This window comes from Triticum aestivum, chromosome 1A (genome assembly GCF_018294505.1).
Source record: "Triticum aestivum cultivar Chinese Spring chromosome 1A, IWGSC CS RefSeq v2.1, whole genome shotgun sequence".
Lineage (NCBI taxonomy): Eukaryota > Viridiplantae > Streptophyta > Magnoliopsida > Poales > Poaceae > Triticum > Triticum aestivum.
The window spans coordinates 295,776,180-295,848,268 of NC_057794.1; the positions used below are offsets into that span (position 1 = coordinate 295,776,180).

The following is a 72,089-nucleotide window of genomic DNA, read 5'->3' on the forward strand; positions in this document are numbered from 1 at the left end:
GTGTTTGAACCTCAAGGGTCTGCCGGAACCCGAAATCCGACATTTGGCGCCCCGGGTAGGGGTGCGCCGGAATCCACCTTCTACTGCTCCGTGCCCCATCGCATCGTCATCACCATGTCCGGCGACCAGGCGGGCAACCCAGATCCATGGGCGGCGTGGCCCGCCCACGCAGAGCCGCTCGCCTCGGGCGACCCCATGCCCCAGGCAGCTCGCGGTCCGCAGGGCGCTGCGGGCCGCGAGCGACGCGGACAGGCTTCGACAGCTCTCACACCGCGGCAGGCGCGGTCGGCAGCAAGGGCCTCCAATCACGCCGCGACCACGACACCGTACACCCGCCGGGAGCAGGCGAACTCGAGGGCCGCGCTCACGGTGGCCCGAGAGCTGCTGCAGTGCAGACTGCTGGAGGGCGGCCGCGACATGCTGCTGGAGCGGGTGGCAGAGCTCCTGGGCTTCGCCGCCTCGGGGGCTCACCCCTTCTGCACCCAGCTCCCATCTCAAGCCCAGGGCGGCCCGCGCGGGGGCTCCACGCGTGCCCGCCGGCTCCAAGGCTAGTCCAACACCAGCGAGGCTGTCAGCACCAGACCGGCGGCGGCGCTGCCCCCGCTCCTGGTCCGCGAAGAAGAAGGACTCGACGCAACCCGTGACCCCAGTGGACAGCCGTGCTGCCACCCCACGGTGGGCGCGTCAGGCAGGACCGCGTGGTACGCAGATCACTACGGCGTGGCCTTCAGGATGACGGCACCAGAGGAATATGTGCCCCTCATGATGGACCAAGGACACCCACACGAGAGCGAACAAGGCTCGCTCCTCAGCCCAAGCTGGGGGGACGAGCTGCCAGAAGCTGAGCCCTTCCAGGAGTCTCGGGATGGTCCCACTGGGCACGCTGGAGAAAACGATTATCGGGTACCGCTAATTCTTCAGCAGGCATACGCTAACCATGGATCGCAGGAGGTGCAGGTAGCCACAGCGAGCAGCTGCCCCGCTCCCACAGTCTCCTACCCCTCGGGAGGAGGGCGCAGGGGGCTGCAGGAGAGGGGCAGGGATCCGACATCACCATCCCGGCGTTCAGAGCAAGGTGTCCTCAGGAGGTAGGCCCTCCGCTGGGGAGGTGCCTCAGGGCCTGCCCCCGGCGGAGGACCCATGGTCATCGGGGGAACCACTGGCGACCACTCTACCCCATCGGCGGCGTCCTGGTTTCCGGTCGTTGTTGATGGCACTAGAGTGTGGCGCAAGGCGGGGCCCTCGTCTGGCGATATGAAGCAAGGCCAGTACCTGTGAAGAAGGCCCAGTGCCTGTGAAGCTCGCCGCCCCGTGACACTCTCACGTAATAATGAGTGGGGTTGTACACGCCCCGGAGTCTCAGGGGTGCCGGCCTCAGGCCCTGGGGCTCCCTCCCACGCCCAGTGGCAGCACTTAGCTCCGCGCTGGTGAGAAGACGTCCAAGACTAGACTAGGTGCCGGACGCGGCCTTTTGTTTGCTTTCGTTGCTCTTCCCTTTGGTTGTCGTTTTCCCCCACTGTATTCAAGTTGGATTCGAATTTGAGATTTGCGTGTGTTCGGGGAAGGGGTGCTTAGTCTCGTTCGAGCAATTTCTCGCGTTTTGGTTACCACTTCGCCTCAGCTGCCTCCCCTCGTGAGCCCCTCGCGAGCCGGGTCAGGCCTAGCTTGCGTGCAGCCCAGACTGCCACCGCCGCGTCCTCTCAGGAGGGTGTTTTACTACAGATCCAACGGATTCAATCAGGGAACACTCAGGACACCACAGCCTCCTGCGGGCTACCCCAAGGCCAGCATGGGACAAAGGTAAACTAGTCGACCAGCGCATCGCTTAAGCCAATCACTTGGCGTGGGCGCATGGGCAATGTAGCTTCTACTAATACGATAAACACAAGTTTTACATGAGGGGCTCCCCCTCCAAAATGCTATCACAGCTATCAGGCCAAAACCTGAGTTCTATTCATGCAGGGTAAGGAAGCAGGAACGATGCACAATCAGTCAGATGAATCCCCCAATGCGTCCTCAGGAGCACCACCAGAGCCGTTGCTGGTGTCGCTAAACTCGCCATCGCTGTCCACGTCGCCGCCAGCGGCGTCAGGGCCGTCCATCACGCCGCCCTCGTCGGCCGCCACGATCACGTCATCGTTGTCCGAGGCGAAGGCCCTGATAAGAGCATCCACATTGTCTTCCACCCAGTGCGCCAGCTCTCCTCGGACGGCCTGGGGGACTGGGGCGATGGCGGCGTCAAAATCAAAGTGGGGATCCATGTTCCGGAGGTGGCTGAAGACACGAGAAAAGGCGTGCCCGAGCAGGGCGCGGCTCCTCTCCTCCACCAACCCGTCAGCCCTGACCGACCGCGCCTCCAGCTGCGTCTCAACGTCAGTGAAGAACTGAAGGTTGCCAGCATAGTTGACTGCGTGCGGCTCGCCAACAGCCACCTCACAGATGCTGCCCAAGGCCGCGTTGGCTCTCTCCTAGAGCGTGGTGAGCATGGGGCCGTGCTCATGCTCCAGGATCCGCCGCTGACGTATCTCATCCGCATTCTGGCGCGCGACGGCCTCAGCCTCCTCCACCCGCTGGCGAAGAAGGAGCACCTCGGCCTGGGAGGTGGTTAACTCACCTTGCGCCACCTCAAGGGCGGCCCGGGAAGCATCGGCCCGCCGTGTCGCCTCCTCCAGCTTGGCCCTCAAGGCGGCAGTCCTGCCTTCAGCTTCGGCCCGGATCAACCCCAGCTTCTCTTCGAACTCGTGCTCGAGGTTCAAATGCGCCATCGCCACCCGACGCCCGACCTCCTCCAGGACACGGGCTTCCTGTGCAGCGACATCATCCTCCGCCTGCGTCACCAAGCGCTCCCTCGTCTCCAAACGCTCGTACTCACGGGTGCGTTCGGCAGCTTCCAGCGTCAGCGCCTCCTCACGCTTCTGGAGCTCTGCTGAGTCGCCAGAGGCCACCTTCATCGACGCGAGGGCTGCCTCGCGTAGCTCCACCTGCTCCTCCAATGAGTGGCACCAGGCTAGGAGATCCCGAGCCCACTCTTCTGCCGCCTTTCACCGCCGGTCGGCTTCCCGGGCCTCCTCAGCGGCCCAAGATCGGGCCTCCCGAGAGGCCACCAGCGACGCCTGGTCCTCTGCGTCGTCAAGATCACGCTGATGGCGTGCAAGGGCGATGGCGCCCTCCAGCTCGCGCCTCTCTGCAGCCAGGCGCAGGCCCTCGGCCTCAAGGCACGCGTCTTCATCGGCAAGCTCCTCTCCAAGCAGGCTTACCGCGTCAGCCGCCCTTCGAAGGAATCCTTGGCGTAGAGCGCGATGCTCCCGGGCGCGCTCGAGCACGTCTTCCACACCATCATCTGCCCCAAGCAAGCGCCGGGGGCCGCGAGTCAGCACTCCCCCTCCAGGCTGGGGGCTGGGGGCTGGCACCCTCGCGACGGCCGGGCACACTGCGTCAAGAGCCCGGCCTGGGGCCAGCCCGTCCTCAGGTGAAGAGCGCAGAGAGCGCCTCAGCCAATCGCAGTCCACGACCAGGAGAGAAGCCCACGGCAGGCTGGCTATGCCACGAGAAGGCCCGCGAAGGATCACGAGGTGCGCGGGGCCACGACATGCCTTGAGATGGCTCGCCTCGTCGATCGCCCTCACCACAAGGGCTCCACTGCTTGGAGCACTTGAAGACGATGGAGGGGGCGAAACCAAGGGGGACGGCTCCTCAGCCGTCTCCGCAAGCTCGGCTGGAAGGGGCCTACAGAGTAAGAGTCAGTAAGAGCAACAGAAGGATCGGAAGCTGGGAAAGGAGAAGGCTTACTCATCAGTGGCGAAGTACTTCCTACGCTTCAATAGGCGACAAGGGTAATCGTCGCCCAGGGCCTCCCTTCTCTTCCGGAGGGCCCCAAAGTCCACGCGGAAGCGGCCTAAGAGTCGAGCGTAGGGATCAACCTGCGACGAAGATGGAGCGTCAAGACGATCAGCGTCAGGGGCGCCTGCCTGATGTGCGCCGCCAATCGCCTCGCCAAGAGAAGCCGCCGGAGCCTCAGTGGCCTCGGTCGTAGGCTCAGAGGGCAGCTGCTTGTCACCCTCAGCCTCAGCGGCACGGGCCCCGATAACTGCTTCCTCATGAGCCTCGCCCAGCGCTGTCACCACGCCGGGAGCCCCCTCGGCCTCTGGCGCCTCGTGCCTCCCTGCTCCGCCACTTGAGGAAGAGTCGCCTTGGCCGACTGGAAGGGCAGTCACCACCACTGGGTTCTCGCGCGGCCCCTGAAGGCCGGCGGGGCGCGGCTCCCACTCATCGAAGATAGGCATTTGCCTCACAAAATCACCCCCGCTTTGGCAGAGGTACAGCAAGGCCCCTCCCTGCTGGATACTGCCAGGGTTGGGGTCCCCCATCAGGGTCATGAGCACCGTCCTCAGCACTTCAGGCGTCAGGTCCTCTTCCTGGAGCCTCATACAATCATCGCGCCCGCTGAAAGCCCACATCCGGCGGGAGTGGCGCTGGAGAGGAGCAACGCGGCGTAGCAGGAACTCCTTCACCACCTTGGGCGCTGTCGTGCCAAGCAACCTCAAGAATGTGAAGTGGTGCCAGACGAAGACGAGCCGGGGGCCCTCAAGCGCCTACTGGCCCCAGCCCGAATTGGGGACAGCAGGCGAAGTTGGCTCCGACGGCAGGTGGCTGGGCACCCCAGCATCCACATACAGCCACCGCTCGCGGAACCCAGCCGCGGGCAGAGGGAGCCTGAAGTCAATCCCAGAGGCCGCCATCTCAGACATGGCAACGAAGCTCACACACGCCCAGCATTGGGTAGGGTCAACAAGGCGCAACGAGAAGAAGTGGCGCAGCAAGGCGACCGAAGGAAGGATGCCCATCATAGCCTCGCAAACAAAGGCGAAGACCGAAAGGAGAGTGATGGATTCAGGATCCAGATGCATCATGTGGATCTGATAGTGGGAAAGCACGACATTGAAGAAATTAGAGAAGGGAGGAACCAGACCCGCCCACAGGGCGTCAGCAAAATACGGGACCTCGGTGGCTATCCTGTCGATGGAGAAGTGGGACGGTGGCTATCTCCTTCACATCCACATGGCACGCAGCGATGATCTACACACCATTAAATACCTCCCGCTCAAACTTAAAGGACCAGCCCGACATTGGCTTAACAGCTTGCCAGCAGACTCAATCGGTTCTTGGGAGGACCTAGAAGCCGCATTCCTCGACAACTTCCAGGGCACTTATGTGCGATCGTCGGATGCCGACGACTTAAGCCACATAATTCAGCAGCCAGAAGAATCGGCCAGACAATTCTGGACATGGTTCCTAACAAAGAAAAACCAGATAGTTGACTGTCCGAACGCAGAGGCCCTAGCAGCCTTCAAACATAACATCCGCGATGAGTGGCTTGCCCGGCACCTGGGACAGGAAAAACCGAAATCCATGGCAGCCCTCACGACACTCATGACCCACTTTTGCACGGGAGAAGACAGCTGGCTAGCTCGCAGTAACAACTTGTCAAAGAACCCTGGTAATTCGGATACCAAGGACAAAAGTGGCAGGACACGTCGGAATAAGCAAAAACGCCGCATTAACAGCGACAGCAATGAAGACACGGCAGTCAATGCCGGATTCAAAGGCTATAAATCCGGTCAGCGGAAAAAGCCATTCAAAAAGAATACTCAGGGCCCGTCCAGTTTGGACCGAATACTCGATCGCTTGTGCCAGATACATGGCACCCCCTAAAGGCCAGCCAATCACACTAACAGGGATTGTTGGGTGTTCAAGCAGGCAGGCAAGTTAAGGGCCAAAAACAGAGACAAGGGGCTGCACAGCGAGGACGAGGAGCCCAAGCCGCCGAACAACAATGGACAGAAGGGCTTTCCCCCCCAAGTGTGGACGGTGAACATGATATACGCAACCCACATTCCCAAGCGGGAGTGAAAGCGTGCGCTACGGGACGTATACGCGATGGAGCCAGTCGCCCCAAAGTTCAACCCATGGTCCTCCTGCCCGATCACTTTTGATCGAAGGGACCATCCCACTAGCATCCGTCATGGCGGCTTCGCCGCATTGCTTCTCGACCCAATCATCAACGGATTTCACCTCACAAGAGTCCTCATGGACGGCGGCAGTAGCCTGAACCTGCTTTATCAGGATACAGTGCGGAAAATGGGCATAGACCCCTCAAGGATTAAGCCCACAAGAACGACCTTTAAAGGCGTCATACCAGGTGTAGAAGCCAACTGTACAGGCTCAGTAACACTTGACGTGGTCTTCGGATCCCCGGACAATTTCCGAAGCGAAGAGTTAATCTTCGATATAGTCCCGTTTCGCAGTGGCTATCACGCCCTGCTCGGACGAACCGCATTCGCAAAGTTCAATGCGGTGCCGCACTACGCATATCTCAAGATCAAGATGCCAGGCCCTCGAGGAGTAATTACGGTCAACGGAAACACCGAACGCTCCCTCCGTACGGAGGAGCATATGGCGGCTCTCGCAACGGAGGTACAAAGTAGCCTTCTCAGGCAATTCTCCAGTCCGGCCATTAAAAAGCCAGACACTGCCAAGTGCGCCCGGAGTAATCCACAGCAGGACCGCCTGGCACGCTCTGAGCAAGCGTAGCAATGCGGCCCCAACCCCAGCTATCGCAACATAGCGAAACCAGTACCTCGCGTACATAACTACGCCCTGGAAATACCATGGGCACAGGGGAAGGGGCACAACAACGGCACACCCAAAATACGACTTAAAACGTACTAGGGGCTGCCGGATTCTTTTTTTAATTTTTCTTACTTTCAGGACTCCATGCTTCGGACGACCTGCTCGGCAATTCAACTGCCGCACAAATGAGCAAGATCCAGGGAGGCAGACAAGCCATGCCGCATTATGGAACTCCCAGGTGGTCTCTGTTACGAGCGGTATACCTGTTTTAAATACAATTCCGCGGCCTGCCCCTGGTCAGGACATACTGAATAGTCCAATATCTTTTGCTTACCGCACTATTTGTATCGTTCGGCTTTGATAAATAGCCTCTCTATAAACAATGCATAGCTTTTTGTCTATTTTTTGCATTATCCTCTCTTTTATATATGTTCATTAATGACATGTTGCACCCGTACACTATGGTACGGCAAGTATGCCAGGGGCTTCAGTACCCTTTAATATGGTGTGAGAAGTCCGTACACTTTCACAAGTGCGGCACCCCGAACTTATAGCACTATATGCATCGGCTCCGAATCATGATTTGGGTCAATAGTTGGGTTTGCCCGGCTCCTATGTTTTAGTGCCTTACGTTCCGCTATATCGGCTAAGGTAGCACTAGGAGAACCACTACGATTGTGCCCCGGTTGAGTTGGGTTAAGCACCTCAGTGGAGAAAGCTAAAAATGATTGTCATGATGAGGCGAGAGACCGATCGCTGTTCGAGAGGTTTTTTGAGTCCCTAACGACTTATGTCGCTTCGAGCGAGGAGCTGGATAACCCCAGCCAAGGCGTGGATAGCGCCCCGAACTCGGTCTTCCGAACTAGGGGCTTCGCTGAAATTTAAAATTATAAAGTTCTATGGCTAAGTGAGAGTGTTCAAGCATTATAGTCCGATTGTCTGGTTCGTCGTGCTGAGCGCCTCCCTCGAAGGACCCAAACATGGGAAAAAGAGCGCACAGGTTTATCACCGAACACCCCAGCACTAGTGGCATGGGGGCAGAAGCCGACAACTGTCCATCTCTCAATTTTTGATAAACGGCCGCACAGAAAATAATATTTTAAATTCAATAAGCATTGCTTAGCGCATATGAACAAGTTTTCAGCGCACAGGATAAAATCGAGCGAGTTCATTCAAAAATTACATCCTTGGTACACTCATCCGCTACAAGGTGGGCACCCACAAGAACATCCTTATAGTAGTTCTCGGGCTTGCGATGCTCCTTCCCTGGCGGCGGCCCGTCCCTAACAAGCTTCTCACCGTCCAGCTTACCCCAGTGCACCTTTGCACACGCAAGGGCCCTACGGGCACCTTCGATGCAGACGGAGTGCTTGATGTCCTCGAGCCTCGGACAGGCCTCCACCAGCCGCCGCACCAGCCCAAAGTAGCTCCCAGACAGGGCCTCTCCGGGCCACAGCCGAACTATGAAGCCCTTCATGGCCTGTTCGGCCGCCTTGTGGAGCTCGACCAGCTGTTTCAGCTGGTCGCTCAAGGGCACAGGGTGTCCGGCCTCAGCATACTGAGACCAGAACACCTTCTCCGTCGAGCTGCCCTCTTCAGCTCGGTAGAATGCAGCGGCGTCAGATACACTGCGGGGAAGATCTGCGAATGCCCCTGGAGAGCTCCGGATTCGGGTAAGTAACAAGTAGTTTACTTTTATATTTCTGCTTTGCATAAAGAATGCCTTACCCGCTGCTATCTTTTTCACCTCCTCCAACTCTTGGAGGGCCTTTTGGGCTTCGGCCTTGGCAGACTTGGTAGTCTCAAGGGCCGCCGCGAGCTCGGACACTTGGGTCTTTGACTCAAGCTCCAAACTCTCATGTTTTTTCATGAGAGCCTGAAGCTCTCGCTGCACCTCGCCGACCCGAGCCCCAAGTTTCTCTCGCTCGGTGCGCTCCGCGGCCGTTTTCTTTTCGGCCTCAGATAGCGCCTGCTTGAGGGTCGCCACCTCAGTCGTGGCCCCTACAATAAGCAGTACAATCCTGTTATTTTTTGCAATCACGCCTCTCTATAGGCACCCTTTTCAATAAGGTATTTCTTATCTTCTTTCTCCTCGAGCTGCCGCTTGGCAAGGCTGAGCTCTTTCTCGGTCCGCTCGAGGTCCTGCTTCAGGACACCCACCTCTGCAGTCAGTGCGGCGGTGGATAGCAGCGAAGCCTGCATACGCATATTGACTCTTTTTGTTAGACTCCTGTGAAATTTACTAGATCCTCTATTCGGCTTTTCTTTCCGAACGCCAAACAGAGCATCAGGGGCTACTGTCTATGCGGTAATATTTTTACATATTTTTACTTACCTCGAAGCCTGTTAGAAGGCTAGCGCAAGCTTCAGTCAGTCCGCTCTTGGCGGACTGAACCTTCTGGATCACCATACTCATAATAGTACGGTGCTCCTCGTCGATGGAGGCGCCTTCAAGCACCTCCAGCAGATTGTCCGGCGCCTCCGGTTGGACGGAGGCTGCCGGCTCAGAAGACTTGCTCCCCTTAGAAGGAGTTTGCCTACCGCAATCCGGAACTGTTGAAGATTCCGGCGCGGTGTCTGGCATAAAGCCAGACTTGGAGCTCTGGGGGGTCTTGTCCCCTTTGCTCCTGGAGTCTGGGAGGTCGCCTTGCGGCTCCTCCAGGACCACCTCCTCCTGCCCCGGAGCTCGTTGTGACGCCACTTCGGCATCATCCGCAGTGCGGGGGGAGACGACGGGCGGAACTGAGTTCATGTCCGATGAATCCAGGGAGCCGCTCGACGACTCGTTGAGTTCGGCCCGGGGCGGGCTGCATGATTATATTCGACATTAGGGAAAGTTGTGCAACAAAAGGAATATCATGAGTTACTCTGGTATCCGAACACTTACGATTTCGCCGGACGCCTGGCCCTGTTCGGCCACTCCTCTTCGTCCTCGTCGGCGTCGGGGGCGTAGTCCGGCGGAGGGGTCTTCCTCTTCTTGGACCCTTCGGCCTTCCCCCTTGGCGCGGCCTTCCTTTTCTTTCCTCCCTCCGCTGGGGGGGAGAGCTTTCTTCTTCCTCCTCCTCGTTTTTACGGGAGGAGGGCGTCTCGGACTCATCGGATGACGAGTCCGACAACACCACGTTGCGGGTACTCTTTCGAGTCCCCGTGGTCTTCTTCTTCTTGGCCTTCTTTTCCAGCACCACATAAGGTGCCGGAGCCAGCAGCTTCACTAGTAGAGCTGGGGCTGGGTCTTCGGGCAGCGGAGCCGGACAGTTAATCGGTCCGGATACCGCCCGCCAAGCCTGTCAAAGGTAAGGGAGTTTAGATCCCGCATAGAGTTAAACTATGAAAAAAGCTGAACATCCTGTAAAAGGTGAAAATGGCTTACCTCGCTAGCGTGACGCTGCGAGCTATATCCGCGGTCCTCGGAAGCGGATGTGGGAGCCTCAGCGCCTTTGGTTAGCACCTTCCAGACATCCTCATACGTCGTGTCGAAGAGCCTGTTAAGGGTTTGGTGCTGCGCCGGGACGAACTCCCACAGATTAAAATCCCGTTGTTGGCACGGGAGGATCCGGCGGACGAGCATAACCTGGATTACATTAACAAGCCGGATTGGCTTGTTCACCAGGGACTGGATGCATGTTTGCAATCCGGTCACCTCTTTTTCGTCACCCCATGATAGGCCCGTCTCTTTCCAGGACATAAGCCGCGTGGGGGGTCCGGATCAGAACTCGGGGGCTGCGGTCCATTTCGGATCGCGTGGCTCGGTGATGTAAAACCACCCGGATTGCCACCCCTTTAGGGTCTTCACGAAGGAGCCCTCGAGCCATAGGACATTGGCAATCTTGCCCGCCATGGCGCCTCCGCACTCCGCCTGGTTGCCGCGCACCACCTTGGACTTGACGTTGAAGGTCTTGAGCCAGAGGCCGAAATGGGGGCGGACGCGGAGGAAGGCCTCGCACACGACGATAAACACCGAGATGTTGAGGATGAAGTTCGGGGCCAGATCGTGAAAATCCAGGCCGTAGTGGAACATGAGCCCCCGGACGAATGGGTGAAGTGGAAAACCCAGTCCGCAGAAGAAATGGGGGAGGAATACTACCCTCTCATGGGGCCTTGGGGTGGGAAGAAGCTGCCCCTCTTTGGGAAGCCGGTGCGCGATGTCTTTGGATAAGTATTCGGCCTTCCTTAGCTTTTTGACATGGCCCTCCATGACGGAGGAGACCATCCATTTGCCTCCCGCTCCGGACATTGCTGGAGAAGGTTGAGGTGGGAAGTGCGGGCTTGGGCGCTGGAGCTCGAGTGCACAGGAGATGGATATGCAAAGGAGGAAGAAGGCGTAGGTAAAAAGGTGGATCTTTATCCCCTTATATGGGCGGATGCGGTTGTGCGTCCCCACCTGCCTAATAAAACTCGCTTGCCTCCCAAGCGCCATGGTAAATGGCGCGGTTAGGGTTACCCACGTCCGTATTGATGAGAATCCCGGAAAAAGGGCACGCGATCTCTACTTTGACAAAATGTGCCAAGGAAACCGCCTCGCCAAACATGCTGAGGTGGAAAAGTAAAAACGATTTGAGTAAAGGACTTGGCCGTAGTGTGATAGCGCACTGCGGAATACGTCAGCAGATTTGATTTGTGTCAATATTATTCTCTCTATGGCAATATGTGGAAGCTTATTTTGCAGAACCGGACACTACTCTTGGTGTTTACAAATCTTCTGTGAAGGACTTGGAGGAGGAACCCGCCTTGCAATGCCGAAAACAATTTGCGCGCCGGACTCGTCGTCATTGAAGCCTGGTTCAGGGGCTACTGAGGGAGTCCTGGATTAGGGGGTGTTCGGGTAGCCGGACTATACCTTCAGCCGGACTCCTGGACTATGAAGATACAAGATTGAAGACTTCGCCCCATGTCCGGATGGGACTTCCTTGGCATGGAAGGCAAGCTTGGCGATGCGGATATTCAGGATCTCCTACCATTGTAACCGACTCTATGTAACCCTAACCCTATCCGGTGTCTATATAAACCGGAGGGTTGTAGTCCGTAGGCAATCAACTCCATACACAACAATCATACCATAGGCTAGCTTCTAGGGTTTAGCCTCCTTGATCTCGTGGTAGATCTACTCTTGTACTACCCATATCATCAATATTAATCAAGCAGGAGTAGGGTATTACCTCCATCGAGAGGACCCGAACCTGGGTAAAATAAAGTGTCCCTTGTCTCCTGTTACCATCCGGCCTAGACGCACAATTCGGGACCCCCTACCCGAGATCCGCCGGTTTTGACACCGACATTGGGCATCCCCAAGCTTAGGCTCTTGCCACTCCTTATTCTATAGCCCATCGAATCTTTACCCAAAACTTGAAAACTTCACAACACAAAACATAACAGAAAACTCATAAGCTCTGTTAGTATAAGAAAATAAATCACCACTTAGGTACTGTTGTGAACTCATTCTAAATTCATATTGGTGTAATATCTACTGTATTCCAACTTATCTATGGTTCATACCCTCCGATACTACTCATAGATTCATCAAAATAAGCAAACAACACATCGAAAACAGAATCTGTCAAAAACAGAACAGTCTGTAGTAATGTGGATCAAACGTATACTTCTGGAACTCATAAAATTCTCAAATAAATTGCTGGACGTGAGGAATTTATCTATTAATCATCTTCAAAAGGAATTAACTAAATGGCACTCTTTAATAAAAAAATGGCAGCAATTCTCGTGAGCGCTAAAGTTTCTGTTTTTTACAGCAAGATCAACAAGACTTTCCCCAAGTCTTCCCAACGGTACTACTTGGCACAAACACTAATTAAAACATAGAAATCAATCATAACAGAGGCTAGATAAATTATTTGTTACTAAACAGGAGCAAAAAGTAAGGAACAAATATAAAATTGGGTTGCCTCCCAACAAGCGCTATCGTTTAACGCCCCTAGCTAGGCATGATGATTTCAATGATGCTCACATAAAAGATAAGAATTGAAACATAAAGAGAGCATCATGAAGAATATGACTAGCACATTTAAGTCTAACCCACTTCCTATGCATAGTGATTTTTTAAGCAAACAACTTATGGGAACAATAATCAACTAGCATAGGAAGGCAAAACAAGCATAACTTCAAAACTTTAAGCACATAGAGAGGAAACTTGATATTATTGCAATTCCTACAAGCATATATTACTCCCTCATAATAATTTTCAGTAGAATCATGAATGAATTCAATAATATAACCAGCACCTAAAGCATTCTTTTCATGATCTACAAGCATAGAAAATTTACTACTCTCTACATAAGCAAAATTCTTCTCAATCGGAATAGTGGGAGTATCATAAGAGACTTGAATACTATAAATTGTTTCCATATTAAAAGAGTAATGTTCAGAAAAAGGGTAAACATAATCATGACAAGTTTTATAAATATAATCATCACTACTTTTTATAGCATATGTATCATCACAGTAATTATCATAAGTAGCAACTTTGTTCTCATCATAATCGATTGAAACCTCTTCCAAGATAGTGGAATCATCACTAAATAAAGTCATGACCTCTCCAAATCCACTTTCATAATTATCATAATAAGATTCAACATCCTCTAAAATAGTGGGATCATTACTTCCTAAAGTTGACACTCTTCCAAACCCACTTTCATCAATATAATCATCATAAGTAGGAGGCATGCTATCATCATAATAAATTTGCATATCAAAACTTGGGAGACTACAAATTTCATCTTCATTAAACATAGCATCCCCAAGCTTGGGCCTTTTCATATCATAAGCATAATCACTTCCATCATTAATAGTATGGATAGCACCAATAGTATAGCAATTATCATATTCTTCCAAGCAAGTGCCAAAAAGATTTTCAAGATCATAAGAAGTATCATTATCTTCCCAATCATAATCATCACAACAAGCAATAGGCATAACGAGATCATCATCAAGTGCATCATCTTCCACAATTATATTTTCATGAGGCACAACGGTAATAGGAGCAACATTATTTGGGAGAGATATTTTTTTACCTCTCTTCCTTTTTTCTTTTCTTCTTCTTCGCCACATCATGTGTGGGTTCAATCCTCTTTTTGGAGCTCCTTATTAATGAGATTGGTTGAATAGGAGTCTCCTCCTCATTACCTGATTCATCATAAGAAATAATAGGAGGGTATTGGGAAGTCTCTTCCCTTTCATTAGTATTCTCTTCATCTTCTATTTGTTTTCTTTTCTTTATGTAATTGGCAATATAAGGGTTTTCAATGCAATTCACCGCACAATACATATAAATTTCCTCTAGATCAAAATCAAGAAATTTATCGAGATTAAATTTTGGAATACCCTCAGTTATATGTTTCATTTCTTCATAACCCAAAAGAAGACTAAGCTCTTTATGATGCTCAAGGGTAATCAAGTTATCACAATTTTTGGACATGACTTGATCATGAAACAAATAACATTGGAGCTTTAAATGACCATGTTCATTGCAAAGTTCACAAGGATGGCGATAAATATTGAATCTTTCAGCACAAACATCTAGCCTTTCTTGCAACAATTTAGTTTCTAAATGCTTATGCCTCTTGCAATATCTATCTTTCCCTATTTGGTGTGTACTTGCAAACCCAATGCACTCCACAAAAATTGACATGTTTATAGGAGACATTTTCATCATAACTAGTGCAATCATCATTAGTACTATGGATATTCAAGGAGTTCATACTAACAACATTGCAATCATGCTCATCATTCAAAGATTTTGTGCCAAACATTTTAATGCATTCTTCTTCTAACACTTTGGCACAATTTTCCTTTCCATCATACTCATGAAAGATATTAAAAAGATGAAGCGTATGAGGAAAACTTAATTCCATTTTTTAATTTTCTTTTATAAACTAAACTAGTGATAAAACAAGAAACTAAAAGACTCGATTGCAAGATCTAAAGATATACCTTCAAGCACTCACCTCCCCGGCAACAGCGCCAGGAAAGAGCTTGATGTCTACTACACAACCTTCTTCTTGTAGACGTTGTTGGGCCTCCAAGTGCAGAGGTTTGTAGGAAAGTAGCAAATTTCCCTCAAGTGGATGACCTAAGGTTTATCAATCCGTAGGAGGCATAGGATGAAGATGGTCTCTCTCAAGCGACCCTGCAACCAAATAACAAAGAGTCTCTTGTGTCCCCAACACACCCAACACAATGGTAAATTGTATAGGTGCACTAGTTCGGCGAAGATATGATGATACAAGTGGAATATGGATGGTAGATATAGGTTTTTGTAATCTGAAAATATAAAAACAGCAAGGTAACTAATGATAAAAGTAAGCGTAAACGGTATTGCAATGCGTTGAAACAAGGCCTAGGGTTCATACTTTCACTAGTGCAAGTTCTCTCAACAATAATAACATAATTGGATAATATAACTACCCCTCAACATGCAACAAAGAGTCACTCCAAAGTCATTAATAGCGGAGAACAAACGAAGAGATTATGGTAGGGTATGAAACCACCTCAAAGTTATCCTTTTCGATCGATCTATTCAAGAGTCCGTAGTAAAATAACATGAAGCTATTCTTTCCGTTAAATCTATCCTAGAGTTCGCACTAGAATAACACCTTAAGACACAAATCAATCAAAACCCTAATGTCACCTGGATACTCCAATGTCACCTCAAGTATCCGCGGGTATGATTATACGATATGCATCTCACAATCTTAGATTCATCTATTCAAACCAACACAAAGTACTTCAAAGAGTGCCCCAAAGTTTCTACCGAAGAGTCAAGATGAAAACGTGTGCCAACCCCTATGCATAGGTTCATGGGCGGAACCCGCAAGTTGATCACCAAAACATGCAGCAAGTGAATCAATAGAATAACCCATTGTCACCACGGTTATCCCACGCAAGACATACATCAAGTGTTCTCAAATCCTTAAAGACTCAATCCGATAACATAACTTCAAAGGGAAAACTCAATCCATTACAAGAGAGTAGAGGGGGAGAAACATCATAAGATCCAACTATAATAGCAAAGCTCGCGATACATCAAGATCGTACCACCTCAAGAACACGAGAGAGAGAGATCAAACACATAGCTACTGGTACATACCCTCAGCCCCGAGGGAGAACTACTCCTTCCTCGTCATGGAGAGCACCGGGATGATGAAGATGCCCACCGGAGAAGGATTCCCCCTCCGGCAGGGTGCCGGAACAGGTCTAGATTGGTTTTCGGTGGCTACGGAGGCTTCTGGCTGCGGAACTCCTGATCTATTGTGCTCCCCGAAGTTTTTAGGGTATATGGGTATATATGGAAGGAAGAAGTACGTCGGTGGACCTCCGGGCTGTCCACGAGGCAGGGGGCGCGCCCAGGGGGGTGGGCATGCCCCCCACCCTCGTGGGAAGCCCGGGACTCTCCTGATCCAACTCCGGTACTCCGTGGGCTTCTTCTGGTCCAAAAATAAGTTTCGTGAACTTTCGGGTCAATTGGACTCCGTTTGATTTTCCTTTTCTGCGATACTCTAAAACAAGGAAAAAACAGAAACTAGCGTTGGGCTCTAGGTTAATAGGTTAGTCCCAAAAATCATATAAAATAGCATATAAATGCATATAAAACATCCAAGGTTGATAATATAATAGCATGGAACAATCAAAAATTATAGATACATTGGAGACGTATCACTAACTCATTATGACATTGCTTGCGAGGCTTATAGTGATGTGCATTACAGAGAGGGCCCAGAGATTCCTCTTCGACAATCGGAGTGACAAATCCTAATCTCGATCTATGCAAACTCAACAAACACCATTGGAGACACCTGTAGAGCACCTTTATAATCACCCAGTTACGTTGTGACGTTTGATAGCACACATGGTGTTCCTCCAGTATTCGGGAGTTGCATAATCTCATAGTCAGAGGAACATGTATAAGTCATGAAGAAAGCAATAGCAATAAAACTAAACGATCATTATGCTAAGCTAACAAATGGGTCTTGTCCATCACATCATTCCCTAATGATGTGATCCCGTTCATCAAATGACGACACATGTCTATGGTTAGGAAAATTAGCCATCTTTGATTAACGAGCTAGTCTAGTAGAGGCATACTAGGGACACTCTATTTGTCCATGTATTCACACATGTACTAAGTTTCCGGTTAATACAATTCTAGCATGAATAATAAACATTTATCATGATATAAGGAAATATAAATAACAACTTTATTATTTCCTCTAGGGCATATTTCCTTCACAAGGAGCAACCCTTTGTGCTTTCGGTTGTGGTGAAGATACCCCAAACAAACCCCTCAAAGGATTGTTTTCCATAGTAACAAGTAACAGTAAATTTTAGCATGTAATATAAATGTTTCCTTACCAAATTCCACTTACGAAAGGCGCTTCACTCCCCAGCAACGGAGCCAGAAAAGAGCCTTGATGACCCACAAGTATAGGGGATCAATCGTACTCCTTTCTATAAGTAAGAGAATCAAACCCAACGAGGAGCAGAAGGAAATGACAAGCGGTTTTCAATAATATATTTTCTGCAAGCACTGAAATTATCAGTAACGAGTAGTTTGATAGCAAGATAATTTGTAACAAGTGACAAGCAACAATAGTAACTAAGGTGCAGCAAGGTAGCCCAATCCTTTTTGTTGCAAAGGACAGGCCGGAACGATCTCTTATAATAAGCAAAGTGTTCTTGAGGACACACGGGAATTTCATCTAGTCATTTTCATCATGTTTGTTTGATTCACGTTCGCTACTTTGATAATTTGATATGTGGGTGGACCGGTGCTTGGGTGATGTTCTTACTTGAACAAGCCTCCCACTTATGGTTGACCTCTCTCGCAAGCATCCGCAACTACAAAATAAGAATTAAGATAAATCTAACCGTAGCATTAAACATATGGATCCAAATCAGCCACTTACGGAATAGTGCATAAATTAGGATTTAAGCGTATGTCACTCTAGCAACCCATCATCTACTTACTACTCCACAATGCATTCCCTTAGGCCCAAAGATGGTGAAGTGTCATGTAGTCGATGTTCACATGACACCACTAAGAGAATCAACAACATGCATATCATCAAAATATTGACCGAATACCAAATTCACATGATTACTTATGACAAGACTTCTCCTATGTCCTCAAGAACAAAAGTGAATACTCAAACATCATATTCACACCCAAGATCAGAGGGGTACTGAATAACATAATGGATCTGAACATATAATCTTCCACCAAATAAACCAACTAGCATCAACTACAAGATGCAATCAACACTACTAGCAACCCACATGTACCAATATGAGGTATTGATACAAAGATTGAATACAAGAGATGAACTAGGGTTTGATATGAAATGGTGCTGGTGAATATGTTGATGAAGATTGGCCCTCCCATGATGAGAGGGTTGTTGGTGATGATAATGGCTTCGATTCCCCCTATCCCCGGCGGAATCGCTCCGCCAAGAGCAAAAGTGCTCCTGCCCAAGTTCCACCTCGAGACGGAGGTGCTCCATCCCGAAAGTCATCCCTTTATTTTTTCTAGGACAGATGGGCCTATATACCAGAAGATGGGCACCGGAGGCTTGCTAGGGGCCCCACAAGACACCAGGACGCGCCCTGGGGGCGCCCTGGTGCCTCGTGGGCACCTAGGTGGCCCCCACTGGTGCTTATTTTCTCTAATATTTTTTATTTATGCCAAAATAAATCTCCGTGAAATTTCAGCTCATTTGGAGATGTGCAAAATAGGTATATCTGACATAGTTTTTCCAGGTCCAGAATTCCAACTGCAGGCAATCTCCCTCTTCATGTAAATCTTGCATATTAAGACAGAAAAGGCATTAGAATTACTCCACAAAGTGTTATATTGATTAAAACACTATAAATAACAGTAGGAAAACATGATTCGAAATGGACGTATCAATATGGACTCGGCAGCGGCGACGCTTCGCGCCGTTGTGAGGGCGTTGCCGTGGAGCTTAGGTGTTTTAGGGCATTGCATGGCATTGTTATCATATCTCTTTGTGTTCTCTTTCGGTTGCGTAGTCGCGTGCGTCTTGCCTGATCCATTTATCTTGGGATCGGCATTGTATGAGGGCTACCACATGATCTTGTATCATTCGGTCATGTAATTTGTTCGATTGTTTCTTTATATATAAAGCGGGGCAAAAGCCTGTTTAAAAACATCAAGAGAACGCTGAGCTGGGTGCACACGCATGCCCAGGTCAAACAGAATGGCAGGCCAGCTCCACCATCGCCTCACCACCGCCAAAGAATGTGGAGAGCGAATGAACACTCGCAGCGGCGTTCGGGTCGCGCTGGCGAGGTGGGGTGCTCGCGGGTGGCAGACGCGACAGCTTGTTGCGATTGAACCAGCCTGATGCGGGGTGAAGGCGCCGACATGAGGGTCTGGCTGTACCGCTGCGCGCGAGATAACATCACGGGTGGCATGTATGACCCGATTGTCATGATAGCACCAGCCCGGTGCGGGGCAAAGGTCGCCGACAAGCGGGTCCGACTGGCCTGCCGTGCACAGGACAATGCTTAGGACACCATGGCCAACACCTTAGTGGAGGTGTCTGTTTTTTGTCCTGCTGATTTCCTTTTTCTCGACCCGGTTGAGCGTTTTTCACGAGCGAGGGAAGCCGGCCGGGGCCAAAGGCAGCCGACGCCAGCGGTGCTGACATCGATGCTCTGTACGCAACGGTCTGGTTAGCCGGCGCCACGGGCGCAACGCAAACCCCTGGCCGGCTTGACCCCACGCGCGTGCCGACTCACGCAAGCGCAACACATGCCCTCACGCATGGGACGACATAGGCGGACATGCCACACGCTCCACCTACCTCGATTGGACCAGCCCGACGCGGGGTGGGGACATCAACTGGTGGGTCAGGCTCACCCATCATGAGCGAGACCGCACGCGAAAAGGCCATCACATACGCGCCCTCTGCCGCCAATGACGGTGGCTCCGGGTGCACCCTTGGTCTACACGTCATGGGCCACGGAGATGGGTCGCCCGGGCGCGTGCCGTCCCTGAAGATCGGACAATGGGGAGAGCCCACGAGACGCCCTCGTGGCATGCCAACTGGAAATGGGTGGCAAAAAGGTTCTCTTCACCCTTGAATCCCTCGGGAGGTTGGTACTCCAGCATTCTTTATAAGAGTAATGATACACACGCTCTTGTGTATTTGAGAAAAATGGGACGCAACATAAACATCAATGATCAGATTCATGTGACGCCCCCAATTCGATCGTAAACTAATCATGCATGCAAATGTGTACGATCAAAATCAGAGACTCATGGGAAGATATCACAACACAACTCTAGACACAAAAAGAAATAATACAAGCTTTATATTACAAGCCAGGGGCCTCGAGGGCTCGAATACATAAGCTCGAAGCACAAGCATAAGCGGAAGCAACAATATCTAAGAACAGACATAAGTTAAACAAGGATGCCTTGAGAAGGCAAACACAGAAGCAACAACGATCGAAAAGGCAAGGCCTCCTGCCTAGGACCTCCTAAACTACTCCTGGTCTTCGGCGGCCTCCATGTAGTAGTATCCGTCGACGCTGGCATCTAGCTCCAGGGATCCACCATCTGGTTGCAACAAACCGGAAAGAAGAAAGAAGGGGGGAAAGGGGTAGCAAAGCAACCGTGAGTACTCATCCAAAGTACTCGCAAGCATCAGATCTATACTAAGTATGCATTGGTATCAAAGGAAGGTATATATATGTGGACTGAACTGCAGAATGCCAGAATAGAGGGGAAGGCCTAGCCTATCGAAGACTAGCATCTTCAAGTAGCTCTAAGCATCTTGCAGCATGTGGAAGAGTAAAGAATAACAATTTATAATTAACAAGCATGTTGTAGCATTAACGCCCAGAGATCCTTCCTCGACTCCCTACAAGAAAGCAATCCCGGAGCCACATATCCATCACATGTCTCAAGTAACCAGTTCTAGTCGTAATAGATCAGGATACAAGTCTGAACGTCCATTACCTTGGACACAGTATTCAAATATATATCTTCCCTGTAGGGGTGCACCATGTTACCCAACATGCTCGATCACTCTGTCCGGACACACTTTCCTGGGTCATGCCCGGCCTCGGAAGATCAACATGTCGCAACCCTACCTAGGCTCAGCAGAGAGGTCCCTGCCGGTCTACATCCTAAGCGCTTCAGGGTCTTGGGCCCATCGCCCATTGCACTCCGGATCGTTGCACGCAGGGTGAATACCAGCACCACCTCGGATGGCCAGCACGATCTGACCGTGCCGTGATGCTGAACTGGACGTCTGACAAAGCTTCGGCTGATACTGCGACGTCAAGGCCCATAACTATTCTCGCGTGGTGGTTAGTGCGTAAAGGCCAAAGGCCAACTTAGGACAAATACCCAAACCTGTTATTGCATTGGGGGCTCGCGGAGACGAGCAGAGACTCACGATAATGTGACCCCGTCGCCCCGTCTCATGGACTTACGGCAAGGGCCCAGAATGCCCGGCCGTGCCTCGTAGAAAACTCGCGGGTGCTCTACGGGCCTGCCCGACTTTCACATCAACTCACGGGTACCCCTCAGGGACGGCCCAACTTCAACAATGGTCTCAAGTAAAGTACGGGTAATCGTGTGTCCAAACATCAAGGGCAAAACCCAAGGAATCACCCTTGGTGGATTCCACTCGATGTAATCATCAAGGTGAACATATGAGGAACCACCCTCGAGGTTCACACTTGAGATGTTGCACGACAGATCTGTATCAGGAATGGTGAAGGAGGAACCACCCTTGTTGACCACGATCAAATAGCTACACTACAGAGTTGTCATCAGGAGTGCATTGCGAGGTATCACCCTCGGCACTCGATAGTAGCTCTGTAGAGTCGAGCAACAAAAGGGGCATGATGTGATGTGAGGTGCCGGGCTCTGGTCGTCAATCACGTTGATCGAGTCGTCGATGATGAAGTTGGGGCAACAAGGACAAGGTGGGGGCCACTGATGGATCACTAACCAACCTATACTAAGCAATTTAGGTTAAACAGGTAGGTAACAATAAGCAGGTTACAAAAGCAGGCTATGCATCAGAATAGGAGCAATCAATTATAGTAGAAAAATCTAATGCAAGCATGAGAGAATGGAATGGGCGATATCGGGATAATCAAAGGGGGGCTTGCCTGGAAGCTATGCTGAAAAGTACTGATCGTCAGGGCGTAGTCGTACTCGGCGGCAGCTTTAGTCCCGAGGCCTACTGGAGAGAAGAGGGGGAAGAAACAATAAATACAGAGAAAACATAGGTGTAACAATACAACAGACAGAGCTAGGGTTGTCCTAACGCAGTGCTACACGATATCGGTGAAGGGGATAACATCCGGGAAAGTTTTCCCGAAGTTTGGCATTTTCGGTCAGAAGAAACGGAGAGGGAAAGTTGCATGTTTGCTATGCTAGGGACGTGTGGTAGATGAACATATTGCGTATTCGGATTCGTCTCGTCGTTCTGAGCAACTTTCATGTATAAAATTTTTTCATCCGAGTTACAGATTAATTTCTATGAATTTCTAAAGTTTTAGCAATATTCTGAAAATATTTTAATTCAAAAATAAAGGTTAAATGCTAGGTGTACCCAGCCCTGTGTACACAGATTGTACACAGAGGCTGACATGTGGGCCAGGGGGACCTAGTTGACCAGTCAAAGTTTGACTGGTCAACAAGGGTGGGCCCTCCTGTCATACACTGTTCAGTCTAGTATAACAGTTTAGTTAACTAAACAAGGTGATTAGGCTAATTATGTTTAATTAATTGAGCTAATTAATTAATTACACTTTTTTATTTCCTTTTTTTACATTTTTAAGGAAAAGGGGCTGGTCGGGCCTATTGGGTAGTGGCCCATAGGCCATTGCGGGGCGGGTTATTGGGCGCGTGGGTGCGGGTGGAGGCCGCAACCCGCCGGGTGTGGGGGGAGGTCGTGGCCACGACGGGCTCGCTAGCCGACCGACTCTGGTGGCCGAGAGGGGTGCGCGGGCGCGCGCGTGGCAGACTGGGGCAGCGCGGCACAAGCATTGCGGGGAGTAGGGTGGCGGGGGGCGCAGGAGGCCAGCAATGGCCGGCGGGGTGGAGCGGGAAGCCGGAGCGGCAAGGTGCAGGGCGGCGGTGACACGCAGGGGGAATTGGCGCGAGGCCCAGCGAGGGCGGACGGTGCGGATGCCGATGACAGCGACGCCCGGGACGGCAGAGGCCACACGGCCCCGAGCGGCGGTTAGAGAGAGAAGAGGCGGGGGGATGCGGGTGAGCACGGGCAGCGCGTAGGCGGCAGCGGCTTGGCAGGTGTGGCCAGTCGCCGGCGGGGCACGCGCGGGTGCGCGGCGGCGGGCTGCGATGCAGCAGTAGCAGAGGCCGGTGGGGTGAGCGGGTGAGCGAGCGGGGCGCCGGCTACGCAGGAGTCAGCGAGGGGAGCGAGGAGCGGGGGCTGACTCAACAATAGGGGCGGAGCGTGAGGCGAGGCCGCCGGGCGTGGTGGGGTGCGCAGAGGCACGGGTCGAGGCCTGAGCAGGTGGTGCGAGTCCGACTGTAACAGCGGGCGGTGGAGCTCGGCACAACGGCGGGGCGACTACAGGGCACGGGCAAGCTAATGACGAGGCGGAGGGGTGCATGCTCACCGGGGAGCCGGTCGTGGAGGGCAGCGGGCTCGAGGGAGGCTCGGGACGGTGTGGTGGTGCAGATCGACGGAGGGCATCGGCGGAGAAGAGGTGGTCGATGGCGACGTTGTGGTACAACCCCGGTTGATTTGGTGCTCCTGGTCAACACAGACGGCGACGGGGGTCCTCCTCGAAATCACTTGGCGGCGCGGTGAAGTCCTTGGCCTCGCGGTCGATGACGGTGTGGCGCCAGATGCGCTCGGGGAGGAGGGAGATCTGAAGAGGGGAGGCGGAGAGGGAGAGGCAAGTGAGCGAGGCAAGTGGGAGAGTGGGAGAGATGGCAGGGGGAGGCCGAGGCGTCGGAGCCTTATCCCCCCGCCAACGCTGGCAAAGACGCTTGGTGGCAACCTGGCGCGGGCGCTCGGTCACCCGCACAGTGAAGAAGGCACGGGATAGGGAAGCTGGGCCAGTTCGCGTGAGGTAGGTGGGCCGGCTTGGTGGGTCGAAGCCCGGAGAGTGTTGTTTCTTTCTTTTTACATTCCTTGTTTTCTAGCTTATTTTGTTTTAGTTTTATAAAATACCAAAGAAGCACCTAAATTAGAGTTATTAAATAACTCCACTACCTTAAATAACTTGACACATTAACTAAATAGTTTGTGTTTATGCATTAATTAAAAAGTATTTAATAATTATTTTAGCCATGTGTTATTTATTTTAGGCATTAAAAGCACATTATAAATTATGGGTTCCAACATGACAAATAAACAAAGATTATTTGCCACACATAGAACATTTTAGTTTTGACATTTGAAAACTTTTATTTTTGACTTTATTTTAAATTCGAATTTCGACCGGTTTTGATCCTACGCGAGTTGAACAACAGTAATCGTGGTGATGTGGCATCATTAGCAGAGGATTACTGTAGCTTGATTATCCGGGCGTCACAATTCAACAACTATTAGAGACATTAAATAGATGTACCACAACAAAACATGCTAAGCAAGAACGAACATTCTCAAAAAAATCTTTGGGGCTTTTCAGCAAATATACCGCTTTGTTTGTTGATATCGTTGAAGGCCTACAATCCTTAAGAAAAACTGATGATCTCTTCCCTTTCTTTGACAGAAATGGAGGTCTAATACAAATGTTCTTTCTCGAGGAAACACAAAGATAAGAACAAACAAGAACCTACCAGAACAAAACAAGAATGCGCATAATGAACCGCCTTTTCTCATCCCTGTTATATTTGTATGTTCGATTCTGTATTCCACTATTAGGCGATCCCATGGAACAAGTATGCGACTCCACACGAACATGTATACTGTCATGATACACGAATCCATTACACACAATAACGAACAACCAACAACCTATATACATACACCATTGTTAGAATCTTGGCACAGTTTGGCAGTATAGGATCCATGTGTACCCCCACCACTGTTTGCCACAAATCATCTTCCTCACGAAAGCCAGCACCTTGATGGATCCAACACCCAACACCAAAGGAAGGCACACCTATGCTTGGCTAGACACCCTCGTCGCAAGCAAAAAAAAAGAGAGAGCAAAAGCCATTGCTTCTTTATTCGTTGCATTATCTTTTACTAGGGTTTCACCACACCAAGCCACGAGGGCTGGCCTCTTATGGTGGTCGCCTCCAGTGACGAGAGGATCCTCGAAAGCAAGCAAAGAACAAGACCCATGAGAGCGATTCTTCAAAGAGGAACACACCTGCACAAACTAGAGAAACGGAACCCCACCGGCACACCAACACGGTGAGTGCCGGCGTACTCCTAAACAGGGACCCCCAAACCTCCCGGCGACAGTAGAGTAAGAATCACCACCATGCTAATTATCTTAATTAAAATAAGTGTTTGGGAAGAATTGTCGGGGCCAATGGTTGTCGGCATTTGTTTTGACCTGAGTTCGCCACCTCACTCTAATTCTTGCAAAGATTATTCCAAGGTATTTTACTAAATGGGAGCCAGCTGTTTAACGGTTTTTTATCCAATATAATGGACATTTCCTGTGTTTAAGGAAAAACTATCAAAACAGATGAATAGTAGGAAAGTGAGGCGAAGCCTGTTAGTGGACAATCAAGTGTAGAGAGATGGCAAAACAAGATTAGACATTTGAGACAATTCTTACGGGGTTGGGCCAGAAACGAGAGTGAGATTTACAAACAAGAAAAAGAGCGACTCACCGAGTTAATATATGCTCTAGATTTAAAAGCAGAAGTGAATATTCTTGATGCGGCGGTGCAGACCACGGAATCCGAAGCTGAGCAACGCTTACGAGCTCTTCTTAGAGAGGAGGAGCTCAAATGGGCATTGCGTGCTAAGGTTCTCAAGGTTGTCCAAGGGGGTGATAATACACAATTCTTTCACATGATTGCGAATGGAAAACATAGGAAGAAGAAAATAATCCAGCTTGAACAGGACGAAGGGACTATAGTGGCTCATGAGAACCTAAAAGCATATATCTCTAATTATTGTAAACAACTTTTCGGGCCTCCGACAGAGAGCATGGTTTCCCTTAATGAGTTTGTTATTGGAGATATCCCTCAGCTTCGGTCAGAGGAGAATGATATTCTATCTGCACCGTTTACTGAGAAAGAGGTTCTAGATGCAATATCACAAATGAAACCGAATAAAGCACCGGGACCAATGGGTTCCCTACGGAATTCTATAGGAAATGTTGGCATATTATTAAGGACGATCTTATGCCTATGTTTCAAGATTTTTTTAATGGTCACTTAGAACAGTTTCTTCTTAACTTTGGCATGATTACGTTGTTGCCAAAGAAAGAAGAGGCAGTTCGGATCGAGCAGTTCAGGCCAATATGTCTTCTCAACACGAGTTTCAAAATATTCACAAAAGTGGGTACCAATAGATTGACATGGATCGCCCATTCGGTGGTGCAACCGAGTCAGACAACTTTCATGCCTGGGAGACACATTCTAGAAGGGGTGGTCGTCCTTCATGAAACGCTGCATGAAATTCATTCGAAGAAACTAGATGGGGTTATCTTCAAAGTGGATTTCGAGAATGCATATGATGAAGTTAAATTCCCTTTCCTTCAGTAGGCAATGCACATGAAAGGTTTCAATGAGGCATGGCGGAACCAAGTGGGTTCTCTAGTCCAAAAAGGTAGTGTCGGAATTAAGGTTAATGATGATATTGGTCATTATTTTCAGACCCATAAGGGATTGATACAAGGGGATTCGATGTATCCTCTCTTATTTAATATAGTGGCAGATATGTTGACCATTCTTATCAGCAGGCCAAGGAAACCGGCCAAGTGGATGGACTTGTCCCACATCTGGTTGATGGGGGAGTTTCCATTTTACAGTATGTTGATGACACTATCATTTTCATGGAACATGACATCGCAAAAGCTCGGAATATGAAACTCATACTCTATCTCTTCGAACAATTGTCTAGATTAAAAATCAACTTTCATAAGAGCGAGTTGTTCTGCTTTGGTAAGGCGAAAGAGGAGCAAGACACATATAGACAATTGTTTGGCTGTGAATTGGGTTCTTTGCCCTTTAGTTATTTGGGCACACTGATTCATCACCGTAAGCTATCTAATAAAGAATGGAAATGCATCGAAGATCGAATTGAAAAAAAGCTTAGCTGCTGGAAGGGCAAGCTAATGTCATATGGAGGTCGGCTAGTACTTATTAACTCAGTACTTACTAGTATGCCGATGTTCCTGTTATCTTTCTTCGAGGTTCCGAAGGGGGTGCAGAAGAGACTTGATTTCTTTCGATCTCGTTTCTTCTGGCAGTCATATGATACTAAGAAGAAACACCGCCTCGCACGATGGGATTTAATATGCCGACCCAAGGACCAGGGGGGGCTCGGTATTGAAAACCTGGAAATTAAGAATAAATGCCTTATGAGTAAATGGCTTTATAGGTTAGCAGCAGAGACGGATGGTATGTGGGCACAAATATTACTCAACAAGTATTTACAATCGAAAACACTAACCGAGGTCACCGCGAGACCAACTGACTCGCCATTCTGGAAGGGGCTCATGCGAACGAAAGATTTGTTCTTTTGGAGGGTCAAATTCTTGGTGGGCAATGGGATGTCAACAAGATTTTGGGAGGATATATGGTTAGGGGAGACGTCACTAACCTTAAAATACCCCACCATGTATAATATTGTGCAACGTAAGGAATATTCAATTCAGGCGAGCGTTAGTTGGGGAGCGTTGGAATGTTTGGATGCACTTGGTACGGAGATTGATAGATGTTCAATTATCCGACCAAACCCGATTCGATACACTGAAAGTTGGCTAGAATCGGAGTGTTTACGATGAAATCCTTTTACATGGATCTAATTAATTCTGGCCCAATCCCGAGATCGATACATATTTGGAAGGTTAAGGTTCCCTTGCGCATTAAAATTTTTATGTGGTTTGTCCACAAGCAAGTGATCCTCATCAAAGATAATTTACTAAAGTGACGGTGGGCAGACAATTCACGTTGTTGTTTTTGTGATCATGATGAAACAATACAACACTTATTCATAGATTGCCCACTCGCGAAATTACTTTGGAGAACGATCCATATAGCCTTTAACATTACTCCTCCAGTTAGCATTGAATCGTTATTTAGGACGTGGTTAGCTGGGATTGATCATCTTATTGCGTCTCGTATTCGGATTGGAATATGTGCGCTTGTTTGGGTTATACGGAATTGTGGGAATGATATGATTTTTAACAGACAACATATTTTAACTTTCTTGCATGTAATTTTCAGAGCTACAATATAGATTCGTACGTGGTCCTTACTCACTCCTACGGATTCCAAAGAGTCATTGGTTACTGGGTGCAACCAGTGAAAGATGGTAGCACGGACTATATTCAACCGGTTTGGATGGCGGTCACATAACAAGATATGAGTCTAGGGAGCTTGTCCTTTATGTTGTCATAACGGTTGTAATATTGAGCATTTACATTTTTTTTTTACTCCGCTTGCGAGCTGTAATACCTTTATGACTTTGTGGTACTTCTGAGACTTTTTAATAAGATGACCGCATGCATCTTTCAGATGTAGAGGCCAGAGGCACGCCTCCTTTCAAAAAAGAAGTAGGAAAGTGAGGAGAATATGAGTTCCCATTCGCACTATCAGTTTTCCTTCAGGGAGCAGCTACCAACCCAGCAAGATTACACGAGAGACGTAGTAAATCAGAGTGAGAGAGGGGGGAAAGAGAGAAGCAAAATAGTGAACGCGTCAGTCTGCTTTAGTGTATTGTAAAAAAAGAAAAAACTTGCAAGAAAATGGCTTCTTATTGCTTTTAATAAGGGATAAGGGAGAAAAGAAACGGAGAGACGGACGCAGGAGGGACAGAGGATAGAAAAGTGGCGGCCAAGTGCTCTCGCTGCTCTGTGTGACCTGTGACCGTCGCCCAGAAGTAAAAATGGTGAACGCGCCAGTCAGCTTTAATGCAACGAAAAGAAACCTTGCACCAAAATGGTAAAATGGCAGCTGAGAAGAAAGAAAAGAGACGGGAAGGAAAATGGAGCGACGGACGGACGGGCCGAGACAGAGGAGAGGAAAGTGAGGGGCAAGCGCTGTTCCTCTTTGTGACTCGTATCTTTGTTGCGTGGAGAGGCCACCAGCCCCTTCTACACTTCCATTAAAACCCCACTCCCCTGCCTCGCACCTCCGGCTCCGGGACCCCGACGAACGCCGAGGAAGCCATTGTGAGGTACTCTCAGTCCGCCCCCAAATCCAGGTCTCTCTCTTCCTCCGCTTCTTCATGGCAGTCGCTAATCCCGTCTCTTTACCGCGGATTATCGCATACTGCTGTTCTTCACTTCTTCTGGAGTCGAGGGTTTCCAGAGTTTTTCTTTTCTTTTCACGAAACATGATTCAGGGTTCTTCATGGAAGCCGCAAATCCCGTCTCTTTACCGCGGATTATCGCATCCTACGCTGTTCTTCACTTTTTCTTCTGGAGTTGAGGGTTTTTCAGACTTCCAGTTCTTTTTTTCTTTTCACGAAACAGGGATTCAGGGTTTCCAGGTCTCTCTCTTCCTTGGCTTCTTCATGGAAGTCGCTAATCCCGTGTCTTTAGCGCGGATTATCGCATCCCGTCTCTTCACTTTTTCTTCTGGAGTTGATGGTTTCCGGTTTTTCCTTTTCTTTTCACGAAACAGGATTCAGGGTTCTTCATGGAAGTCGCAAATCTCGTCTCTTTACGGCGGATCGCGCGCTTGGCATCCAGACCTTTTGGATTTTTCAGACTTCCAGTATTATTTTTCACTTTTTCTTCTGGAGTTGATGTTTTTTCAGACTTCCAGTATTATTTTTCCCAAAACAGGGATTCAGGGTTTTGGGATGCAAGTTCTTGGCCTTCTTTTCCTAATCGATCGAGGGGTAAAGCGCGTAGGTTTTTAATAGTCGATCTGTTCGTGTATAGAGACTTCTACTTCTTGTTCTCTCCTTTATTTTGGCGGGTAATGATTTTTACATGCCATGGTCATCATTTTTCACCAAGATTGGCTCTGCCTCTCAAGATTCTGTAGTATGTTCTTGACCCAACAGTATGGCATGATAATTAATTTTTTGGTCTACCGTGGTTCTTAGTACCAGTAGTCTATATGATGATGTGCTACCTTTACCTGAGATTGGCTCTACCTGATGATTTAATCTCACTTGCAGAGGAGGATTGAAGAGGAAGGGGCAGATCTATGGGCAACTGCAAGAGTTCATGTATGTATGCCTAGCCAATCGTGATGTTTCGACTTTGTCTTTAATAAACCAAAAAATAAAAGTTAGATGTTTGGACTCTGTTTTTTAAAAACCAAATAAAAGTTAGATGCTTGGACTCTGTCTTTTTAAGCTGTTATTAAAGTTAGATGTAATTTACAGCATTAAATCCTTGGCAAAAGTCAAGGCAGGAATATGAAATCCTAGCTCTTACTTGAAGATGGCTAGCTAGTATGTTGAGTATATCACTCTCCTTATCTAGAAACACAAAGTTGTTTGAGTGCTGGCCTTGATGTCTTGTTGATTAGAAGCGGTAGTACAAGCTAATGACATACTATAAGAAAGTACCTGATTGGCGACATGAATAACTATATGCGTTCAAGATTTGATTCATTTAATCAGGACATGAAAAACTTATGTGCTGTTGTTCATTCTTAGGGTTGTTGATATTGTACTCTGTTCATTTGGAACTGCAACATGCACATGACTTTTCTCATAGCATGTTCTCTCTTTGTTTTCTAATTTTGAGTTATTGCATTTGTGCAAATATCAGCTCGTGCACGCCTAGGAAAGGCCCATGTCGTTCCGGATTCAGAATGGAGGATGCAGGACTTTGGAAAGACCCATGTTCCTGATTTAGAATGGAGGATTAATGACTTCTCATCGCTGCTTGAGACAGGAGCTAAGTCAGCAAAATCTGACGCTTTTCACTGCTCTGGGTATAACTGGTATGCACCATAATTGCAGGAGAAACTCTACAATATTCATGTATTAGCTGTAAAAATACCACCTGGCTTGTTTTAGTAGAAAAGGTAATTATATGTTATCCATATACACATTGATTTAGGATGCCATTTACTGTTTTGATCGATCATTGATGTAATCAAATTAGCAATCACAGTCTCATAAACAAACAGTCACAGGCTAAAACTTGATATGGTGCATGAAGTGAAGAAATTAGACTTCATTCCTACTTCTATTATGAATGCTAGACTGACTTTGGTTTCTTGCATGATTTCATTCACCAGGTACCTGCAAGTGAGTCCAATGCATAAGGAAATTGGTTCTGAAACGCCATATGTTGCTCTTTGTCTGAAGATATCCCAAGCAAGTATGGTGCCAGGTCACACGGTGCATGTGGTTTTTGAGTTGTCAATATACAACCATACAAAAGGAATGTACTGCGGATGCAAAGGTAGTCTCATGGTTGTGTTTTTTCAAGCACATCCATCATATTACAGCTACGAATCCATAGTCCTCTGTGTGTCATAAGTTTGAGAATTAAATACCATGATTCCATCATTACAAGTCAACATCTGTAAATATCGAAATATCGAAATATGGTTGTGTTTTACCGTTAACAAGTTGCTTTGTATTTTCTTTGCTGTCAAGTTTCTCTGTAGACCTTCAGGAATTTGGAAGGTTCAGATGGCATAGACATGTTTCTCACTTGAGACATTACAAGTTTCTCTGTAGACATTACAAGTTTCACAGTTGGGACTATTATGTTTCAGATGGCATACACATGTTTCTCTTTAAATTTGATTATCATTATTCGGATGTAATTCACTACCTTGCTTTCTTAGCTATATAGGGTGAAGGTTGGTTAGTATTATTTGGTATATTTGCGTCTTGCATACAAGTTCTTCATTCTCTAATATTCTAACCTTTAACTAACCGCAGATACCTACAACTTCCATTTCAAGAATACCTACTCGAAGGAGCAATGCTTGATTCCTCTTCAGGAGCTACTGAAATCATCTGCTTTTCTAGTTGATGATAGTTGTGTGTTTGGTGTGGAGATATTAAAAATTGATGTCTCTTCTCCTGAAAAGAAGGCTGTTGTGGTTCAGAAGAAGGATACCACAGTTCAGAACCTCTTTGTTCAGAAGAAGGGGTTCGTCAAAGGGACATACACTTGGAACATGAACAATTTCCTTGAACTGGACTTGGATCACTTTGTCCGTTCTCCTACATTTGAAGTTGGCGGGCATAAATGGTATGCACCTGTTACCAGTTAGACAGTTACATCACAAATGATTTATATAAATGGTATGCATGTGTTACCCAACATTTTAGCTTATACGTATCCTTAGCTTACCATACCTGGTCACTGTACAAACTTCTTTTTTACTCTTTTATTTATGACAACGGACATTAGTAATGACCAGATCTTTGTGCAAGGCGAGGTCCTTCAGATATTATAACTGGACATTTTAGCTTGATACAACCAAAGAACTGTTAGTATATTTACAGATATGCGTAGCGCATTCCAGTTTTAGGAGAAACAGGTTTTTGGAATCATGCTGCACCAAAAATTCTGAAACCAATGTAGTACTAAAATATATGTTGAATAAAAGCTAGAAATTTCATTTTCATGTATATATTTGGTACCACCCATTCTTGTATGTGCCACATACCATCGATTATTTTCTCAGATTGTTTTTGTGCAACATTGTACTCCATTATCTTGTACTGTAGTGAACTAGTGATGTTTTGTTTAGATTTTTTTGTACAATTGTAATGCCACCATGTCCTGTCCAAAGTTAACCTGCCTACAGCCAAGCTCAGCCACAACTTTATGATTTCAGTAACTAACCACATTCTTCAAATACATTTTCCTGGGTACCAAATTATTTTTGAAGTTACAGTTCTCATTTTCTTCACAGGTACATCCGCATCTATCCACGTGGTGACAAGTACAGCACTGATTGCCTCAGCTTGTACTTATTCCTGGATGCATCGGATGAGCTCCATCTCGAGTCCAAGAAGGTGGTTGTAATGACCCTGTCCATCCTGGACCAAAAGAATGGGAAACGCTTGACTGCAACTTCAGGTTCAGCTCTCCTTAGCAAGTATCAGTGCTAGCAGCTAGTATCTGTAACTTCATGATGATTACAGTTCATCTTACTTTTATGGTGATCGCAGGTCTCTTGGTGTTTACTGGTGGACACGGCTGGGGATGGGCTGATTTCCTTGGACTCATGAAACTCAAGGACCCGTCGGGAGGCTATGTTGTGGGATCGAGCTGCATTGTGAAGGCGGATCTCACTATCGTTGGTTCATCCAATGATGGTTAGATGTTTACCTCATGGCCTGATGGAGAGATGTTTACTTCTATTTGAGATAATGTTGTGGTAGCACTACTAAAAAACTTGTGGGGTGATTCAGTAGTAATGAGCTGGATTTGAGACGTGAGATGATTTCACGCATATATGTCTAGATATATGTATCGAACAGATTATGTCATCGGAAGTACTTCTATATGCATGGATGATGCAACTATGTTGGTTAGCTTGTTTCGCTACATAGATGTTTGGTTCAGCTGAACCATGTTATCTCTCGCTTAGTTTTTGTGCATCATGGATGTTCCCAGTTGATGAATCATATAGTCATATGGTTCCATGTAAAGCAGTTTGCGTCTATAATTTATTTTGAGAGCGAAGGTGTTTCATCTGCCCTCCGTCCAGTGGCAGTGCTTCATGGTGACTATTATGTCCAACCACACCATATAATTAAGGTTTGCAGCCTATGTTTTAATACTTTTAGATATAGTTTGTGTACGCATAAACTGAACTAGTAGGCAAAGTGCGGTGCCACGCCACATGTGTAAGTGCCCATTGTTAGATTAGTTATCGTTCATTCGGTCGTTATTCTTATTTGAAAGATCAAGTGAAAAATGGCAGCAGCTGTAGTAATGTTAATGGAAGAACAGGCCATCTTTGCGAAAGTGACTGCCATTGCAATACTACTCATTCATTCAGGTTCCGGTAGAATATCTGATACTTCCTCTATTTCTAAATGTAAGTCTTTTTAGAGATTTCAGCTAGTGACTACATACGAAGCAAAATGAGTGAATCTATATTCTAAAATATGTCTACACACATCCGTATGTTGTATTCCATTTGAAATGTTTAAAAAGACTTATATTTAGGAACGGAGGGAGTAGAACATATTCTGGCAAAAGCCACATAGGTTAGTCTGCAAATACAAATATCGGCTTCAGATAACTGCAAAGAGCTGAAATATGGGACAGAGATAAACACACCATGAAAAGGCAAAATGCAAACACAGGTTTTAGATAACTACAAAGAGCTGAAATAGGTTAGTCATGTCATTAGAAGAACAGTGATGTTCAATATTCTTTCCTGCAAAGAAAAAAAAGGTGCAATTAATTAATGAAGCTCAGCTTCAGGCAAAGTGAGAAACGGCTCTGGCTGCATCCCAGAACAACTGCTAGAGTGCATAGATGATTTCCTAGTACACAATATTTCTAGTCACATTTTTAGGAACTCAATGATCATCTTCAAGGAGACTTTTTAATCCTCTTCATGATGTCACTCTGAAACAGCCACATAGAGTTATCGATGGGAAAAGACTGGCAGAGGAAGATAAACACATATCTTGAAAGTTTGTCAGTGTTGAATCTTGAATAGTGTTCGGTACCCATAAACCACTCACATAGATCCCTTTTTTTAAAAATGGAAAATTCAAGCGAAATTTATCTGTAGGTCCCAATAAGTTTTGCCGAGAGAGTTCCTAATTGTGTAATATATTTACAAACCTAATAGTGAATAAACAATGTCGCAAGATCAACAATTCTCTTTTTTTCGAAAAGGGGGACTCCCCGGTCTCTGCATCAGAACGATGCATACGACCATATTTATATATAAATAAAGAAGTTCAACAAGGTCTTAAAGTCTGAAAACAAAATAACGGCAAGCTCACAAAGAGCCACAACGCCAAGAAACAAAAGGCCCAAAAGCCACAACTGGCTGGCATAACAAAGATAGGTAAACTAATTGCCTATCCTATTACATGACCGCCATCCAAACCGGTTGAAGATATCCCGCGCTACCATCTCCCACCGGACAGATCCAGTAACCAAACGCTCCCTGGCCTCCGTCGGAGTGAGTAACGACCATATACGGATCAACGCAGTAGCTCGGAATAAAACCTGCAAAAAATGAATATTTGTTGTTCTGTTAAAAGCCAAATCATTTCTGCAATTCCAAATTGCCCACAACAAAGCACATACTCCTACACGAATGTGTCTAGCTGTTTCGGACTCTATCCCAACAAGCCACGTTCCAAATAACATACTGACCGAATTCAGAGGAGTAATGTTAAAGGCAATATGCACCGTGTGCCACAAAACTCTTGCCAACGGGCAGTCAAAAAAGAGGTGCTTGATAGTTTCGTCCCGATCACAAAAACTACACCTAGTAGATCCTGTCTAGTTGCGCTTAACCAAATTATCCTTTGTTAAAATGACTTGTTTATGTACAAACCACATAAACACTTTAATTTTCAAAGGAACTTTGACTTTCCAAACCTCTTTGGAACTAGGAATGACACTAGAGTTCGATATACATCAACTTAACTGTGAACTCTCCAGAACTAGTGAGCTTCCAACGCAACTGATCAGGCTGATGAGATAGCTGAACCTCCATCAGTCTACTCACCAAATGAAGCCATGCTTCCCACCGGTCACCAACAAGCGCCCTCCTAAACTGAATATTGAGGGGAATGGACTGCATAATCGTTGCAACAAGAGCATCACGACGTTGAACAATACGATACAGGGACGGATACTGAAGCGCCAAGGGCATTTCACCAAGCCAGGTATCCTCCCAAAAGCGAGTGGTGTTTCCATTACCGACTATAAACTTTGTCCTATTAAAGAAGATAGCTTTGACTCTCATAAGCCCCTTCCAAAACGGCGAGTCCGTCGGTCTCACTGTCGCCTGGGACAACGTCTTGGACTACAGATACTTACTACAAAGAATCTGCGCCCACGTGGCCTCAGTCTCAACTGATAGTTTATACAGCCACTTACTGAGAAGACATCTGTTCTTGACTTCAAGATTCTCGATACCAAGGCCCCCCTGGTCCTTTGGTCGACAGATGATATCCCATTTGGCGAGTCAGTATTTTCTCTTTAGTTCATCACTCTGCCTGAAGAACCGGGATCGATAGAAGTCCAGCCTTTTCCTAACACCAACTGGGACTTCAAAGAAAGATAAGAGAAACATAGGCATACTCGTGAGCACCGAATTAATAAGAATCAGTCGGCCTCCATATGACATGAGTTTGCCCTTCCAGAAACTCAGTTTCTTCTCAAACCGATCCTCGATGCACTTCCATTCTCTGTTTGTCAGCTTACGATGGTGAATGGGTATACCTAAGTACGTGAAAGGTAATGCCCCCAATTCGCATCCAAACAATTGCCTATAGGCCTCTTGTTCCTCATTGGCTCTACCAAAGCAGAACAACTCGCTTTTATGAAAATTGATCTTCAATCTGGTCAATTGTTCAAATAAGCATAACACCAGCTTCATATTTCTTGCTTTTGCCAAGTCGTGCTCCATAAAGATGATTGTATCATCAGCGTACTGCAGGATGGACACACCACCATCAACTAGATGAGGCACCAAGCCACCCACCTGACCGGCCTCCTTTGCACTTCCTATCAGAATTGCCAACATGTCAACCACAATGTTGAACAGAATAGGAGACATTGGACCACCTTGTCTCAGGCCCTTGTGTGTCTGGAAATAATGACCTATGTCGTCATTCACTTTAATTCCAACACTCCCTTTTTGCGTGAAAGATTCTACCTGGCGTCGCCAAGCTTCATCAAAACCCTTCATGCGTAAGGCCTGTTGAAGGAAAGGCCATTTGACTTTATCATACGCTTTCTCGAAATCCACCTTAAAAACAACTCCATCTAGTTTTTCGTGTGAATCTCATGGAGCGTTTCATGAAGGGCCACAACCCCTTCGAGGATGTTCCTGTCTGGCATGAAAGCAGTTTGGGTAGGTTGCACCACAGCATGCACAATCTGTGTGAGCCTATTAGTCCCGACCTTGGTAAATTTTTTGAAACTAACATTAAGAAGACAGATGGGCCTGAATTGCTCAATTCTCACAGCCTCTGTTTGAAGGAAATATGCCCTAGAGGCAATAATAAAGTTATTATTTATTTCCTTATATCATGATAAATGTTTATTATTCATGCTAGAATTGTATTAACCGGAAACATAATACATGTGTGAATACATAGACAAACAGAGTGTCACTAGTATGCCTCTACTTGACTAGCTCATTAATCAAAGATGGTTATGTTTCCTAACCATAGACATGTGTTTTCATTTGATTAACGGGATCACATTATTAGGAGAATGATGTGATTGACATGACCCATTCCATTAGCTTAGCACCCGATCGTTTAGTATGTTGCTATTCCTTTCTTCATGACTTATACATGTTCCTATGACTATGAGATTATGCAACTCCCGTTTGCCGGGGGAACACTTTGTGTGCTACCAAACGTCACAACGTAACTGGGTGATTATAAAGGAGCTCTACAGGTGTCTCCAAAGGTACATGTTGGGTTGGCGTATTTCGAGATTAGGATTTGTCACTCCGATTGTCGGAGAGGTATCTCTGGGCCCTCTCGGTAATGCACATCACATAAGCCTTGCAAGCATTGCAACTAATGAGTTAGTTGTGAGATGATGTATTACGGAACGAGTAAAGAGACTTGCCGGTAACGAGATTGAACTAGGTATTGAGATACCGACGATCGAATCTCGGGCAAGTAACATACCGATGACAAAGGGAACAACGTATGTTGTTATGCGGTCTGACCGATAAAGATCTTCGTAGAATATGTAGGAACCAATATGAGCATCCAGGTTCCGCTATTGGTTATTGACCGGAGACGTGTCTCGGTCATGTCTACATTGTTCTCGAACCATAGGGTCCGCACGCTTAACGTTACGATGACAGTTTCATTATGAGTTTATGTATTTTGATGTACCGAAGGTTGTTCGGAGTCCCGGATGTGATCATGGACATGACGAGGAGTCTCGAAATGGTCGAGACATAAAGATCGATATATTGGAAGCCTATATTTGGATATCGGAATCGTTCCGGGTGAAATCGGGATTTTATCGGAGTACCGGGGGGTTACCGGAACCCCCCGGGGGTTATTGGGCCTACATGGGCCCTAAGGGAGAAGAGGAAAGGAGGCAAGAGGTGGCCGCGCGCCCCTCCCCTCCCTAGTCCGAATAGGACAAGGAGAGGGGGGCGACACCCCCCCTTTCCTTTCCCTCTTCCTCCTCTTTCCCACTTCTCCTTCTCCAACTAGGAAAGAAGGGAGTCCTACTCCCGATGGAAGTAGGACTCCCCCTTGGCGCGCCCTCCTTGGCCGGCCGCCCCCTCCCCTTGGCTCCTTTATATACGGGGGCAAGGGGGCACCCTAGCACACACAAGTTGATCTTCGTGATCGTTCCTTAGCCGTGTGCGATGCCCCCCTCCACCATATTCCACCTCGGTCATATTGTAGCGGTGCTTAGGCGAAGCCCTGCGACGGTTGAACATCAAGATCGTCACCACGCCGTCGTGCTAACGGAACTCCTCCCCAAAGCTTTGCTGGATCGGAGCCCGGGGAGCGTCATCGAGCTGAACGTGTGCCAAGAACTCGGAGGTGCCGGAGTAACGGTGCTTGGATTGGTTGGACCGGGAAGACGTACGACTACTTCCTCTACGTTGCATTAATGCTTCCGCTTCGGTCTATGAGGGTACGTAGACAACACTCTCCCCTCTCGTTGCTATGCATCACCATGATCTTGCGTGTGCGTAGGAAAATTTTGAAATTACTACGTTTCCCAACAGTGGCATCCGAGCCTAGGTTTTATGGTTTGATGTTATATGCACGAGTAGAACACAAGTGAGTTGTGGGCGATATAAGTCATACTGCTTACCAGCATGTCATACTTTGGTTCGGCGGTATTGTTGGATGAAGCGGCCCGGACCGACATTACGCGTACGCTTACGCGAGACCGGTTCTACCGCCGTGCTTTGCACACAGGTGGCTGGCGGGTGTCAATTTCTCCAACTTTAGTTGAACCGAGTGTGGCTACACCCGGTCCTTGCGAAGGTTAAAACAACACCAACTTGACAAACTATCGTTGTGTTTTTTATGTGTAGGTATGATTGGTTCTTGCTTAAGCCCGTAGCAGCCATGTAAAACTTGCAACAAACAAAGTAGAGGATGTCTAACTTGTTTTTGCAGGGCATGTTGTGATGTGATATGGTCAAGGCATGATGCTAAATTTTATTGTATGAGATGATCATGTTTTGTAACCAAGTTATCGGCAACTGGCAGGAGCCATATGGTTGTCGCTTTATTGTATGCAATGCAATCGCCCTGTAATGCTTTACTTTATCACTAAGCGGTAGCGATAGTCGTAGAAGCATAAGATTGGCGAGACGACAACGATGCTACGATGGAGATCAAGGTGTCGCGCCGGTGACGATGGTGATCATGACGGTGCTTCGGAGATGGAGATCACAAGCACAAGATGATGATGGCCATATCATATCACTTATATTGATTGCATGTGATGTTTATCTTTTATGCATCTTATCTTGCTTTGATTGACGGTAGCATTATAAGATGATCTCTCACTAAATTTCAAGATAAAAAGTGTTCTCCCTGAGTATGCACCGTTGCCAAAGTTCGTCGTGCCCAGACACCACGTGATGATCGGGTGTGATAAGCTCTACGTCCATCTACAACGGGTGCAAGCCAGTTTTGCACACGCAGAATACTCAGGTTAAACTTGACGAGCCTAGCATATGCAGATATGGCCTCGGAACACTGAGACCGAAAGGTCGAGCGTGAATCATATAGTAGATATGATCAACATAGCGATGTTCACCATTGAAAACTACTCCATTTCACGTAATGATCGGACATGGTTTAGTTGATTTGGATCACGTGATCACTTAGAGGATTAGAGGGATGTCTATCTAAGTGGGAGTTCTTAAGTAATATGATTAATTGAACTTAAATTTATCATGAACTTAGTCCTGGTAGTATTTGCAAATCTATGTTGTAGATCAATAGCTCGCGTTGTTGCTTCCCTGTGTTTATTTTGATATGTTCCTAGAGAAAATTGTGTTGAAAGATGTTAGTAGCAATGATGCGGATTGGATCCGTGATCTGAGGTTTATCCTCATTGCTGCACAGAAGAATTATGTCCTTGATGCACCGCTAGGTGACAGACCTATTGCAGGAGCAGATGCAGACGTTATGAACGTTTGGCTAGCTCAATATGATGACTACTTGATAGTTTAGTGCACCATGCTTAACGGCTTAGAATCGGGACTTCAAAGACGTTTTGAACGTCATGGACCATATGAGATGTTCCAGGAGTTGAAGTTAATATTTCAAGCAAATACCCGAGTTGAGAGATATGAAGTCTCCAACAAGTTCTATAGCTAAAAGATGGAGGAGAATCGCTCAACTAGTGAGCATGTGCTCAGATTGTCTGGGTACTACAATCGCTTGAATCAAGTGGGAGTTAATCTTCCAGATAAAATAGTGATTGACAGAATTCTCTAGTCACCATCACCAAGTTAGTAGAACTTCGTGATGAACTATGATATGCAAGGGATAACGGAAACGATTCCCAAGCTCTTCGTAATGCTGAAATTGACGAAGGTAGAAATCGAGAAAAACATCAAGTGTTGATGGTAGACAAGACCACTAGTTTCAAGAAAAGGGCAAAGGGAAGAAGGGGAACTTCAAGAAGAACAGCAAGCAAGTTGCTGCTCAAGTGAAGAAGCCCAAGTCTGGCCCTAAGCCTGAGACTAAGTGCTTCTACTGCAAAGGGACTGGTCACTGGAAGCGGAACTACCCCAAGTGATTGGCGGATAAGAAGGATGGCAAAGTGAACATAAGTATATTTGATATACATGTTATTGATGTGTACTTTACTAGTGTTTATAGCAACCCCTCAGGTATTTGATACTAGTTCAGTTGCTAAGATTAGTAACTCGAAACGGGAGTTGCAGAATAAACAGAGACTAGTTAAGGGTGAAGTGACGATGTGTGTTGGAAGTGGTTCCAAGATTGATATGATCATCATCGCACACTCCCTATACTTTCGGGATTAGTGTTGAACCTAAATAAGTGTTATTTGGTGTTTGCGTTGAGCATGAATATGATTTGATCATGTTTATTGTAATACGGTTATTCATTTAAGTAAGAGAATAAATTGTTGTTCTGTTTACATGAATAAAACCTTATATGGTTACACACCCAATGAAAATAGTTCATTGGATCTCGATCGTAGTGATACACATAATCATAATATTGAAACCAAAAGATGCAAAGTTAATAATGATAGTGCAACTTATTTGTGGCACTGCCGTTTAGGTCATATTGGTGTAAAGCGCATGAAGAAACTCCATGCTGATGGGCTTTTGGAATCACTTGATTATGAATCAGTTGATGCTTGCGAACCATGCCTCATGGGAAGATGACTAAGACTCTGTTCTTCGGAACAATGGAGCGAGCAACAGATTTGTTGGAAATCATACATACTGATGTATGTGGTCCGATGAATATTGAGGCTCGCGACAGGTATCATTATTTTCTGATCTTCACAGATGATTTGAGCAGATATGAGTATATCTACTTGATGAAACATAAGTCTGAAACATTTGAAAAGTTCAAAGAATTTCAGAGTGAAGTGAAAATCATCGTAACAAGAAAATAAAGTTTCTACGATCTGATCGTAGAGAAGAGTATTTGAGTTACGAGTTTGGCCTTCAGTTAAAAACAATGTGAAATAGTTTCACTACTCACGCCACCTGGAACACCACAATGTAATGGTGTGTCCGAACATCATAACCGTACTTTATTAGATATGGTGCGACCTATGATGTCTCTTACCGATCTAATACTATTGTTTTGGGGTTATGCATTAGAGACAGCTGCATTCACGTTAAATAGGGCACCATCTAAATCCGTTGAAACGACACCGTATGAACTATGGTTTGGCAAGAAACCTAAGTTGTCTTTTCTTAAAGTTTGAGGTTGCAATGCTTATGTGAAAAAGTTTCAACCTAATAAGCTCAAAACCAAATCGGAGAAGTGCGTCTTCATAGGATACCCAAAAGAAAATGTTGGATACACCTTCTATCACAGATCCGAAGGCAAGATATTCGTTGCTTTGAATGGATCCTTTCTAGAGAAGGAATTTCTCTCGAAAGAAGTGAGTGGGAGGAAAGTAGAACTTGATGAGGTAACTGTACCTGCTCCCTTATTGGAAAGTAGTTCATCACAGAAATCTGTTCCTGTGACTACTAGACCGATTAGTGAGGAAGCTAATGATTATGATCATGTAACTTCAGATCAAGTTACTACCGAACCTCGTAGGTAAAACCAGAGTGAGATCCACACCAAAGTGGTACGGTAATCCAGTTCTGGAGGTCATGTTACTTGACCATGACGAGCCTACGAACTATGAGGAAGCGATGATGAGCCTAGATTCTGTGAAATGGCTTGAGGCCATGAAATCTGAGATGAGATCCATGTATGAAAACAAAGTATGGACTTTGATTGACTTGCCCAATGATCAGCGAGCCATTGAGATTAAATGGATCTTCAAGAGGAAGACGGAGGCTGATAGTAGTGTTACTATCTACAAAGCTAGAATTGTCACAAAAAGGTTTTCGACAAGTTCAAGGTGTTGACTACGATGAGAGTTTCTCACTCGTATCTATGCTCAAGTCTGTCCGAATCATGTTAGCAATTGCCGCATTTTATGAAATCCGGCAAATGGATAAACAAAACTGCATTCCTTAATGGATTTATTAAAGAAGAGTTGTATATGATGCAACCAGAAGGTTTTGTCAATCCTAAAGGTGCTAACAAAATGTGCAAGCTCCAGCGATCCATCTATGGACTGGTGCAAGCATCTCGGAGTTGGAATATACGCTTTGATAGTTGATCAAAGCATATAGTTTTATACAGACTTGCGGTGAAGCCTGTATTTACAAGAAAGTGAGTGGGAGCACTACAACATTTCTGATAAGTATATGTGAATGACATATTGTTGATCGGAAATAATGTAGAATTATTCTGCAAAGCATAAAGGAGTGTTTTGAAAGAAGTTTTTCAAAGAAAGACCTCGGTGAAGCTGCTTACATATTAAGCATCAAGATCTATAGAGATAGATCAAGACGCTTGATAAGTTTTTTTCAATGAGTACATACCTTGACAATATTTTGAAGTAGTTCAAAAATGGAACAGTCAAAGAAAGAGTTCTTGGCTGTGTTACAAGGTGTGAAATTGAGTAAGACTCAAAGCCCGACCACGGCAGAAGATAGAAAGAGAATGAAAGTCATTCCCTATGCCTCAGCCATAGGTTCTATAAAGTATGCCATTCTGTGTAGCAGATCTATTGTATACCCTACATTGTGTTAAGCAAGGGAGTACAATAGTGATCTAAGAGTAGATCACTGGACAGCGGTCAAAATTATCCTTAGTGGAATAAGGAAATATTTCTCAATTATGGAGGTGACAAAAGGTTCGTCGTAAAAAGTTACGTCGATGCAAGTTTTGACACAGATCTGGATGACTCTAAGTCTCGATCTAGATACATATTGAAAGTGGGAGCAATTAGCTAGAGTAGCTCCGTGCAGAGCATTGTAGACATAGAATTCGCAAAATACTTACGGATCTGTATGTGACAGACCCGTTGACTAAAATTATCTCACAAGCAAAACATGATCACACCTTAGTACTCTTTGGGTGTTAATCACATAAACGATGTGAACTAGATTACTGACTCTAGTAAACCCTTTGGGTATAGGTCACATGACGATGTGAACTATGGGTGTTAATCACATGGTGATGTGAACTATTAGTGTTCAATCACATGGCGATGTGAACTAGATTATTGACTCTAGTGCAAGTGGGAGACTGAAGGAAATATACCCTAGAGGCAATAATAAAGTTATTATTTATTTCCTTATATCATGAAATTTTTTTATTATTCATGCTAGAATTGTATTAACCGGAAATATAATACATGTGTGAATACATAGACAAACAGAGTGTCACTAGTATGCCTCTACTTGACTAGCTCATTAATCAAAGATGGTTATGTTTCCTAACCATAGACATGTGTTGTCATTTGATTAACGGGATCACATTATTAGGAGAATGATGTGATTGACATGACCCATTCCATTAGCTTAGCACCCGATCGTTTAGTATGTTGCTATTGCTTTCTTCATGACTTATACATATTCCTATGACTATGAGATTATGCAACTCCCGTTTGCCGGAGGAACACTTTTTGTGCTACCAAACGTCACAACGTAACTGGGTGATTATAAAGGAGCTCTACAGGTGTCTCCAAAGGTACATGTTGGGTTGGCGTATTTCGAGATTAGGATTTGTCACTCCGATTGTCGGGGAGGTATCTCTGGGCCCTCTCGGTAATGCACATCACATAAGCCTTGCAAGCATTGCAACTAATGAGTTAGTTGTGAGATGATGTATTACGGAACGAGTAAAGAGACTTGTCGGTAACGAGATTGAACTAGGTATTGAGATACCGACGATCGAATCTCGGGCAAGTAACATACCGATGACAAAGGGAACAACGTATGTTGTTATGCGGTCTGACCGATAAAGATCTTCGTAGAATATGTAGGAACCAATATGAGCATCCAGGTTCCGCTATTGGTTATTGACCAGAGACGTGTCTCGATCATGTCTACATTGTTCTCGAACCGTAGGGTCCGCACGCTTAACGTTACGATGACAGTTTCATTATGAGTTTATGTATTTTGATGTACCGAAGGTTGTTCGGAGTCCCGGATGTGATCATGGACATGACGAGGAGTCTCGAAATGGTCGAGACATAAAGATCGATATATTGGAAGCCTATATTTGGATATCAGAATCGTTCCGGGTGAAATCGGGATTTTACCGGAGTACCGGGGGGTTACCGGAACCCCCCGGGGGTTATTGGGCCTACATGGGCCCTAAGGGAGAAGAGGAAAGGAGGCAAGAGGTGGCCGCGCGCCCCTCCCCTCCCTAGTCCGAATAGGACAAGGAGAGGGGGGCGGCGCCCCCCCCCTTTCCTTTCCCTCTTCCTCCTCTTTCCCACTTCTCCTTCTCCAACTAGGAAAGAAGGGAGTCCTACTCCCGGTGGGAGTAGGACTCCCCCTTGGCGCGCCCTCCTTGGCCGGCCGCCCCCTCCCCTTGGCTCCTTTATATACGGGGGCAAGGGGGCACCCTAGCACACACAAGTTGATCTTCGTGATTGTTCCTTAGCCGTGTGCGGTGCCCCCTCCACCATATTCCACCTCGGTCATATTGTAGCGGTGCTTAGGCGAAGCCCTGCGACGGTTGAACATCAAGATCATCACCACGCCGTCGTGCTGACGGAACTCCTCCCCGAAGCTTTGCTGGATCGGAGCCCGGGGAGCGTCATCGAGCTGAACGTGTGCCAAGAACTCAGAGGTGCCGGAGTAATGGTGCTTGGATCGGTTGGACCGGGAAGACGTACGACTACTTCCTCTACGTTGCGTCAACGCTTCCGCTTTGGTCTATGAGGGTACGTAGACAACACTCTCCCCTCTTGTTGCTATGCATCACCATGATCTTGCGTGTGCGTAGGAAAATTTTGAAATTACTACGTTTCCCAACACTGTTTTCTTAGGAAGCAGGGTTATCGTTCCAAAATTCAGTTGAAAAAGCCGAAGCTGTCCAGAGAATAGATCATTTAACAAAGGCAACGGACCCACCCCCTAATAATATGCCAACACTTCTTATAGAATTCAGCCGAAAATCCATCCAGGCCGGGAGCCTTATTATTTTTCATCTGCGATATGGCCTCAAACACTTCTTTCTCAGTAAAAGGAGCTGCCAAAATATCATTCTCCACTGCAGTTAGTTGAGGAACATCCTCAATCCTGGACTCATCCAGAGACACACAGTTATCCTCTGGAGGTCCAAACAACTGCTTGTAATACTTGGTAATGTATAATTTTAGGTTCTACTGTCCTAAAATCATTCCTTCATCTTGTTCAATCTGAAAGATCCTCTTCTTTCTGTGTTTACCATAAGCGATCATGTGAAAGAATTGAGTGTTCGCGTCCCCCTGGACTACTCGTCGGACCTTGGCCCGCAACGCCCACTTCAATTCCTCTTCACGAAGAAGCTCTTTCAGCCTCATCTCCGCGTCAAGCTTGGCCTGAAACTCCGAGGCCGGTAGAACTGTGGTTTCTGCTTTTACATCTAAGGACTGAATAAGGGAAAGGAGCCGTTCCTTTTCAACCTTATAAATCCCGCTAAGATGCTTAGCCCACCCACGTAGGAAACTTCTCAAGTGCCTGATCTTATTCTGCCAGCGCTCAAGCGTAGTCCTACCTCCTGCATCCTTAGCCCACTCTCTGGCTACGAGATCAAAGAAGTCGTCTCGTTCAAACCAAGCAAGCTCGAACGAAAACGAATTTTTGTTTCCCAAGTGGGTGGCCTTACCAGAGTCCAGAAATAAAGGTGTGTGGTCAGAAATTCCATGGGAAAGAGCTTGAACTGTTACAAAGGGAAACTTCTGTTCCCATTCGATGCTAGCCAACACTTGATCCAACTTTTCAAACGTCGGATTTTGCAACGCGTTAGCCCAGGTGAATTTTCTTCCCGAAAGCTCAATCTCTCTCAGACCCAAGCTTTCAATGATAGTATTAAACATGAATGACCATCTGTCATCAAAGTTATCATTGTTCTTCTCCTCACGCCTTCTAATGATGTTGAAATCACCCCCACCATGATAGGAAGCTGCTCAGAGCTGCAAATCCTAACCAGATCAGCCAAGAACTCGGGTTTGAGTTCGGGCAGTGCGGCACCATATACCGCCACCAGAGCCCAATTGAACCCATCTGCCTTCGACCACACTCGAAACTTAACTACAAAATCTCCCATTACCACACTTCGAACTTCGAGCGAATCGCATCTAACTCCGAGTAAGATCCCACCCGATCTCCCTCTCAGTGATAGACAGTGCCAGTCAAAATCAATACCTCCCAACAAAGTATTCAGAAATTGTGGCGCAAAATTATCTCTGCCAGTTTCCGACAAAGCGATAAAATCTAACCTATGCTCAATAGACGCCTCTGCAAGAAACCTTCTTTTAGCCAAGTCTTTCAGACCTCTGCTATTCCAAAAGATTCCTTTCATAATTCATCATGGAATTTTTTTGCCGTACGGATCCTAGCACTCCTACGCACTGCGGACACCGGGTAAACCTTCCGCTTCCATTTGCGTTTAGGAATGTTCTGACTCTCCAGCCGGTCCTCACAACCAGTCTCAGAAGGTCTAACCACGACATGCTCAGATGTATCATCCTCCTCCTCCGACTCAGGTAGGGGAGGTATAAGATCCGCACAAAATTATCGAGCACCCTGACCCCCAAAGCATCAAAGTTGGAATCACTCATGGGCTTAACCGCTGCTAAGTTACGAATCATCTCTAAGGCCTGCTCAGCCTCTAAATCCAGGAGATCATTAACAGAATTTGAAATTTCACTATCATTACTACCTAGTGAAACTCCTAATTGGTTTGCATTATTAATAATATCATTATTAGAAAAATGCAAAATGGAATTAGATGTATTAATTGACATACCAATAGTGACCCCAACATCACAAAGCTTGGCCACCCTCATGGTGCATCGCTGCTGAATGTCGTCAACCTCTGGATGATTCTGGAGACGACAACTCAGCCGTCGCCCCTCAGAAACTGGATCTGGAATCCCTCCAAATGCTATAACCTCCTCTCGAGAGATCCTGCCCGTGGTGGGACCTCCTGCCTCACCCCAAACACGACGCTGGTCAGCCTCCATGGACGACCCAGCGGTAACACCAGGAAGCGGTGAGGCACTCGCCAGCGCCGCAGACATCGGTTGCGCCCCACATCACGAAAATGGCAGCGCACCGGGGGAGGGGAGTGCATGGGCCACCTGCCCGAACTCCCCACCCAGCACAGGAGGGGCGGCCACCTTCCCCGGGCCCCTCCCGACGACGAAGCCACCACCTGCAGCTCCGACAACGCAATGGGAGAAAAGGATTCCGAGGCCATATGCCCCGAACCCCCTCCCAAAGGTAAGACCTCCACCGCCGAGACCTCGTCCACCACGGGAGGAGAAGAGGACACGGGGTGAGGGAGTCCTAGATTAGGGGGTCTCCGGACAGCCGGACTGTCTCCATTGGCCGGACTGTTAGACTATGAATATACAAGATTGAAGACTTCGTCTCGTATCTGGATGGGACTCTACTTGGCGTGGAAGGCAAGCTAGGCAATACGTATATGGATATCTCCTCCTTTGTAACCGACCTTGTGTAACCCTAACCCTCTCCGGTGTCTATATAAACCGAAGGGTTTTAGTCCGTAGAACAACAATCACAACATACAATCATACCGTAGGCTAGCTTCTAGGGTTTAGCCTCTCTGATCTCGTGGTAGATCTACTCTTGTAACACCCATATCATCAATATTAATCAAGAAGGACGTAGGGTTTTACCTCCATCAAGAGGGCCCGAACCTGGGTAAAACTTCGTGTCCCTTGCCTCCTGTTACCATCCGGCCTAGACGCACAGTTCGGGACCCCCTACCCGAGATCCGCAGGTTTTGACACCGACATTGGTGCTTTCATTGAGAATTCCTCTGTGTCGTCACCGTTGGGCTTGATGGCTCCTACTATCATCGATAGCGATGCGGTCCAGGGTGAGACTTTTCTCCCCAGACAGATCTTCGTAGTCGGCGGCTTTGCACTGTGGGCTAATTCGCTTGGCCATCTGGAGCAGATTGAAAGCTACGCCCCTGGCCATCAGGTCAGATTTGGAAGTTTGAATTACACAGCCAACATCCGTGGGGACTTGATCTTCGACGGATTCGAGCCACAGCCGGGCGCGCCGCACTGTCGCGATGGGTATGACCTAGCTCTGCCACCGAACGGTACCCCAGAGGCCACGCCCACATCAGCTTCGACCCTCAGCTCGGAGCCAGCTGCGCCAATCGAGGACGGGTGGCTAGACACCGCCTCAGGAGCTGCAGTCTCGACGGCGATCGAGCCAAACACCAGCATAATCCTCTGCGCAGCCCGTGACTCCAAGGTGCCGGACTCTCTTCCGGACCCCGAACCATCCGCGCCCCTGCCAAATGAATCCGATTGGGCGCCGATCATGGAATTCACCGGCGCGGATATCTTTCAGCACTCGCCCTTCGGCGACATTCTGAATTCACTAAGGTCTCTCTCTTTGTCAGGAGAGCCCTGGCCGGATTATGGCCAACAGGATTGGGATGCGGACGACGAAGAAATTCGACGCCCACCCACCACCCACTTTGTAGCCACTGTCGATGATTTAACCGACATGCTCGACTTCGACTCCGAAGACATCGACGGTATGGACGACGATGTAAGAGACGAACATGAACCAGCACCTATAGGGCACTGGAAAGCCACCTCGTCATATGACATATACATGGTGGATACACCCAATGATGGCAATGGCGATGAGATAGCGGAGGATGACCCTCCAAGAAGCAACCCAAGCGCCAACGTCAGCGGCGCCGCCCTAAGTCCCGCCAAAGCAAAAGTGGTGATACCAGCACAGGAGATAAGAACACTCCGGATAGCGCCGAAGACAACAACAATCCCCTCCAGCAAGATTTAGAGCAGGAGGATGAAGGAGCCAGCTCTCTTGAGAGAGCGGCTAGCGGAGAGGAGGAGGATGACAATTACATGCCCCCCTCCGAAGACGAGGCAAGCCTCGACGATGATGAATTTGCCGTACCAGAGGATCCCGTCGAACAAGAGCGCTTCAAGCGCAGGCTTATGGCCACGGCAAATAGCCTGAATAAAAAGCAGCAGCAGCTTCAAGCTGATCAAGATCTGCTAGCTAACAAATGGACTGAAGTCCTCGCGGCCGAGTAATATAAAATCGAGCGTCCCTCCAAGAGTTACCCAAGGCGCATGTTACTACCCCGACTGGAGGAAGAAGCGTATGACACGGCTGATCGGCCACCTCGTGGCCGCGATAGAGAGGCATTCCAGCCAAAAGCTCCGCCTCCACCCCAACGCCATCCAAATAAAAAGGCATGGGGAGATACGCCAGACCTGCGAGACATATTGGAGGATAAAGCAAAGCATTCAAGATCGATCTACGGATCACGAGGGCGCACCTCTCTACGAGACGGTAAACGTCACGCCGGATACAGTAAAAGCAAATCCGACCGGGCCGAACACAGCGGGCAGGACCCATTCGAGCTGCATCGTGATATAGCCCAATACAGAGGCGCCGCACACCCCTTATGCTTCACAGACGAAGTAATGGAACATCAATTCCCAGAAGGTTTCAAACCTGTAAAAATTGAGTCATACGACGGCACAACAGATCCCGCAGTATGGATTGAGGACTTCCTCCTCCACATCCACATGGCCCGCGGTGATGACTTACATGCCATCAAGTACCTCCCACTAAAACTCAAAGGACTAGCGCGGCATTGGCTTAATAGCTTGCCAGCGGACTCCATTAGCCGTTGGGAAGATCTGGAAGCCGCATTCCTCGACAACTTTCAGGGCACTTATGTGCGACCACAAGACGCCGATGACTTGAGCCACATAATTCAGCAGCCAGAAGAGTCGGCCAGGCAATTCTGGACTCGGTTCCTTATAAAGAAAAATCAAATCGTCGACTGTCCGGATGTGGAGGCCTTAGCGGCTTTCAAGCACAACATCCAAGACGAGTGGCTAGCCTGGCACCTTGGTCAGGAAAAGCCGAAATCTATGGCAGCTCTCATGACGCTCATGACCCGCTTTTGTGCGGGAGAAAACAGCTGGTTGGCTCGCAGTAATAACATACCAAAGAACCATGGTACCTCAGATACCAAGGACGGCAATAGCAGGTCACATCGCAACAAGCATAAGCGCCGCATTAACAGCGAAAGTACGGAGGATACGGCAGTCAATGCCGGATTCAAAGGCTCTAAACCCGGTCAACGGAAAAAGCCATTCAAACAAAGTACGCCGGGTCCATCCAGCTTGGACCGTATACTCGATCGCTCGTGTCAAATACATGGCACCCCAGACAAGCCAGCCAATCACACCAACAGGGATTGTTGGGTGTTCAAGCAGGCCAGCAAGTTAATTGCCGAAAACAAGGACAAGGGGCCGCATAGCAATGACGAGGAAGAACCCCGGCATCCGCACACTGGAGGACAGAAGAGGTTTCCCCCGCAAGTGCGGACGGTGAACATGATATATGCAACCCACATCCCCAAGAGGGAGCGGAAGCGTGCGCTCAGGGACGTATATGCGTTGGAGCCAGTCGCCCCAAAGTTCAACCCTTGGTCCTCCTGTCCGATCACCTTTGATCGCAGGGACCACCCCACTAGTATCCGTCATGGCGGATTCGCCGCACTGGTCCTAGACCCAATCATCGACGAATTTCACCTCACTCGAGTCCTTATGGATGGCGGCAGCAGCCTGAACCTGCTTTATCAGGACACATTGTGCAAAATGGGTATAGACCCCTCAAGGATCAAACCCACAAAAACGACCTTTAAAGGCATCATTCCAGGCGTAGAGGCCCACTGCACAGGCTCAATTACACTGGAAGTGGTCTTTGGATCCCCGGATAACTTCCGAAGCAAAGAGTTAATCTTCGATATAGTCCCGTTCCGCAATGGTTATCACGCGCTGCTCGGACGAACCGCATTTGCTAGATTCAATGCGGTACCACATTATGCATACCTCAAGCTCAAGATGACAGGACCTCGCGGAGTTATTACAGTCAATGGAAACACATAGCGCTCTCTCCGAACAGAGGAGCACACCGCGGCCCTTGCAGCAGAAGCGCAAAGCAGCCTCTCAAGGCAATCTACCAGTTCGGTGTTTCAAAGCCCGGACACCTTCAAGCACGCTCGGGGCAATCGGCAGACAGACCACTTGGCGTGATCTGAGCTCTCGTAGCAATACGGCGGCCACCCCAATCCCAGCCCAACAGCGTTATTCGTGCCACGTGTACATAATTGTGCATTAAAAATACCATGGGCACACGTGGGGAGGGGGGGCACAACTGCGGCACGCCCCAAAACGCGGACTAAACCGCACTAGGGGCTTCTCGTTTGGTTATTTTTCTTTTTCTTTCAGGACTTTAATCTCTGGAAACACTGTCCGGCAGCTCTATTGCCGAACACATGATACAACAACCAAGGAGGCAGACAACTATGTTATACAATGGAATTCCCAAGTTGATTACAGATTTCATATCATTCCTCAGCTCGCCCTTGGAAGGGACATAGTCCTACTCTTTTGCTCATTGCACCATCTGTATCACTCTGCTTTAATGCAATTTTTAAATATACAATGCATGACATTATGACTATTATTGCATTTTTGTTATATATATATATGTGTGTGTGTTCACTAATGACGCCTTGCAACCGTACACTCTGGTACGGCCAATACACCAGGGGCTTACGTACCCATAATATGGTCTGAGAAGTCCGAACACTTTCACAAGTGCGGCACCCCGAACTTATAGCATTATATGCATCAGCTCCGAATCATGTCTTTGGTCAAATGTTGGGTTTGCCCGGCTCCTATGTTTTGGTACCTTAAGTTCCGCTCTATCGGCTAAGGTAGCGCTAGGAGAACTACTATGATTGTGCCCCGGTTCTGCCGGGCCGAGCACCTTAGTAGAGAAAGCTAAAACTGACGGTCATGATAAGGCGAGAGACTGGTCGCTGTTCGGCGAGGTTTTTCGAGTCCCTAAAGACTTATGCCGCTTAGGGCGAGGGGCTGCCTCCGTCCGGCTTACAGGCATGTATCGCGCCCCGAATTCGACCTTCCGAATACCAGGGGCTTCGCCGAAATTTGAAATTATAAAATTCTATGGCTAAGTGAGAGTGATAAAGCATTATTAGTCCGGTTTCCTTGTTTGTTGTGCTGAGCACCTCCCTCGAAGGACCCAAACATGGGAACAAGAGTGCTCAGGTTTATCCCGAACACCCCAGCACTAGTGGCATGGGGGCAGAAGCCGAGGACTAGCCATCTCTTAGATTGGATAAACAGCCAAACAGAAGGTAATATTTTAAATTCTAACAAGCGTTGCATAGCGAACATGATACAAGTTTTCATACATACAGGACAACACGAGCAAGTCTCATTCAAATATTACATTTTGCGAACACTCATCCGCGATAAGACAGGCACCCGGTAGAACACCCTCGTAGTACATCTCGGGGTGGCGGTGCTCCTTGCCCTCCGGTGGCCCCTCCTTGATCAGCTTCACGGCATCTAGCTTGACCCACTGCATTTTTACACGGGCAAAAGCCCGGCGTGCACCTTCTATGCAGACGGATCGCTTGACGACCTCCAGCCGGGGGCAGGCATCCACAAGCCGCCTCACCAGGCCGAAGAAACTGTTCGGAAGGGTGTCGCCAGGCCACAACCGGACTATGAAGCCCTTCATGCCTGATCGGCCGCCTTATGTAGCTTGGCCATCTGCTTCAGCTGGTCGCTCATTGGCACCGGATGTTCGGCCTCAGCATACTGAGACCAGAACAGCTTCTCCGTCGAGCTTCCGTCCTTGGCCTGGTAGAATTGTGCGGCATCGGACACACTACAGGGCAAATCTGCGAATGCTCCTAAAGAGCTCCGAATTCGGGTAAGTAATCGGTAATTCACCTTTACATGCTTGCTTTGCATATAGAAAGCCTTACCCGCCGCTATCTTCTTCATCGCGTCGATCTTCTGAAGGGCCTTCTGGGCCTCGGCCTTGGCACTCTTTGCACTCTCATGGGCCGCGGCAAGCTCAGACTCTCGTGTCTTTAAGTCAAGCTCCAACGCCTCATGCTTCGTCACAAGAGCCTGGAGCTCTTGCTGCACCTCGCCCACCCGAGCCCCGTGCCTCTCTCGCTCGGTGCGCTCCTTGGCCGTTGTATCTTCTGCCTTGGTCAGCGCTTGCTTCAGGGTCACCACCTCGGTCGTGGCCCCTGGCAAAACATACAATGATCCTGTCATTTTGCAATCGCGTCCTTTTTTATATACATATATCTATAGATGGGGTGTTACTTACCCTCGTTCTCCTCGAGCTGCCTCTTGACAAGGCCGAGCTCTTTCTTGGACCCATCGAGGTCTTGCTTCAATACGGCGACCTCCGCAGTTAGTGTGGCGGACGCCAGCAGAGAAGCCTGCATATGCATATTGACATACTTATATTAGACTCCTGCGATATTATTTGATCCTCTGTTCGGCTTTTCTTTGCGAACACCGAACAAAGCATCAGGGGCTACTATCTATGCAGTAATACTTCTACTACATTTTAAAAACACTTACCTCGAAGCCTGTTAGAAGGCTAGTACAGGCTTCAGTCAATCCGCTCTTGGCGGACTGAACCTTCTGGATCACCGCACTCATGATAGTGCGGTGCTCCTCCTCGATGGAAGCGCTGCGAAGCGCTTCCAACAGATTGTCCGGCACCTCTGGATGGACAGAGGTCACCGGCACAGGCGTCTCACCCCTCTTAGAAGGAGACAGCCTGCCTGAGCCTGGAACCGCTGGAGGTTCCGGCGCGGTGTTCGGCTGAGGGCCGAACTCGGAGCTCTCAGGGGCCCCGTCCCCTCTGCTCCCGGAGTCCGGAAGGTCGCCTTGAGGCGCCTCCGGGACTGTCTCCCCTCGATCCGGTGCCTCTTGAGATAACACCTCGGTGTCATCGGCAGGATGAGGGAGGTGGCAGTCGGGACTGGATCGCTATCCATGTCCGACGAACCCAGGGAGCCGTCCGATGATACCTCGATGTTGGCTCGTGGCGGCCTGCGTAATTATGTTCGGTGATTAGGGAAAGCAATGCGACAAAGGAATCCTATGGGTTACATTGGTATCCGAATACTTACGATCTCCCCTGGGGCTTGGCCCTGGGCAACCACTCGTCTTCACTTTCGTCGGCGGCGGTGGAGCTGTCCGGAAGGAGAGTCCTTCCCTTCTTGGACCCTCCGGCCTCCTCAGTTGGGGCGGCCTTCCTTTTCTTGTCTCCCCCAGTCGGTGGGGGAGCCTCTTCTTCCTCTTCCTCGTCTTCGGGGGAAGAGTGCGCCGCAGAGTCATCAGACGGTGAGTCCGACGACGCCTGGCGTCGGGAACTCTTTCGAGCTCCCTTGGCCTTCTTGGTCTTCTCTGGCACCTTATAAGGGGCCGGAGTCAACATCTTCACCAGAAGGGCGTCCGCAGGGCCTTCTGGCAAGGGAGCCGTACAGTTGATTTGTCCGGCCATTTTCTACCAGTCCTGTTAACGGCACGGGAGTTTAGATCCCGCATAGAGTCAATCTATATAGAAAACAAAGGTAGAACAGCTTACCGCACTGGCTTGGCGCTTCACGCTGAATCCGCGATCCTCAGTAATGGGGGGAGGGACCGCGGCGCCCTTGAACAGCACCCTCCAGGCATCTTCATGAGTCATGTCGAAGAGCCTGTTCAGAGTTCGGTGCTGCGCCGGGTTGAACTCCCACAAGGTGAACTCCCGTTGTTGGCACGGGAGTATCCGGCGGATGAGCATAACCTGGACTATGTTGACAAGCTTGAGCTTCTTGTCCACCATGTTTTGAATACATGTCTGGAGTCCGGTTAGCTCTTTTGAATTACCCCAGGATAGGCCCTTGTCTTCCAGGAGGTGAGCCGCATGGGGATGCCAGATTGGAACTCGGGGGCCGCTACCCATGCGGGGTCGCGCGGCTCGGTGATATAGAACCACCCCGATTGCCACCCCTTTATGGTATCCACGAAGGAGCCCTCAAGCCATGTGATGTTGGGCATCTTGCCCACCATGGCGCCTCCGCACTCCGCCTGGCAGCCGCTCACTATCTTCGGCTTGACATTGAAGGTCTTCATCCATAAGCCGAAGTGGGGCTTGATGCGGAGGAAGGCCTCACACACGACGATAAACGCCGAGATGTTGAGGATGAAGTTCGGGGCCAGATCATGGAAATCCAGGCCGTAATAAAACATGAGCCCCCGGATGAAGGGATGGAGAGGGAATCCCAGTCCGCGGAGGAAATGGGTGAGGAATACCACCCTCTCATAGGGCCTGGGGGTGGGGATGAGCTGCCCTCATCTGGGAGCCGGTGCGCGATGTCATCGGGCAGGTATCCTGCTCTCCTCAGTTTCTTGACGTCTCGCTCCATGACGGAGGAGACCATCCACTTGCCTCCCGCTCCGGACATGTTTGGAGAAGGTTGAGATGGAAGTGAGAGCTTGGGCGCTAGAGCTCGAGTGTGCGGGCGCGGATGAGCAGAGGAGGAAGAAGGCGTGGATAGAAAGGTGAATCCTTATCCCTTTATATGGGCGGACAAAATTAAGCGTCCCCACTTGCCTGGTAAAACTCACTTATCCCCCAAGCGCTATAATTGATGGCGCGGTTGGGGTTACCCACGCCCGTATTGATGAGAATCCCGTAATAAGGGGACACGATCTCTGCTTTGACAAGACGTGTTGAAAAACTGCCTCGCGTTATGTGCGGGGCTGGTTAAAAGAAATGGTTCGAATAATCACTGGGCCATGACGTAACGTCATGCTGCCGAAACAAGCTAGCAAATTAGATCTGCGAAAACATTAATCTCTCTACGGTGGAATGTGGAACTTATTTTGCAGGGTCGGACACTATCCTCATATTCAAATTCTTCTGTGACGTATTTGGAGAAGGAACCCACCTTGCAATGCCGAAGACAACTGCGCACCGGACTCATCGTCATTGAAGCCTGGTTCAGGGGCTACTGAGGGAGTCCTGGATTAGGGGGTCTCCAGATAGCCGGACTGTCTCCATTGGCTGGACTGTTAGACTATGAAGATACAAGATTGAAGACTTCGTCTCGTGTCCGGATGGGACTCTAATTGGCGTGGAAGGCAAGCTAGGCAATACGTATATGGATATCTCCTCCTTTGTAACCAACCTTGTGTAACCCTAACCCTATCCGGTGTCTATATAAACCGAAGGGTTTTAGTCCGTAGAACAACAATCACAACATACAATCATACCGTAGGCTAGCTTCTAGGGTTTAGCCTCTCTGATCTCGTGGTAGATCTACTCTTGTAACACCCATATCATCAATATTAATCAAGCAGGACGTAGGGTTTTACCTCCATCAAGAGGGCCCGAACCTGGGTAAAACTTCGTGTCCCTTGCCTCCTGTTACCATCCGGCCTAGACGCACAGTTCGGGACCCCCTACCCGAGATCCGCCGGTTTTGACACCGACACGGGGGCCACCCGCCCCGAGTCCCCTTCAGAAAGCGGCTCCGCCCCCTGCAGCACCTGCACCTTGAGATCAACAATTCTCTTGATTGGGAATGACTAATACATACTGAGATCTCAATTGTTGCACTCTGTCATGGTGAAAAGGAAGTAACAAACTACTCCCCCTTCCAGTAGTGATCTCAGTATTACTAATGCAGTGATCTGAAAAGTCTTATAGTATTACTTTACAGAGGGAGTAATTTTTTATCAAAAGGCATTCCAGTCGAACATAGATCTGAGCATTCTTAACAATGCTTAATTTTTTTTTCATCATCACACAAATAGACCAACAATTTCTCACCCTTCACAATTTATGGAAGATGGCCTCACAATATGACCTGCATCATTTTTGTATCAGTAGACAGATGGAGAAGGTACATCAAATACAAAGAAACAATGGGAACCCAACCCAAAAACATAAAAGATGGATAGTAAGTTGTCCAGATATCATAGTTTGTTATCTAAAAGGAAAAGCGATGTCAAATAAATAGAAATCTTTCCATATAAAGAGTGGAACCTGTTAGCAAGGCTGGTATCTGAGATTTTACATATATGTTATCTAGAAGACATCACCTTAGATCTAAAAGAAGAATTCATGCGTGCTACAAATAGCATTTGACTGCAAGCTAGAAAAATATATTAGTTCAGCAGGGTAGATCATATTAAGGGACTAAAAACTACAATGCTTGCAGGATAATTTTCTATTGTGAATCAACACAGAACTGCAAATTCAGAAATATGTTTGCTTGCATACTGACTGACTGCTTCACCTAAATTCAATGATAATTGGTGACCAAAACAGAGCATATTATTTTCATCAACTTCATCTATCACCCACAAAGTCCTAGAATGCAAGAAGGATGACTTGCCCATAAATCACTATCTAATTTTGAAATTCTCAAGTAGCAAGCAAATAAATATCTTGGATACTGCCAACTGACTTCGTCAATTTGAATTATGTTGTCCTCGATCAAAGACATCGAACTGGATACCCGCAACACCAATCCTCAAAATTCAATATGTCACATTTGTGGAAATTAATGAAACATCTCAACCTTCAATAGAAGGCCCGCATGAGTATATATTAGCCTAGTAGGGCACATGTTATGACCGGGTAGACTTATGCCCGTAGGAGGCCCACTGGGAAGATTTAGTTAGGGGCTTAGCCCGCAAGTTATCTATTTTATTTTCCATCATGGTTATATATACTAGTTGTAAGACTCTTTGATAATTAATCAATAAGAATAAATCTATTTCCCGGCTCCTAGAGGAGTCGGACCCTAACCCTAGCCGCCTCCTGCTCTTGCGTCGCCGCCTCTTCCCTCGCGCACGACGACGCCTTGCCGCTGGCGACCGTGAGCTTCGCCACGCCCAACCCCCTCCTTCCCCTACAACCTACGCCCTAGACCTGGTAGGGTCCTAGCTCCTACCAATTTGGTATCAGGTAACTTGGGTCCGATCATGTCTGCTCCACCACCCACCCCGCCGCTGCCCACCTCGCCGCTGTCCACCACCGCCACCCTCTCCACCGTGCCGCTGCTGACCTTACTGCTACCTCTTGAGCATGCGTTGGTTTTCCATTGAAGAGGAAAGAGTGATGCAGCAAAGTAGCATAAGTATTTCCCTCAGTTTTTGAGAACCAAGGTATCAATCCAGTAGGAGGTAACACGCAAGTCCCTAGTACCTGCACAAACAAACAAGAACCTCGCAACCAACGCGATAAAGGGGTTGTCAATCCCTTCACGGTCACTTACGAAAGTGAGATCTGATAGAGATAATAAGATAAATATTTTGGTATTTTTATTGTATAGATTGGAAAATAACGATTGCAAAATAAACAACGAGAGAAATAGCAAATTGATAGGAAAATAATATGATGTAAGATAGACCCGGGGGCCATAGGTTTCACTAGTGGCTTCTCTCAAGATAGCAAATTCTACGGTGGGTGAACAAATTACTGTCGAGCAATTGATAGAAAAGCGCATAGTTATGAGAATATCTTGGCATGATCATGTATATAGGCATCACGTCCGCGACAAGTAGACCGAAACGATTCTGTATCTACTACTATTACTCCACACATCAACCGCTATCCAGCATGCATCTATAGTATTAAGTTCATAAGAACAGAGTAACACATTAGGCAAGATGACATGATGTAGAGGGATAAACTCAAGCAATATGATATAAACCCCATATTTTTATCCTCGATGGCAACAATACAATATGTGCCTTGCTGCCCTTGCTGTCACTGGGAAAGGACACCGCAAGATTGAACCCAAAGCCAAGCACTTCTCCCATTACAAGAAAGATCAATCTAGTAGGCCAAACCAAACTGATAATTCGAAGAGACTTGCAAAGATATTAAATCATGCATAAAAGAATTCAGAGAAGAATCAAATATTGTTCATAGATAATCTTGATCATAAACCCACAATTTATCGGATCTCGACAAACACACCGCAAAAAGAATTACATCGAATAGATCTCCAAGAGAATCGAGGAGAACTTTGTATTGAGATCCAAAGAGAGAGAAGAAGCCATCTAGCTAATAACTATGGACCCGAAGGTCTGCGGTAAACTACTCACACATCATCGGAGAGGCTATGGTGTTGATGTAGAAGCCCTCCGTGATCGATCCCCCCTCCGGCGGAGCGCCGGAAAAGGCCCCAAGATGGGATCTCACGGGTACAGAAGGTTGCGGCGGTGGAAATAGGGTTTCGTGGTGCTCTCGGATGTTTTCAGGGTATATGGGTATATATAGGAGGAAGAAGTAGGTCGGTGGTGCTGTGAGGGGCCCACGAGGGTGGGGGGCGTGCCCCCTGGGCGCGCCCTCCTGCCTCGTGGTCTCCTCACTTCTTTCTTGACGTCCACTCCAAGTCTCCTGGATCACGTTTGTTCCAAAAAATAACTGTCCCGAAGGTTTCATTCCATTTGATATTCCTTTTCTGCGAAACACTAAAATAGGCAAAAAACAGCAATTTGCACTTGGCCTTTGCTTACTAGGTTAGTCCCAAAAATAATATAAAAAGGTATATTAAAGCCCATTAAACATCCAAAACAGATAATATAATAGCATGGAACAATAAAAAATTGTAGATACGCTGAAGACGTATCAAGCATCCCCAAGCTTAATTCCTGCTCGTCCTCGAGTAGGTAAATGATAAAAACAGAATTTTTGATGTGGAATGCTACCTAGCATAATTCTCAATGTAATTTTCTTTATTGTGGCATGAATGTCCATATCCGAGAGATTCAAGACAAAAGTTTAATATTGACATAAAAATAATAATACTTCAAGCATACTAACAAAGCAATCATGTCTTCTCAAAATAACATGGCCAAAGAAAGTTATCCCTACAAAATCATATAGTCTGGCTATGCTCTATCTTGATCACACAAAGTATTGAATCATGCACGACCCCGATGACAAGCCAAGCAATTGTTTCATACTTTTTATGTTCTCAAAGTTTTTTAATCTTCATGCAATATATGAGCGTGAGCCATGGACATAGCACTATATGTGGAATAGAGTGGTGGTTGTGGATAAGACAAAAAGGAGAAGATAGTCTCACATCAACTAGGTGTATCAACGGGCTATGGAGATGCCCATCAATAGATATCAATGTGAGTGAGTAGGGATTGCCATGCAACAGATGCACTAGAGCTATAAGTGTATGAAAGCTCAACAAAATAAACTAAGTGGGTGTGCATCCAACTCGCTTGCTCACGAAGACCTAGGGCATTCTAAGGAAGCCCATCATTGGACTATACAAATCAAGTTCTATAATGAAAGATTCCCACTAGTATATGAAAGTGACAACATAGGAGACTCTCTATCATGAAGATCATGGTGCTACTTTCAAGCACAAGTGTGGTAAAAGGATAGTAACATTGTCCCTTCTCTCTTTTCTCTCATTTTTTTATTTGGACATTTTCCTCTTTTTTTGGCCTCTTTTTTTTTCTTTTCGTCCGGAGTCTCATCCCGACTTGTGGGGGAATCATAGTCTCCATCATCCTTTCCTCACTTGGGACAATGCTCTAATAATGATGATCATCACACTTTTATTTACTTACAACTCAAAAATTACAACTCGATGCTAGAACAAAATATGACCCTATGAGAATGCCTCCGGCAGTGTACCGGGATATGCAATGAATCAAGAGTGGCATGCATGAAAGAATTATAAAGGTGGCTTTGCCACAAATACAATGTAAACTACATGATCATGCAAAGCAATATGACAATGATGTAATGTGTCATGACAAACGGAACAGTGGTAAGTTGCATGGCAATATATCTCGGAATGGCTATGGAAATGCCATAATAGGTAGGTATGGTGGCTGTTTTGAGGAAGGTATATAGTGGGTGTATGGTACCGACGAAAGTTGCGCGATACTAGAGAGGCTAGGAATGATGGAAGGGTGAGAATGCGTATAATCCATGGACTCAACATTAGTCATAAAGAACTCACATAATTATTGAAAAAATCTATTAGTTATCAAAACAAAGTACTAGGCGCATGCTCGTAGGGGGATAGATTGGTAGGAAAAGACCATCGCTCGTTTCCGACCGCCACTCATAAGGAAGACAATATATAAATAAATCATGCCCCGACTTCATCACATAAGGTTCACCATGTGTGCATGCTACGGGAATCACAAATTTTAGAACAAGTATTTCTCAAATTCACAACTACTCAACTAGCACGACTCTAATATCACCATCTTCATATCTCAAAACAATCATCAAGTATCAAACTTCTCATAGTATTCAATGCACTTTTTATGAAAGTTTTTATTATACCCATCTTGGATGCCTATCATATTAAGACTAATTTAATAGCCAAAACAAATTACCATGCTGTTCTAAAAGACTCTCAAAATAATATAACTGAATCATGAGAGATCAATAATTTCTATAAAATAAAACCACCACCGTGCTCTTAAAGATATAAGTGAAGCACTAGAGCAAAATTGTCTAGCTCAAAAGATATAAGTGAAGCACATAGAGTATTCTAATAAATTCTGATTCATGTGTGTCTCTCCAAAAGGTGTGTACATCAAGGATGATTGTGGTAAACTAAAAAGTAAAGACTCAAATCATACAAGACGCTCCAAGCAAAACACATATCATGTGGTGAATAAAAATAAAGCCTCAAGTAAAGTTACCGATGGACGAAGATGAAAGAGGGGATGCCTTCCGGGGCATCCCCAAGCTTAGGCTTTTGGTTGTCCTTGAATTTTACCTTGGGGTGCCTTAGGCATCCCCAAGCTTAGTCTCCTGCCACTCCTTATTCAAAAATCCATCAAATCTTTACCCAAAACTTGAAAACTTCACAACACAAAACTCAACAGAAAATCTCATGAGCTCCGTTAGTATAAGAAGACAAACCACCACTCAAGGTACTGTAATGAACTCATTTTTTATTTATATTGGTGTTAAACTTACTGTATTACAACTTCTCTATGGTTCATACCCCCCGATACTGGCCATAGATTCATCAAAATAAGCAAACAACACACGAAAAACAGAATCTGTCAAAAACAGAACAGTCTGTAGTAATCTGTAGGTTTTGAATACTTATGTAACCCCAAAAATTCTTAAATAAATTGGTGGACGTGAGGAATTTGTCTATTAATCATCTTCAAAAAGAATCAACCTAATCTCACTCTCCAGTAAAAAGTGGCAGCTAATCTCGTGAGCGCTAAAGTTTCTGTTTTTTTTACAGCAAGATCGCAAAGACTTCCCTCAAGTCTTCCCAAAGGTTCTACTTGGAACAAACACTAATTAAAAACATAAAACCACATCTAAACAGAAGCTAGATGAATTATTTATTACTAAACATAAACAAAAAGCAAGAAACAAAAATAAAATTGGGTTGCCTCCCAACAAGCGCTATCGTTTAACGCCCCTAGCTAGGCATTGATAGTTTCAGTGATGCTCACATGGAAGACAAGGATTGAAGCAAAAAGAGAGCATCATGAAACACGTGACAAACACATCTAAGTATAGCATACTTCCTATGCATAGGCATCTTATAGGCAAACAAATTATCATAGCAAGCAAAAACTAGCATATGCAAGGAAGCGGAAAGAAACAATAGCAATCTCAACATAACGAGAGGTAATTTAGTAACATGAAAATTTCTACAATCATATTTTCTTCTCTCATAATAATTACATGTGGGATCATAAGAAAATTCAACAAAATAGCTATCACATAAAATATTTTCAACACGATCCACATGCATGCAAAGTTGACACTCTTCCAAAATAGTGGGATTAACATTAACTAAAGTCATGACCTCTCCAAACCCACTTTTATCAAAAATTTCGTAAGATTGAACATTCTCCAAATATGTGGGATCTAAAGTTGACACTCTTCCAAACCCACTTTCAATAATATTGCAAACACTATTATCAATCTCATATTCATCATTGGTCTTAAATAAATTTTCAAGATCAAAAGAAGAATCACCCCAATCATTATCATTGCAACAAATAGAGGACATAGCAAAACTAGCACCCCATGGTTAGGGTTTTGCATATTATTAGCACAATTGACATTAATAGAATTTATAATAGCATCATTGCAATCATGTTTTTCATCGAAGGAACTATCAAGTATGGGTGCAATAGCAACGATCTCATGTTTAACATAAGGACCTATAGCAAATTCATCTCCATAAATATTGGCATCATGGCTATAAGAATAGCAAGCATCATGTTCATCAAGGGATATTTCAATCAAATCATCGGTATCATAATTATCTATAGATTTGTGCATATCATTATTTTCTTCCAAAGCAACGGTCATTCTCTCAATAAATTCCTTAACATAGGCATTGTGAGCATAGTTTTCATAGCAATATTTAAGTATGTCGGAATTTTCAGATTTGTAGAGAGTAATATCATACTTTTCAATCAAAGAAGCAACTTCATGAGCACCCTTAAAAATGACAAATTCTTCAATTTGTTCGATATCATAGTAACTAAACACCCTTTCCATAAGAAGATAAGATTTCATTATCATTAAACTCACATAGGTAGGGAAGGTTTTTTCTAGGGTTCTTAGAGCAACAAGTAAAGTCATAAATTTCACAAAGATTCCAAGCATAGCATAGCAAACTATTTATTTGATACCATAAGAGCTTCCCCTTTTCAGAAAAATGATGACGCACAAAATGAGCATGCCCATCTAAAGATTTCCCATGAACTAGGCTAGTTGGGGTTTCAGCACGAGCACATAAGGATCGAAGATGATCCAAGTAGAACACTTTAAGTGGATCCATATCAATAGATTTTTAGCAAGCAAAGATGCAAGCAAATAGAAGGCACATGGAAACACAAACAAAAAGACATACGGGAAGAAGGTGAAGAAAAGGCAAAGGTGAAGTGGGGGAGAGGAAAACGAGAGGCAAATGGAAAATAATGTAATGTGAGGGATAAGAGTTTGTGATGGGTACTTGGTATGTCTTGACTTGTGCGTAGATCTCCCCAGCAACGGCACCAGAAATGGCTTGTTGACGGTAGATAAAATCTTGACTTGACTTGGCGCAACCTCCCCGGCAACGGTGCCAGAAATCCTTCTTGCTACCTCTTGAGCATGCGTTGGTTTTCCCTTGAAGAGGAAAGGGTGACGCAGCAAAGTAGCGTAAGTATTTCCCTCAGTTTTTGAGAACCAAGGTATCAATCCAGTAGGAGGTAACACACAAGTCCCTAGTACCTGCACAAACAAACAAGAACCTTGCAACCAACGCGATAAAGGGGTTGTCAATCCCTTCACGGTCACTTACGAAAGTGAGATCTGATAGAGATAATAAGATAAATATTTTTGGTATTTTTATTGTATAGATTGGAAAATAAATATTGCAAAATAAACAACGAGATAAATAGCAAATTGATAGGAAAATAATATGATGGAAGATAGACCCGGGGGGCATAGGTTTCACTAGTGGCTTCTCTCAAGATAGCAAATTCTACGGTGGGTGAACAAATTAATGTCGAGCAATTGATAGAAAAGAGCATATTCATGAGAATATCTAGGCATGATCATGTATATAGGCATCACGTCCACGACAAGTAGACCAAAATGATTCTGCATCTACTACTATTACTCCACACATCGACCGCTATCCAGCATGCATATAGAGTATTAAGTTCATAAGAACAGAGTAACGCATTAGGCAAGATGACATGATGTAGAGGGATAAACTCAAGCAATATGATATAAACCCCATATTTTTATCCTCGATGGCAACAATACAATACGTGCCTTGCTGCCCTGCTGTCACTGGGAAAGGACACCGCAAGATTGAACCCAAAGCTAAGCACTTCTCCCATTGCAAGAAAGATCAATCTAGTAGGCCAAACCAAACTGATAATTCGAAGAGACTTGCAAAGATATTAAATCATGCATAAAAGAATTCAAAGAAGAATCAAATATTGTTCATAGATAATCTTGATCATAAACCCACAATTGATCGGATCTCGACAAACACACCGCAAAAAGAATTACATCGAATAGATATCCAAGAGAATCGAGGAGAACTTTGTACTGAGATCCAAAGAGAAGAAGTCATCTAGCTAATAAATATGGACCCGATGGTCTGCAGTAGACTACTCACACATCATCGGAGGGGCTATGGTGTTGATGTAGAAGCCCTCCGTGATCGATTCCCCCTCCGGCAGAGCGCAGAAAAAGCCCCAAGATGGGATCTCACGGGTACAGAAGGTTGCGGCGGTGGAAATAGGGTTTCGTGGTGCTCTCAGATGTTTTCAGGGTATATTGGAATATATAGGCGGAAGAAGTAGGTCGATGGAGCTGCGAGGGGCCCACGAGGGTGGGGGCGCGCCTGGCCCCCTGGGCGCGCCCTCCTGCCTCATGGCCTCCTGGTTTTTTCTTGACGTCCACTCCAAGTCTCCTGGATCACGTTTGTTCCAAAAATAACTCTCCCGAAGGTTTCATTCTATTTGGATTCCGTTTGATATTCCTTTTCTTTGAAACACTGAAATAGGCAAAAAAAAACAACAATTTGCACTAGGCCTTTGGTTAGTAGGTTAGTCCCAAAAATAATATAAAAAGGTATATTAAAGCCCATTAAACATCTAAAACAGATAATATAATAGCATGGAACAATAAAAAATTATAGATACGTTGGAGATGTATCACTTACCACCGCACCGCTCGGCTCCATCGCGGGGGCCTCCATCGGCCAGTCGCCGCCCTTCACCGCGCCGCTTGCCGCCGTCTATTCCCCGGCGGAAATCACCGGAGTCCTTAATGATCTCGTCACTACCGTCAAGGGCATACGCCTCTACCTGGCCGGGCCCTACGGGCAGCCGCCGCCCTTGCCGCCGACCGCCATGACCGAGCTAGCTGCCCTGCCCTGGTACTCAGCAACTGCGGCGCCGATCGGGCCTCTACAGCACTCCTGGCCGCATCAGCCGCTGCCCGCCATCGCGCCCCAGTGGCCGCAATGGCTGACCCCGGCCCTCGCCGCGCCCACGCCGCCCGGGTCTGGGCAGCCTAAGCTGTCGGCCCCGCTGCCGCCCGTTATCGCGCCCCAATGGCCGCAGTGGCTGGCCCCGGCACTCGCCGCGCCGCCCGACGCCACCCAGGTCCGTGCCGACGCAGCCGCAGCTGTCGGCCCTGTCACCGCCCAGCACGGGGCCTAGGTCTACCGTACAGGGAGGCGTACCAATCCAACAAGTGCGCTTTCCACCATCGCCATCCCTAACACCGGCCTTGCTGACTGGATCATTGCCGCCACCGTCTACACGTCGGCGGGAGACCCACTGACGCCCACTCTGCAGTACGGCGATCCCTCCGGTTCGGCGGGGAACTACACGGGCCGCGGCCATGCTGACCGGGCGCCCCCGTCCTTGTTGCTTCGCACCTCCAAGGCAGTCAGCCATGACACTCCGCCACAGACACCGCCGCGGTTTGCCAAACTGGACTTCACCACTTATGACGGCACGGAGGACCCCCTCAACTGGCTCAACCAGTATGAGCTGTTCTTTTGCAGGCAGCGCACCCTTGCCTCGAAGCATACCCGGCTCGCCTCTTACCACCTCCGCGGCGCGGCACAGACCTGGTACTACGCCCTCAAGCAGGACGAGGGCAGTATGCCCCCTTGGGAGCGCTTCCGCGAGCTCTGCCTCCTTCGCTTTGTGCCACCGATCCGCGGGAGCCACCTGGCTGAGCTAGGCCGCCTTCCCTTCACCTCCACGGTGCAGGACTTCACCGACTGTTTCTAGGCCTTGGCTTGCCACGCGTCGGGCGTGACGGCGCAGCAGCGGGCCGACCTCTTTGCCGGTGGACTTCCGGATCACATACACATGGACGTGGAGCTTCGGGGACCCTAGGATCTCCAGACGGCCATGTATTACGCCCGTGCCTTTGAGTGTCGTGCCCAGGCCATGCAGCAGGCAGCCCCAGCTCGAGGAGGCCGACAGGCCGCCCGGCAGTCCCCGGCACCGGTCCGGCCACCCCCGGTGACTACCAACCCGGCTGCGACGCGGCCTTTCTGACGCCTCTCTCAGGCGGAGCAGCTGGAGCGTCGATGCCTGGGGCTTTGCTTTAACTGTGATGAGCCCTACGCGCCAGGCCATGTCTGCCTGTGACTCTTCTACTTGGAGACAGCCGACTACACTGAGGAGGATGCCCCGGCCGAGGGGCTCGACGCCGTGGCTACCGAGGCCGCGCCCGCGGCCGCCCCGACGACGACACTCGTGGTCTCGCTCCATGTGCTTGCCGGCATCCGCGATGAGCGGACCATGCTCTTGCTAGTGATGATACACGACGAGCACCTAGTGGCCCTTTTGGATACAGGCTCCACACATAACGTCCTGCCCGAGGCTACTATGCGCCGCTTAGCGCTTCCGCCAATGGGCGGGGAGCATCTTCGGGTCACGGTGGCCAACGACGATCGTATTCGGTGTCATGGGCTCGCGCGGCACGTGCCCATCACCATCGGCGACGAGCACTTCACCATCACGTGCGCAGGCATCAACTTGGGCTGCTTCGACTTCATCCTTGGTGTCGACTTCTTGCGGACCCTCGGTCCCATCCTTTGGAATTTCGACACCTTGACGATGTCCTTCTGGCGTCTCGGCCGCCGCTTCTCGTGGTAGGGCGTTGGGGGCGCCTCACCGACGACGCCCCAACTTCAGTTGGTGATGACCACTACCGAGGCCGAGCACCCACTCTTGGAGCACCTCCAGCAGCAGCATGGCGACCTCTTCGACGAGGCGCGGGGCCTTCCACCCGTCGGGTGTACGATCACCGCATTCATCTCCTGCCGGGCTCGGCGCCAGTGGCGGTTCGGCCATACCTCTATCTGCAACTACAGAAGGACGAGATGGAGCGCCAGTGTGCACTCATGCTCGCTGCGGGCATCATCCGGATCTCCACATCGCCGTTCTCCGCGCCGGTACTCGTCGTCCGCAATTCGGATGGCACGTGGCGCTTCTGCATCGACTACCGCACCCTCATTGCCCTGACACTTAAGGACAAGTTTCCTATTCTGGTGGTCGATGAGCTCCTGGATGAGCTACATGGGGCGCGCTTCTTCACCAAACTCGATCCCCGGTCAGGTTACCACCAGGTGTGCGTGCACCCGGAGGATATTGCCAAGACGGCATTCCAGACTCATCACGACCACTTCGAGTTCTTGGTCATGCCGTTTGGTCTCTCCAATGCACCAGTGACTTTTAGGCTCTGATGAACGACGTCCTGCGCCCTTACTTGCGCCGGTTTGTGCTCATTTTCTTTGATGATATTCTTATCTACAGTGCCTCGTGGGCAGAGCACCTTCAGCACATTGCCATCGTCTTCAACGAGCTTCACGCGCATCATCTTCACCTTAAGTGCTCGAAGTGCTCATTCGGGATACCTTCCATCGCCTACCTCGGCCATGTCATCTCGGCTGAGGGGGTGGCCATGGACGCTTACAAGATGGCGGCCGTCGCTGCCTGGCCGACCCCGCGTTCACTGCGGGCTCTTTGCGGGTTTCTAGCCTCGGGGGCTACTACCGGAAATTTATCTGGGAGTTCGGCCTCATCGCGTCTCCACTCACGCGCCTGCTCCGTCGCGACGCCTTTGCCTGGGATGAGGAGGCGACCGTGGCGTTCGAGGCCCTAAAGGGGCCCTCATGACAGGGCCCGTCCTTCAGATGCCGGACTTCGACCGGCCATTCATTGTGGACTGCGACGCTTCCGGTGTAGGGTTCAGTGCCATCCTTCATCAGGGCGATGGACCCCTCGCATTCTTCAGCAGGCCCTTCGCCGCGCGCCATCTTAAGCTCGCGGTGTATGAGCGAGAGCTCATTGGATAGGTGTAGGCAGTGCGCCATCAACAGCCCTATCTGTGGGGTCGGTCTTTTCGGATTCGCACGGATCACTACAGCCTCAAGTTCTTGTTGGACCAGAGGCTCTCGGCCGTGCCGCGGTACCAGTGGATCAACAAGCTCTTCGGCTTTGACTTCACCATCGAGTACCGCCCGGGCCGCCTTAACACCATGGATGACGCCTTGCCTCGCCGCGACGCCGACCACGACACCGCCGGGGGCGACTCCGAAGGGGCGGCACTCTGCATCCGCTCGGGGCCTATGTTCGCTCTCTTCACCCACATCCGCAGGCCAACAGTGGCCGCGCCAGACGCCCTCCTCCTTCAGCAGCAACTGGCTGCGGGTGACCTAGAGGAGCCGTGGCGCCTTGCCGACGGGTTGCTCCTTCATGGGCGTCGGGTCTTCGTGCCGACGCACAACGATCTCCGTCACCAGGTGTTGTTGCTGGCCCACTCAGCGGGCCATGAGGGTGTGCAGAAAACCCTCCATCGTCTCTGCGCCGACTTCTACATCCCAGGTGATCAGGCCCTGGTCCGTGACTGGGTCCTGTCTTGTGTGATGTGCCAGTGTAACAAGACGGAGACACTGCGGCCGGCTGGTCTGCTCCAGTCCTTGGAGGTGCCGTCCCAGGTCTGGGCGGATATCTCCATGGACTTCATTGAGGGCCTCTCCAAGGTGGGCGGCAAATCGGTCATTCTCACGGTGGTCGACCGCCTCTCCAAGTATGCTCACTTCATCATGCTCGGTCATCCCTACACTGTTGCATCCGTGTCTCATGCCTTCTTCGATGGTATCGTCCGCCTCCACGGGTTTCCCCTCTTCGGTCGTCAGTGATCGGGACCCGGTGTTCACTGGCCATGTCTGGCGCGATCTCTTCCGGTCGGCGGGGGTGAAGCTCCACCTGAGCACGGCCTTCCATCCTCAGACGGATGGCCAATCTGAGCTTGTCAACAAGGTGATTGCCATGCATTTGCGTTGTGTCACAGGTGATCATCCTCGCGCTTGGGTGGATTGGCTCTCGTGGGCGGAGTACTGCTACACCACCTCCTATCACTCCGCCCCGCGCGCCACTCCATTTGAGGTGGTCTATGGCCGGCCGCCCCCGCCCATACTGTCGGTTGATCCGGCGACGGCTTGGATAGAGGTGGCCGGTAATCTCATGCGGCACCGTGACGAGATGCTGGCCGAGGTCCGGCAATGCCTCCTTCAGGCCCAACAGCTGGCCAAGCACTACTACGACGACCACCATCGCGAGGCGGAGTTCGCGGTGGGTTATTGGGTTTGGCTGCGTCTCCTTCATCGCTCTACGAAGTCGCTGGACCCACGCGTGAAGCGCAAGCTGGGCCCTCGCTATGTCGGGCCCTTTGTTGTTTCGGAGCGCATCGGGAAGGTGGCCTACCGTCTTCAGCTTCCGGCGGGTGCCCGCGTCCACGACGTCTTCCATGTGGGGCTGCTGAAGCCTTTCCATGGGGAGCCACCTGCGGCCCCTCTGGCGCTTCCTCCGACCTTCGATGGGCGCCTCCTTCCAGAGCCAGAGAAGGTCTTGAAGGCGCAACTTCGTCGCGGGGTGTGGTATGTGTTGATTCAGTGGGCTGGCCTTCCAGAGGAGGGCACTACTTGGGAGCAGTGCGACGAGTTCCGCCACCACTACCCCGACTTTCAGCTCGAGGACGAGCTGTTTGCGCAGGCGGGGAGAGTTGTTATGACCGGGCAGACTTATGCCTGTAGGAGGCCCACTGGGCAGATTTAGTTAGGGGCTTAGACCGCAAGTTATCTATTTTATTTTCCATCGTGGTTATATATACTAGTTGTAAGACTCTTTGATAATTAAGCAATAAGAATTAATCTATTGCCCGGCTCCCAGAGGAGCCGGACCCTATCCCTAGCCGCCTCCCGCTCTTGCGCCGCCGCCTCCTCCCTCGCGCACGACGGCGCCTTGCCGCCGGCGACCACGAGCTTCGCCACGCCCAACCCCCTCCTTCCCCTACAACCTACGCCCTAGACCTGGTAGGGTCCTAGCTCCTACCAGCACACCTCCTGCTAGCGCATACATTGGAGAGATTGAACATGGTGTTCACGTAAGGAACAAGCAATAGATCATATATGAGAGGTTTAAACAGAAGATAAAATTATAGGATATATACTAATGTCCTGCCAACTAACTACTCATGTTATGTGCGCCTATATGTGCGCCAACTAACCAGAATCATGTATGTTTTACATCCTCCCATAATCAGAACTTGACTAAGTTTAGATTACGCTTAAATTCATCAAATGATCATGTAGGCAATGCTTTAGTAAAACCGTCAGCAAGTTGGTCTTTAGAGGGCACAAACCGAATCTCTAATTCCTTGTTGGCAACTCTTTCTCGAACAGAATGATAGTCTATCTCAATGTACTTGGTTCTTGCATGGAAAACAGTATTAGCAGACAAGTATGCACACCTAGATTGTCACACCACAAACATGAGGTTTTGGTATTCCTCATCCCTAGCCCCCTTAGCATGGACTTAACCCAAATAATATATGTTGTTGCATTAGCTAATGCTTTATACTCTTGGACCTGGAAACAATGGGTTGTTTCTTTGCACACCATGAGATC

At 47.8% G+C, this 72,089-nt stretch overlaps 1 protein-coding gene across 2 annotated transcripts; it reads left to right on the plus strand.

Annotated features, from left to right (window-relative positions):
• Positions 1 to 28,709: 28,709 nt before the first annotated feature.
• On the plus strand, positions 28,710 to 33,257 carry LOC123046771 (uncharacterized). 2 transcript variants are annotated; one of them, XM_044470201.1, is made up of 7 exons: positions 28,710 to 28,970; positions 29,925 to 29,975; positions 30,526 to 30,700; positions 31,001 to 31,167; positions 31,656 to 31,971; positions 32,642 to 32,808; positions 32,901 to 33,257. In XM_044470201.1, the coding sequence occupies exons 2-7, from the start codon at positions 29,954 to 29,956 to the stop codon at positions 33,050 to 33,052; spliced, it is 999 nt and encodes a 332-aa protein (XP_044326136.1). In that variant the 5' UTR covers positions 28,710 to 28,970; positions 29,925 to 29,953; the 3' UTR covers positions 33,053 to 33,257. The 2 variants fall into 2 exon arrangements, with proteins under 2 accessions (XP_044326136.1, XP_044326143.1); XM_044470208.1 differs by having other exon boundaries at positions 28,803 to 28,997.
• Positions 33,258 to 72,089: the final 38,832 nt, after the last annotated feature.

What these genes read in the sequence shown, in the direction of transcription:
- LOC123046771 (XM_044470201.1), top strand. Translation starts at nt 29,954, where the DNA reads ATGGGCAACTGCAAGAGTTCAT. An exon ending in CACTGCTCTGGGTATAACTG is followed by an intron (nt 30,701 to 31,000) that starts GTATGCACCATA and finishes TTCATTCACCAG; the next exon opens with GTACCTGCAAGTGAGTCCAA. An exon ending in AATGTACTGCGGATGCAAAG is followed by an intron (nt 31,168 to 31,655) that starts GTAGTCTCATGG and finishes AACTAACCGCAG; the next exon opens with ATACCTACAACTTCCATTTC.